This window comes from Vicia villosa, linkage group LG7, assembly GCF_029867415.1.
Source record: "Vicia villosa cultivar HV-30 ecotype Madison, WI linkage group LG7, Vvil1.0, whole genome shotgun sequence".
In the NCBI taxonomy this organism is placed as follows: Eukaryota; Viridiplantae; Streptophyta; class Magnoliopsida; order Fabales; family Fabaceae; genus Vicia; species Vicia villosa.
Genome location: NC_081186.1, coordinates 72,102,930 through 72,175,018, shown reverse-complemented (window position 1 = coordinate 72,175,018; position 72,089 = coordinate 72,102,930). Strand labels below are relative to the sequence as shown.

The following is a 72,089-nucleotide window of genomic DNA, read 5'->3' as shown; positions in this document are numbered from 1 at the left end:
TTTTTTCACATATGTATTACACAAAAATAATAACTCATGTTCTATTTGTATTATTATTTTATACTAAGAGCTCTTTTAAACTAAGTTAAGAAAATTCATTATTATAAATTTTGTTTATCACCCTATCTACAATGTAATGTATCATCACTTGGTACATTATTCATAAGTAATTACTTTTACAATTGTTTTTACCTGATTAATTTAAGAATATATATATATATATATATATATATATATATATATATATATATATATATATATATATATATATATATATATATATATATATATATATATATATATATATATATATATATATATATATATATATATATATATGAATATAAATTTCATTTCTTAATAAAAATTTCATTTTATTTTTTGGCTAAATTACAGTTTTAGTCCACCTGTTTTGGTATTTTCACGATTTTGGTCTCCCTATTTTCTTTTTAAATAGTTTTAGTCCCCCATCACAATTTTGTTCATAAACAATGCATGATCCGTACATGAACAGTACATGAACAGTTGGTTCAAAATTGGGATGGAGGACCAAAACTGTTTAAAGAGAAAATAGGGGGACCAAAATCGTGAAAATACCAAAATAGGGGGACCAAAACTATAATTTAGCCTTATTTTTTTATTAATAAGTATATTAACCAAAATTAATATATTTTTATAATTAATTAAAAAAATATCTAACATTAACTTACTTTCTCTACTAACTTCATTATTATTGACTAACATGTGTCTATTGTTTTAATAAAAAAAAAATAATTAACTTTCATCATATGTTCTCTATATTTTTTTAGGTATTATTTGTTATATATAATAGGTGTGTAAGCAATTATCATCTTTTGATCTTTTGAAGGGTATGTAGAAGTTTACATTCCTCAATTTTACTTTATTTTTTTAAAACTATAAATAGAGTGTGTTAATATAAAATTATATATAAATAAGATGTGTTTAAGTTTTAAAAATAAAATAAATAAATTTAGCAACTAATATTTGACAAGAAAAAGTCATAAAATATTTAAAAAAAAAGCTATAAGAAAGAAGTATTTCATGAAAAGGTAGTAGCAAAAATAAACAAAATTCAGAAGCTTCGGCAGACATGGTAAACTTACTCAGAGAAAGAGAAAAGAGATGCGGCGGACATGGGGAACTTACTTAGAGAAAGAGAGAAGAGATGTAAAATGACAAGTTGAAATAGAATAATAAGTTTAGATTTTTAGTGCCATAAGTCTAATAGGATAATCCATTCAAAATAAAATTCTTTTTAATAAAAACTATATTAAGTTTTGTTAATTTGAATTGACTTTTTTCTTTTTTAATTATAAATGAATAAAAACTAATAGTTTATAGGTTATAAAATAATTAACAACTTAGGTTATATTTTACTATAAATAATAGGAGTATATTTCATGTAACAAAATATTGAAGTATAATACCTGAACGCGCCATTTTTTTTAAAACAATATATTTAGTCTGTTATACTAGAAAACCGAAGGGTAAATTAATTTAGGGTAATCTTAACAATTTCAGTTTATGTTTTTATTTTATTAAAAGTGACACTTTCCTACTTATTTTATTTTTAGTTAAAAAATATGTTATTTTTTAAAGGTTTAAGAAACACAAGAAAGGGTCGTTTGAATTGGGTTTTTAATTCTCAACAAGCATAGACACAATATAAATTTTAGACTTTACACTAAATAAAATATACAATGAAAATCTCTAAGTGTAGTGAGTGTTTAACGGATATTTCTCTCTTCTTTCTCTTTGTTTCTTTTCCTTTCACTCAGATATTTTCTTAACAATTCTTTTCGCACAATTGTACACAATTCATTCGTCGTTCTTCAAATTTTCTTGTCCTCTTTAAATATATGATAAATAGTACTATTGGAGGATGAAATTGAAAGATAATGAATAGTAATGTTGATTAGTGGAAATGAAAACTTCATCAATTTCATAGTTGTAGTAATGGTGCGAGGTTGAGCTACAAAACACGGAGATCCGTTGGTAGTACAGTCCTTTAAAGATTTCTCAGCATATTTGTTCTTTTATGGAATATTTGATTTTTCTACTTAAATGTTCTATCTCCCAGAATATTCTTTCAATCATTGTTCACTCAATCATTGACTGCGTATTTGAAATGATTTGAAATTTGATCACAGTTCAGAGCCTTGTAGATTTAGACTTCAGAGTCTAGTGAAAATGAGGCTTGAGTTTCAAGAAACACAAGAAAAGGGAGTTTGAATTAGAATTCTAATATGACAAATTTTTCGCGCAACAAAAAACAAACCCCACAATGATAAAAACACTCTAGGATGTTTATATTGGTTCATTGTTAACTAAGTTAGTCTAGCCCACTCATCATAGTGAGTCCGCCTTCTCAACAAGAACTTGACTCACTAATCAATACGTTTACAACTCAAACACCAGCTATCAATGACTTCTCGAGGGTACTGACTAAACCTAGTCCCCCAAGGATTACAATCTCAAAAAATAACTATCAATGACTTCTTGAGTAAGGTTTGCAAGCTTCCCCTAAATTTAAGACTTAGAAAAAATCTTGATTAAACAAAAAATTCCATTAAGCAATATAATCTCCTCTTAATCCACATATTTACTTGAATATTTGGGATTTTATCATGGGATAAAAAATGAATCAAAATTATATCTTTTTCTCCCCCTTTGTCATCAATAAAAAAAATTGACAGATAAAATAGAAAATACCAATATTTATTGAAAACGACAAGTAATATTTCATTAATCAATTAAAATTACACAATGAGTACTGAAAAGATAAACATGACATGAGAGAAGATGGTTTAGAGGAGAAATTGGTGAAAACAAGAAAAGATAAGGTGGTGATTGGGATAGGAAAAGGCTAACGAGCTAAAGTTCCAGCTCCAGACTCAATCTTTATGGACTTCTGCCATTGACCTTCAGAGCTACCAGCGACTTCTAACTTCAAGCCCTAAGCAGTCACAAGAGTACTAGTTAAGTCCACTTTCTGAACCTTCTTAACTATCCCTTACTGAGATAAAATTTTGGAAAGAACTCATCCATAAGAAATGAAGAAATATATTTCCTCGCGAGACTTCATGATCTTTGCAACACCCTAAACCCCGAGACTTATTTTAAAATGATTATTCAGCCAATTTAGGATGATACTCGAACAAAACATACACATTTTCTCGTTTAGTTAAATTACTCGTAGCGGAAATCAATTAAACATCATAACTCCAATTATTTCAACAAAAACAAAATCTTTAACGAATTATCACAATCCAAAAAATAACTCAACAACAAAATAAACACTTTGTCCCTGATGTTACAGATCAGGTCATAACAACCAACTAAGTGTGATAAAAATAAAAGTTAATGAAGATGAGCTCCTAGGCCACCTTCTAACTCACAACAGCTATTACTCATGTTCCTTAGTGTCTGTACACATCGCACATCAACACACAGACACAATGATAAAGGGGTGAAAATACGCTCAAAAATGTATAATGGTGTAAAAGAATGAAAGGGTAGCCCTAAGCATAACATCAACTTTATATGTTTCAATTACAGCAATTTAACACATTTTAACTACAATCAACATTACAACTCAACCGCTCAATCAAATTATTAAATTCATAATCATGCTCAACCACAATTCACAATACAAACATATATGCAATGTGACAACACAACGATTTTATATGCATTTGGTAACAACTCAACAATGGTTCTGCATACGAACAGGGTCCCAATATTTGAACCCCGAGCCCCCTCATCTGAGCTTGGGACAAGCTACTAATCCCCTCATCAGAATTTGTGACTTGTCTCTTTCACAACAACAACGACATATGATGCATGTCATACAAGTCAATGCAACAATAATAACAATGTTTAAGGCTCCTCTTCTGACCGTAAATAGCATGCATTAATAACATAATAGTAGACCTCTCATCTGAGTGACTATCCAACAATCACAACAACAACAGTACATGATTAATCACCATATAATTTTGCATATACAACACATAGTAATATTCACAATATATCACCAAAAACATCATCTAACAACATTACATGCATTTACATCATTGATGTGTAGCTCAAAAATAACAACAACAAATGAACAATGATTATAGTTTCATATCTAAATGTAAACAAACATGAACTTAAAATGCACCAACATTTGAACCACACATCTTAATCCTAAACATATCACAATTATATTGTGCATAATATAATTGTCTTTCAATAACGACATCTCATAACAACACAATTATGCATGTAATTCTCATCAATTATTTAAGTCATTACATCACATTCATCCTCTGAAAAAATTACCATTTGATAGTATTTCGTGTTACCTTTCACACACTTCAAATCGTTCCTCAAACAGAGTCATGAATCTCAAGTTATGACAAAATAGTATTTGGATAAAAATATTCAAAGGTGCAATTGATTGAAGGGGGCCATCAACCGATTGTTCTCACTCTAAAATAATTTTTTCACATTTTGGATAACTTCAATCGACTTACAGGGCTTGTCAATCAATTGCTCTTATTTTCGTGTGCCTATTGTTTCTCTCGAGCTAAGAATGAAGAACAAGAGGAATTCGATCAGTGTGGTTGAATCTTGTTCATCAATATTGATTAGGAATTCTCCATAGGTTTGGTGTAATTCTAACATCTGGTATCTAGAGCAATGGTTGAGTGATTCATGGGAAGCGAAACGCGATGGCAATGAATCATCCGAATGGACATTTTTTTCGAGTCTCTCAATTTTGAAGGGTCAAAATTATGAGAATTAGTGCAAGCAGATGAAGGAGGTTTTCTATTATCAAGATCTTTGAGATCTTGTGAAAGAAGGAGTAACACCGTTTGCAGAAAGTGCAACGGATGAAGAAAAGATTGCACACAAAGAATTGAAGAAGAAGAATTATAAAAACACTCTTTATAATTCATCAATGTGTTGATCCAGATAACTATGAGAAGATGAGTAATGTTAAATCAACGAAAGAATCCTAGGAAATTCTGGAAAAATCTTTTGGACGCGCAGAAAAGGTGAAAGATGTGAGGTTACAAACTCACAAAAGAACGTATGAATTGCTTCATATGGAAGAAAGTGAAAGCATAATTGATTTCTTCACTAGAGTTACGAAACTGGTGATTTAATTCTAGGTATGTGGAGAAGCGTTAACATCAAGATCAATTGTTGCAAAGATCTTGAGGTCATTGGCTCCAAAGTTTGACCACATGGTGGTAGCCATAGAAGAGTCGAAAAATTTGTCAATATTGACAAAAGAAGAGCTTCAAGGGACGCTTGAATCTCATGAGAAAAGAATAGTTAGAAGAGTTGCAGGAAAGTTGAAGAGTGATGTGGCTCTGCAGGCTTAGTCAGCAAAGAAAAGAAAGACAAAGGAAGTTAGAATGACAACAAAATTAGAGGAGGCTACAACACTCTTCTTGCTGAAAATAAATTAATAATTATAAATTTATATAATTTCAAAAAAAATTAATTGACACGACTAAGTAAAAAATTTCACTTTTTGTTAAAAAAGATCATGAATTTTATTATATGTTAGATAATCAAAATAAAAGTATGTGTATATAATATGAAAATGAGAAAACTACCTTTGCAAGAAAATATATTTAATTTGATAAAAAATAAAATTAGTATTTATATTTTTAAAGTTTTGATAATTATTTTACTCTTAAATATTTCAATTTATTAGATTTTAATTTTTTATATTGTATAAAGTTACAAAATTACCCTTATGACAATATGATACATACTGTTTTAAAATTATTTATTAATATTTTTTAATTTAATATCAAATAAATTTTTATTTATATTTTATCACTTTTTAAAATATATTTTATAAGGGTAAATTAGTAAATTATTTCTTATACTATCTTGTCGGATTCTAATCCAACTCATATTTAGGATTAAATTTAAACTAGTGAGGCATGATAGGATAAGTTTTAGGATTAACTTATTATATCTTGTTGTGTCATCAAACAAAGGATATGATACAGATATTCTATCATGTCTCTTGTCATGCACACCAAACGGGTTTGTGGTATGATTTCATAACAATAAATCATGATTAAAAAGTGATGTAATATAAATGGATGAAAGTTGACTTTTTGTTGACTTTAGTAAAAGTCGTTTTTTAAAAATATACAATATACAACAATTAAATGAAGAATGCATTACACTAAAATGATATATTCCTAGATGGAATGATGAAATGCACGAATAATGAATGAAATATCCGGGTAATGAATGAAATTCCTAGGATAAAATTAAGGTACGACACCCCTTTTAGTAAGGATAAGGTAGTCGAAGTTAAAAGCAATGATCGCCACTGGGTCCTTTGTCCAAGTCAAAGGAAAGTGAGGGGTGTTTTCCTTCCAAGTTGTGACCATGGAACTCCATCTCATCCCTTAAGTTTCACAAATCTTTCTTTCTAATTTTCATAATAGTTTGAGAGAGGCTTTAATAGGTGGTGTCACAGACAAGGCACACAAATTTACTCAACCTCCTTTTGTACTAATCTTAGTATCGTAAAAAGAAAAGAATATCCTACAATAGGGTTATCATCCAACCATCGACATATAATCTCAAATTCTCTAATAAAGCCTCATTCGTTGGACAAAATCTGGGAAGAAATTATGTTTGTAGCCGCTAGAACCTCCGCTTTGATAAAGGTAAATGGAATAAGAACTCTTAAATCTTGAATAACTGGAAGGTGTGGATAAATATACGGATTGAGGGAGTCAAGTAGGGAGACTATGTTAACCCGCTCCTCCTTAGCACACACTTCCAAAGCAACATCATCCTTATTGTCAAAGTTAGAAAGGCTTATGTGTCGCCGGAAGAAGGCTAGCTTCTCCTCCCTAATGTATAGGTTCCTGAAGTCTTCGATGATATTGTACTTAACATTGTTAGTAGCCATTATTTAATGGAAGTTTCCTGGAAAAAATAGGAAGAAAGAGAGTCACTATTACTCACAAAACTACTAGTGTTCTCATAACTCCCAAATACGCCTATTTCTTGTTAGAACATAGTTTGGTTCTAATCTTATCTTAGTGTTTTGATTATAACAAATTAAATAAATTTTGTTTAAGTAAATATGATACTTTAATTATATATCTCTTATTTCAGAAGAAGTTCTAGACATATGTTGAAGTTCAAGCAAAACTAGCACCATCAGAACTTGGACTACACACAATTACTGAAAAACAGTCACGATGAAGTCTTAAGAAGTTCAAATGAAGAAAAGACTTTAAGCGCCAAACCGCTGAAGTATAATTCTGATAACCGTTATCACCACAAAACCATAAAGAAGTTTTTTCTTGAAGAAATACAAAGAAAAATTTCTTTGACATAAGAAAGGTTTCCATTGGAGACATAGTGATCAGTAACGGCTAAAAGCAAATTCAGTTAAAAGTCTCAAGAAGCGTGGAAAGCAAGTTTATCCAAGATAATACGCAAACATAAGAGACTAAGCTACCCTATTATCCAGCATCGGACGAAATCTTCAAAACATTATAAATAGAAGATCATTTGAAAGAGAAAGAAGATAGATAGAGAATATACAAGAAAGCTCTTACACGAAAAAGAAATACATACAAGATACAAGCATGTTCATTCAAAGAAAATTTCTCATACTTGAACACTTATTCTGAAAGAAAATATTATCTGTTCAAAGTGTAAGTTTCAAAGTTCACTTTCCTTGTACTAAACTGAGTGAAAAATCACAGTTGCGATACTGCTTAGATTAAGAAGCACTCAAAGTCACTGGTTGGAAATTCTGTTTGTAATTGTTTTTTGAGTTAACTAAGTTGTGGTTAGGATTCTCAAGAAGGTAAAAGTTTGTAAGTGTTCCTTGAGTAACCAAGTTGTGGTTAAGATTCTCAAAAAGACGTTGGTTGTTGCCTTCGTGGTTTGTTATAATCAGTTATTGATTAGTGGATTAAGTCCTCGACTGAGAGATGCGAAATCACCTTGGCGGGTGGACTGGAGTAGTTAATTTATAACGAACCAGGATAAAATTACTGTGTCATTTTTATTTTAAAAAAGAAACCACTTATTCAAACCCCCTTTCTAAGTGTTTTCAGACCCTTCAATTGGTATCAGAGCTCTTGGTTCTCGGTGCAAACACTTAACCGTGTCACATAAAGATCCAGAAATAAAACACTGTGGCAAATGAGTTAAACAACAATGGTTATTCAAGACCACCTGTGTTTGACGGGGAAAATTTTGAATACTGGAAAGATAGAATAGAAAGTTTCTTTCTAGGATATGATCCTGACCTATGGGATGTTGTGGTAGATGGCTACGAACATCCTGTAAATGCAGGCTAAAAGATAGACAGGAAGAACATGACAGATCAACAAAAGATAGAATTCAAGAAGCATCACAAAGCTAGAACTATCTTGCTAAGTGCTATCTCACATGCTGAATACGAGAAAATTACAAACAGAGATACGGTTCACGATATGTTTGAGTCACTCAAAATGACCCATGAAGGTAATGCTTAAGTAAAAGAGACAAAAGCTCTGCCCTCATCCAAAAGTATGAAGCCTTCAAAATGGAACATGATGAGTCCATTGAAGCCATGTTCTCAAGATTTCAGACTCTGACTGTTGGCTTGAGAGTTCTAAACAAAGAAAATAATCAGAAGTCTACCAAGAATATGGGGACCAATTGTTAAAGAATTCAAAGTTGCAAAGAATCTTGTTGTTGTATCTCTTGAAGAACTCATCAGTGCATTAAGAAGTCATGAGATCGAACTCGATGGAAATGAGCCTCAAAAGAAAGGTAAGACTATCGCTCTTAAATCTATAAAAAAAATTGAAACTAACGCTTTGCAGGCTGAAGAAGAATGTGTGAGTGAATCCGGATCAGAAGAAGAAGATGAGTTGTCTCTTTTCTCCAGAAGAGTCAATCAACTCTGGAGAAATAAACAAAGAAAGTTCAGAAACTTCAGAAGACCAGAATACAAAGGAGAATCTTCTGGATACAAGAGGACAACTAGAAAGGGCACTGTATGCTATGGATGTAATGAACCAGGACACTTCAAAAATGAATGTTCCGAACTGCAAAGAGAAAGACCAAAGAAAAGGTTTAAAAAGAAGAAAAGTCTGATGGCCACATGGGATGATTCAAAATCTTCTAATGAAGAATACACTCAGGAAATGAACATGCTAATATAGCATTCATGGCTACCACAAAAGATGACTCAAGCTCAGAATCGGAAACCAACGAGGTATTTTCTGAACTTACTAGAGATGAGCTTGAAGAAAGTTTATCAGAACTTCTAGAAAACAATAGTAAACTAAAAAAATACAAGAAACTTAATGACAATATTGTATGTGAAACAAAAAAAACTCAAAGCAGAAAATTATGAACTTGAAGAACATAATCAGAAACTTGTACAAGATTTAAATATTCAAAAGGTCTCTAAGTCAGATATTGCCTCAAGTCCTAAAGATATTTTGAAAGAATATGACTCTAGATTTCAAAAATTTCTTACTAAAAGTATAAACAGAAGCAAAATGGCTTCTATGATTTATGGTGCAAGTATAAACAATAGAACAAGAATTGGTTATTAGACACCTAAAGGAAAGGAACCATATCAACCTCAACCGATTGATGAAATGAGAATCACATAAAAACCCTTGCACACACAATTCAATTTTGGACACACTCATGACATAAAATATACATCATATACCTCTCATGCTAGAACTAAGTTCAAACAGAACTTTAGGAACACTAACATCAAAAGACCTAAAAAGATATGGGTACCTAAAGAGAAAATAATTTATGTTGCAGATGTCCTTAGTAGTGAAGTTAAAACACCAGTCATGGTACCTAGACTCTGGATGCTCGCGTCACATGACGAGAATAAAGTCTATGTTCCAAAGCTTGGAGCTTAAATCTGGTGGAGAGTTGGGGGGAACCAAAAAGGAAAGATTATTGGTTCATGAGTTATTGGTAACGATAACTCTCCCTCTATAACTAATGTTTTACTAGTTGAAGGATTAGCTCATAACTTATTATCTATAAGTCAGTTAAGTGACAACGGCTATGACATAATCTTTAATGAAGAGTCTTGTAAGGTTGTTAGTAAAAAAGATGGATCAATCCTCTTTATTGGTAAAAGGAAGAACAACATTTATAAAATTGACCTTTCTGAACTCAAAACTCAGAAAGTAACTTGTCTCCTGTCTGTTAATGATGAGCAATGGGTTTGGCACAGAAGATTGGAACATGTTAGCTTGAGGAGATTATCTCAACTCAATAGACTCAAATTGGTAAGAGGTCTCCCAAATCTGAAGTTCAACTCAGATGCTCTATGTGAAGCATGTCAGAAGGGAAATTTTCAAAACCCTCTTTTAAATCGAAAAATGTTGTTTCCTCCTATAGACCATTAGAACTTCTGCATATTGATTTATTTGGTCCAGTTAAAACTGCATCAATCAGAGGCAAGAAGTACGGATTGGTTATTGTTGATGACTACAGCAGATGGACTTGGGTAAAATTCTTAAGACACAAGGATGAGTCACATTCTGTGTTCTTTGACTTCTGTAACCAAGTACAAAATGAAAAAGAGTCCAAAATCATATAGTTAGGAGTGATCATGGAGGAGAATTTGAGAACCATCTCTTTGAGAAGTTCTTTAACGTTAATGGAATATCTCATGATTTCTCCTGTCCTAGAACTCCTAAACAGAATGGAGTTGTAGAACGTAAGAATAGAACATTACAAGAAATGGCTAGGACTATGATAAAGGAATCTAATATGGCTAAACATTTCAGGGCAGAAGCAACAAACACATCATGTTATATTCAAAATAGAATTTCCATAAGACCTATTCTTGAAAAGACTCCCTATGAACTGTGGAAGAATAGAAACCTAATATTTCATATTTTCATCCATTTGGATGTACTTGTTTTATTCTTAATACTAAAGAACATCTGAACAAGTTTGATTCTAAAGCACAAAAGTGTTTTCTGTTGGGATACTCTGAACGTTCAAAAGGCTATAGAGTATATAATACACAAACCTTGATTGTTGGAGAATCAATCAATATCAAATTTGATGATAAGTTTGGCCAACAAAAGCCAAAGCAAGTTAAAAGTCTTGCAGGTACGGAAGTACAGGTCACAAATACTGAAGATTCAGAAGCTAAAAATACATCAAAAGTTCCTCAAATCACAGATTTGGAGAACTTGAGAATTTATGAAGAACCCTCTCTCAGAAGATACTTGCGGCTCACTACACATCATCCAGAAGATATCATACTTGGAAATAAAGATGACCCCATCACAACTAGATCATTTCTCATAAATAATGAAAATTCACTATTTGGATTAGTTTCTATGATTGAGCCAACTTCAATTGATGAAGCTCTTCAAGATACAGATTGGATCATTGCTATGCAAGAAGAATTAAATCAATTTACCAGAAATAATGTATGGGATCTAGTTCCAAGGTCTGAAGGATTTAATATCATTGGAACAAAATGGGTGTTCAGAAACAAAATGAATGAGCAAGGAGAAGTCGTCAGAAACAAAGCACGACTGGTTGCACAAGGATATAGTCAACAAGAAGGTATTGACTATAATGAAACTTTTGCCCCAGTCGCCAGGTTAGAATCCATCAAACTATTAATTGCTTATGCTACTCAATATAACATCACTCTATATCAAATGGATGTTAAAAGTGCATTTTTAAATGGTTATATTGAAGAAGAAGTGTATGTGGATCAACCCCCTGGCTTTGAAGATTCAAAATATCCTGAACATGTTTTTAAACTTAAGAAATCTTTATATGGACTAAAACAGGCTCCTCGAGCTTGGTATGATCGTTTAAGTTCTTTTCTTTTAGATAAAGATTTTATCAGAGGGAAGATTGACACAACACTATTTCGTAAAACATTTAAAAATGACATTTTAATCTGTCAAATCTATATGGATGATATTATCTTTGGAACATCTAATATATGTCTTGGAAAAGAATTTGCTGAGTCTATGCAAGCAGAGTTTGAAATGAGCTTAATGGGAGAGCTTAATTTCTTTATGGGAATTCAAATAAATCAAACTTCTAAAGGAACTTGCATACACCAAACAAAGTATGTCAAGGAACTTCTGAAGAAATTCCAGTTATCAGAAAGTAAAGAAGCAAAAACCCCAATGCATCCTACTTGCATCCTAGGCAAAGATGAGGTAAGTAAGAAAATGGACCAGAAGATCTACAGAGGTATGATTGGTTCATACTTTATCAAACTGCATCTAGACCAGATATTTTGTTCAGTTTATGTGCAAAATTCCAATCAGATCCTAGAGAGTCTCACTTGACTGCTGTCAAGCGAATTCTGAGGTATCTGAAGGGTACTACTTATGTTGGACTGTGTTACACAAAATCCAAAGAGTTCAATCTAGTAGGTTACTGTGATGCTGATTTTGCTGGAGACAGAATAGAACGTAAAAGTACATCTGGAAGCTGTCAATTTCTGGGAAATAATCTGATCTCTTGGTATAGCAAAAAGCAAGCCACAATTGCACTATCAACTACGGAAGCAGAGTACGTAGCTACTGCTGGATGTAGCACTCAGATGCTTTGGATGAAAAGTCAGCTAGAACATTATCATATCTATGAGCGTAAGATTCCAATTTTCTATGATAACACTTCTGCTATATGTCTTTCTAAAAACCCTATTCTACATTCCAAAGCAAAACACATTGAAATTAAGCATCACTTCATTAGGGGCTATGTTCAGAAAGGGATGTTAAGCTTAAATTTCATTGATACAGACCATCAGTGGGCAGACATTTTCACAAAACCTCTTTCTGAAGATAGATTTAAATTCATTCTAAAGAACATTACTATGGAATTGTGTCCAGAATGAAGTTATGTTAAATATTTAATGTGATGTTAGAATATTCGGTTGCCTAAATTTGAACTATTTGATTTATAGTTTCTCAGAAGTTAAAACTCAAAATAATCTAGAAGTATCTGACCTACTCGGTTCAAAAGTTTATTTTATAAGATGAATCAGAAGTTCAGTAAATAAAACCGCTAGTCCACATCAACCTAAGAATTTAAACACGTGTTCATTTTCTGAAAGGTCGCGCGCGCAAAACTATTGAGGCGTATGTCTTTGGTAACTGTTTGTATTAATTACTCTACGTTATCCCTAATTTCACTAATCATGACACTACTATTCCTTGGTTACTTAAACACTTTCTCTTCAGTTCCTATTGAATGCGAATCTATGCATTAATTACTTCTAGGTCTACGTTTCACCCCTCTCGCCTCTCACTTATAAAGAGTTCCTTCTGTGTCAAATGTCCTAATCAAATACTAAATACCAATTTATGTCTAAAATTCTCTATCATCCTTTCTCTATGGCTTCCAACCCAACCCTCACTGTGATCAAAGAAAAGTTCCTATGGCTAGCCAAAAGCACTGGCCACTATATCAACTGTTACTATCAACAAGGTTGGAGACCCTACATTGTTATTCTCGATGGTCCTATCTTTATAAATCTGGTAAAGGAATTATGGAAAAATGCTTCTATAAGTGATGACAATCTGAGCATCATTTCCTCCATCCATGGTATTCCATTCACCCTCTCTAAAGCTTCTATTGCTGAAGCAATTGAATGTCCGTCCAAACACAATGCTGCATGTCTAACAACGTTTGATCATGCCAATGCTTTTGTCATTCCAAATGATCTGAATAAACTAGAACGTCATGTGTTCAACAATCCATACCATCTTTCTACAACAAAACAAGTCTGGTTTTGTCTTATTCTCTCGAACCTAATACCTCGAGGAAATTTCCATAAAATCTTACACTTTAGAGATAGGTTCCTGATCAAACGTTTGGAAACCAATCGGCATATAAACCTTTGATCCGCTGTCGCACACGGGTCAAAAACGAGTATTTTGTAAAATGGTAGTTTAGCGGTAACGACAACTCGAGTATCGTTCTCACAAGGATTCTTGTTTTGTTATTAACTAATATAAATAAAAATGGGGGTTTATGGTTTTAGAATCAATTTATAAAACAGAGTAAAATAAGTGATTATCAAAATAAGCTAAACGGCTAATCCTACTGATTCGGGTTCCGACTTATCATTGGTTATAATAACACCAATCCCTAAACGGCTTCGATCCTATTCGATTATGAGATTAATCAGACAAGCGCTTATCAAAATCATACGAGTTATGTTCCTGTTTACCGAATTAAGCAAACGGTTAAGAATATGACGAGTTAACGAATTAAGCAAACGATAACACGCAATTAAATTTAGGAACATGCATACAATCGAATTTAATCAATTATATCCTATGAACAACAATCGAATTAAGCAAACAATTGTAATCAAATTAAGCAAATGATTTCATAGAAAATAATTGAACAGAAATCGAATTTAAATTAGTATTAGAATAACCTCAAAGCAATGGAACCCATAAGCAGCAGGATTTGCCTTCGGGAATTAGTTCTTCATTCTAATCATGAAACCAAAAGTGAAATTTGTGGCAAAAAAGGTCTCACGTATTCTAGCGGCTGCCAACCCTTATAAAACAAAATAAGTTTTTCTTCTCTACTAACTCAAACTGGGTCAAAAACATAACCCAAGCCCATAAATTAATGACCCAAAAACAAATTATTCTAATGACTAAAACTTCAACGAAATTCTGGGAACTATGCATTTCGAATTTGCCTTTGACTCCAACATGAAAGATGTAGCTCTTTCTCTTAGCTTTCCGGCGATTATTAGAACGTGTCGATCCGATTCCCGAAGCTCCAGTTATGATCATTTTAGTGCAGACTGTTAATGCTGAAAATAGAGTGCGAAAATCAATTAAGTGCAAAAATAAACTAATTTATAAAAATACATTAAAATAGAAAAATAACCAAGGTAAAGTAAAGAAATGCCTAAGTAAAAATATAGGAGAATCTGCATAAATATGCACTGATCAACCTTGCTGCCATTATCTTTGGACATTTAAGAGAGTAACTAATTGCTTTCAAACTCGGTCAAAACTACTACATACCTTATGGTAGAATCCTGTCTATTATAATTGAGTCTGCAGGTGTAGTGGATACCCTTCACACTACAGAACTTCCAAACAAAGTTGAAGTACTGTTTGCTGAAACCTGCAAAGCTTTCTCCTTCACTGGTGGATATTATGAGTTTGACTATTAGGAGTTTCTATCTTAGACATTAGTGTTTGTAACTTTCCTATTTAAATTAATGAACATTATCTTTGTGTCTGTCGTTTCTGTTTGGGATAACAATTGAATTTAATACTTATAACAGCTTACTCGGCTAAAACCTCAAACATTTTTACATTATCTGACCATTTGTTTTATGTTTTTTTGATTATGACAAAAAGGGGGAGAAAGTGAAATTTTGATCTAGTTAAAATTATAACAGTTTACTGGGATAAAATCTCAAACATTTCTAACAAAAGTACAAAGTACAAGTTTCTTTCTGAAAGTCTGCAGGTAAAATAAATTCTGAAAAAAAGAACTTCTAAAGAAATACAACGAACATCATATTCTGAAAGAAAATATGATGAATCCTCAAAAGAAGTACAAAAACTCATTCTGCTCAAGAAGCACGCTTTGTAAAGCTATATTAGTGAATCTTGTAACACCCTTCTAAACCCCCGCCGCAATTATAATAATAATCAGAGTAAACAAAAAACAAGGGTGCTACAATTAATAAAATAATTAAAACTCCAAGTCGTTCATCATGCTTTATTAGGAATAATCCACAAAATATCAAAACACATAATCAGCACAGCGGAATCTTATTCAACAGTATCGTAAGACATCACCAAACATAAACCAAACGATACATAATTCAAAACAGCAAAATAGAGTATCATAAGTAACTCTAAGGCTATCGTTCCCAGTATTACAAATCAGAGCATGACTCGACACGAACTACAGACTAGCCTATGATCTATTCTCACCAATTCAAGATGCCGCTACTCCTTAATCTGAAAATATCAACATGTAAGGGTGAGTCTCATTCGAAATTAATAAGTATTATACAGTCATAAGTAATAAAACATCATAGCATTATCATTCACCCAATCATAACATGTACTCAGATTTATAACAATTGATCAAGGCACCAAAATCAAACGCATCACCAATTATAATACACAATCATTTGATCATACTATATTATCATGCACATGAATGAACTGACATTATGCATGTGGTACCATACATGGGCAAAACCCATCCAACTGATCTATTCATCATCAAGATACAGTCCAACCGGCACAAATTCCACACAATGGAAATTATGCCCACCATTTGATTCACAATATCACCGGGATCCATCACCAAAATGCGTATGAATGAATGCACACATATGACATACTAATAACATCACTGATCTGATGCTTCGCATCGTCTCATTAAAACTCACCATTTCATCACCAATAAGCATGCACATGTCTTAGCAATCATTCAATTATATTACACATATTCAGGCCAAACATCATCTAAATCACAACAGAAAAATTAAGATAGTTTCATCACCATAACAACACATTGCTACATTCACACGTATATGTACACAATGCTATGATTCATCATTTAAATTAAATAGAGTTTAAAATAAAAATTGGGCTACTGCCCATTTCACCAATTCACCATATAAAGCTCTAAATCAGCTTCACAACGCCCCAAACGGCACATAAATCGGACGCTCGGATCAAAAGTTACGGATATTTAAAATAAAACATTTTTTTTCAAAAAGCTTCAATGGTAACCGGTCACCTGAAATGATGTAACCGGTTACATCACTGGCAGTAAATTTTATTTTCAATTTCGCCCAGTGGTAACCGGTTACCTGAAATGATGTAACCGGTTACATCATCGTAAAATGCAGTTCTTTGCCTATTCTGAGACCATGTAATCGATTACCTTCCCCATGTAACCGGTTACATTACTGTTATAGCATAAAAATCACTTTTCTGCAGCACCTCATTCATACCAAGTGTGAACTCAATCGTCCCAAAACGCTCATAATCTCATAACATCACCAAATTGCATATTTAGACATACTTCTAACATGTTTTAACATCAATATTCAACAATACACATTCAACATAATCAATCTTCACCAAAACATACCAAATTATGAATATTTTGTCAAAACCTAACAGTTCCCCAAAACCCAACACATTCAATTGAATCAAACAATAATCCTAATCAATTCTACTACCCTTGATCGCATAATACTTACTAACCCGAAGAATCACCCCTTACCTTAGAGTCGAATCTTCGAAGGTCCTCTTCTTCCTCTTCTTTCACATATCTTCTATGTTCTCTCCTTCAGTTTCTCTTTTGCTTCTCACTTCCTTCTTTTCTCAATTTCCCTTATTTTATGAAAACATAAAATAAATTAGTAATGGGCTCACTCGCTTAGCACCCCCACATTACTAACACTACCATTTGGCCCAACGACTAATATTTTATAATTTCCCAATAAAATGCTAACTCCAAATAATTAATTTAAAACTTAATTAAATTAATAAATAAGAATTTACGGGGTGTTACAACTTGATAAGTGCCAAAATGTACTTATTTCGTGTATGTAAATAGTGGGACTTATCGATACTTTTGTTAATACCGTTTGAATAATTCCCCGTTTTGTGTATAAATACGTATACTTTGTGAATAGTTGTATTTTCATATACTTTTATACCATTTGATAGTTTTTCCTGTGTTTTATAGGTAGTTATGCATATTGGAGCCTTGAGGAATAAAGTGTCAAAGGCACGACTTCGATTTCGCAATTTTGGTGCAAGCCCGCTTAGCCACCGTTAAGCGGACTTCCATAGGCTCAAAATAAGGATGATCAAAATCATCATTTTGGTTTCTATTCATTCATTATTGGATAGAGCATTGAATAAGATTTCCAACGCTTCGAACCGGGCGCAATTCGGGGTTACGGTTCTCAACTTATGGCGAAAACAAGATTTCACTTTTGTTGTCAGCCGCTAAGCGGGAGTACGCTCGCTGAGCGACCATGACAGACAACAGCTCGTTAAATAGGGGTAAAAATCACATTTTTAGGTTATGGTTTTGGGGTATTTGTTCCCAACTCCATCAACCTTCATTTTTTGGATAGATTAGCTTAGAAAACAACTTCGGAGGTTGCATTTGGATGATTGGGGGTGGATTGAGCGTCGAACGGAGCTGACAAACCGGGAGATTTTTGGTTCATTTCTCTTCTTCTTTGTGTATTTCTCTTTGGTTGGGTTTTTTATATAATTTTACTTTGAACTCATGTATATTTGTTGATCATGGCGTTATATAAAACTTGCTTTACAAATCTATGTTGATTGTTGTCTTAGATTTTTGCTCTATGCTCGGGATTTGGGTTGCTTTAGAGATAAACTTCTTGAATCCTTATCTAGGATGATTATCTGTTAGTTTCTGAACTCTAGAGATAGATTTAGAGCTAACAATCACCGTGGGTATCCGTTCTTAATGCTTTCGTGTTTGAGCGGTGCGCGAGAGATCGCCGATGCGAGAACACGGATGTTCTCATGACTTCGTGTTAGAGATAACCTTGGTTGTGAGATGATCTCGTTTGTGCTCTAGAGATGGACGCTTATGTGAGAGATACGTGATGACATAGACAAGTATCGTAGGTTGAGTATAATTGGTCGACAAGTTTAAGTTTTTAAGAAGTAGATCATATGCAAAGCTTGATAACTCTTATCTTTCCGAAGAATGAATTCTTTTTTGTTCATATAATTTACTTTTCCGTTCTTATACTTTTGTCATTCAAACCCAAGTTCGAAACCGTAGAAACTATTGAATGGCACTCTCACCATCTCTGTGGACACGATAATTCTCGGATAAATATTTCCAAATATTTTGTTGCTTGCCGCTATGCCTGCATCAACACAACTCTCCCTCACTAAAAGAGTTTTCGTCCTCGAAAACATACCTTAAACGAAGAGTTCGGGATAGGAGTCCTTCATCTGACTCTCTCGCTCCCAAGTAACATTTCCTCCTGTTGCTCCTCTCCAAGCCACTCGGACCAAAGCTATCTCCTTACCACGCAGTTGCTTTAACTTCCGATCCTCAATCCTCATCGGTAAGGTGTCAACTGTCAAGTTATCCTTCACTTGCACATCGTCCACTTGGATTACATGAGACGGATCCGCAATGTATTTCCTCAATTGAGACACGTGGAATACGTCATGTAAGTTCGCAAGTGTCGGTGGTAAAGCAATACGATAGGCCACCTCTCCTACTCTTTCCGTAATCTGAAACAGACCAATAAAACGCGGCGTCAACTTCCTTGACTTCAGCGCTCGACCAACACCCGTCGTAGGAGTCACCCTCAGAAACACATGATCTCCCTCTTGAAATTCAAGTGTCCTCCGCCTCTTATCATGATAGCTTTTCTGACGACTCTGAGAAGCTTTCATCTTTTCCTGAATCATCCTAATCTTTTCTGTCGTCTCTTGAACAATCTCTTATCTTATCACTACACTTTTACCAGATTCATACTAACACAATGGTGTTCTACACCTCCGACCATACAAAGCTTCAAACGGAGCCATTCCAATACTCGAATGAAAACTATTATCGTAGGTAAATTCAATCAACGGCAAATAACTATCCCATGCACCACCTTTTTCCAATACACAGGCACGCAACAGATCTTCCAATGATTGAATTGTCCTCTCAGTTTGACCATCAGTCTGCGGATGATAAGCAGAACTCAACCTCAACTTAGTACCCAAAGCCTTATGCAAACCTTCCCAGAACCGAGATGTAAACCTTGGATCTCTATCTGACACGATACTCTAAGGAATACCATGTAGACTCACTATTTTCTCAATATACAACTGAGCCAAATTCTCCATAGGATAATCCATTCTCATCGGTATGAAGTGAGCAGACTTCATCAATCTGTCCATGATAACCCAAATAGCTTCACAATTCTTAACAGTTCTCGGCAACCCGAAAACAAAATCCATGGATATGTTGTCCCACTTCCATTCTGGAATAAACAAAGGTTGCATAAATCCTTACGGCTTCTGATGTTCAATCTTTGACTTCTGGCAAGTCAATTAAGAGTAAACAAACTTAGTTATTTCCTTTTTCATTCCAGGCCACTAAAACAACTTCTTCAAGTATTGATACATCTTGGTAGCACCATGATGAATAGTCAATCCGCTACGATGTCCTTCTTCCAAAATACTTTTTCTCAGTTCGGCAACATCAGGAACACAAACACGGTCGTCAAATCTCATTATGCCATTCTCGTCAATCCTAAATTCACCTCCTTTTCCTTGGTTAATTAAAGTCAATCTATCAACCAGCTCAACATCAGCCTTCTGTCCTTCTCTAATTTCATCAAGAATCCCACTTGCCAGCTTTAGCATACCCAATTTAATGCTATTAGAAGTACCTTCACATACCAAACTTAAATCTCGAAATTGTTCAATCAAATCCAATTCTCGTACCATCACCATAGACATATGCAAGGACTTCCTACTCAAAACATCATCAACAATGTTTGCCTTACCTGGATGATAATTCAAACCAAAATCATAGTCTTTAAGGAATTCTAGCCACCTTCTCTGCCTCATATCAAGTTCTTTCTGATCAAAGAGGTACTTCAGACTCTTATGATCACTAAACACTTCAAACCTTGAACCATATGAAGGATTGAAAAACACTTAGAAAGGGGGGGATTGAATAAGTGTAACTTCAAAAACTTAGAAGATAAAAACAATGAACACAATCATTTTTATCCTGGTTCGTTGTTAACCAAACTACTCCAGTCCACCCCTGACAAGGTGATTTACCTCAACTGAGGATTTAATCCACTAATCCAACTGATTACAATGGTTATCCACTTAGAAACACTCTAAGTCTTCTAGAGTATCCTGATCATAACTTGATCACTCTAGGAATCCTTTTACAATCAATGTAAAATGAAGTTTACAAGAGTTTGAATTTGCTTCTAATAAAGCTGTAATCACAACTGTGATATTTCTCTTAAGTTCTATTCTTAACGCTCGCTAAATATTACAAAGATTTTGTGAGGTTGAAGATGAAGTTCTTTAGCTTTTGAATTTGACAGCGTTTCTGTATGTTTTGCGCAAGTGTTGTATTCAGCTTCTGGACAGAACTTCTATATATAAGCGCTTGAGAGGAAATGACTGTTGGGATGCATTTAATGCTTTGCGTGAATAGTACAATGCTGTATTTAATGTTTCACACTTTTGTCAACTACCTCGAGCCTTGCTTTTGCTGCTTTTACTGACTTTGCCTTTTGTAGCTTCTAACGTTCCTTTTGTCAGTCAGAGATTTGACGTTACAGCCTTTCATCTTGTACTTTCTTCTGGACTCAGATTTGTAGATAACAACGTTTGAATATCAGAGCCTTCAGCTTTTGGTGCAGAGCATCTTCTGTCTTCTGACTTTGAAGAGCTTTGAGCATGATACCATCAGAACTTCAAAGCTTGTTCTTCTGGCTTCCATTCTTCTGATGCTTTCCAATTCATGTTCTAATTCTGCATGACCATCTTCTAATGTCTTGCCAGAGCATGTTCTGATGAAGCCATCCAGAACTTTCTGAGTCAGTGCTTCTGAACGCTGATTTGTGCATACTCTTTATATATTTCCTGAAATGGAAAATGTAAAGGATTAGAGTACCATATTGTCTTATACAAAATTCATACTTAATGTTATCATCAAAACAAAGAATATTAATCAGAACATTTCTTGTTCTAACAATCTCCCCCTTTTTGATGATGACAAAAACATATATAATTGATATGAATTTGTATCCAGAATATCAGATGAACAAAGACAATTACACAGATATAGCATAAGCATATAATCAGAGTGTGTGAATATGTCTCCCCCTGAGATTAACAATCTCCCCCTGAAATTAATACTTGAAGAATTTATAAATAAAAGACTTCCCTGAGTATTTGTCCATTTTAATTGAGACTTTCACGTAGAACTAGAACTTCGGAATATTCATAGCTTCTCTTCAGAGCTTCCATTGGACAACTTCAGAGCTTTGAATTTCTCTTTGTGATCACTTGTATCAGAGCTCTTATGTCTTCAGTCTTCTATGTATCTGATCCATCAGAACTTGAGACTAGGTGTATTAGAGCTTCTAGGGTTGATCACAGCATTTCTTGCTTCTGAACTTAAAGCTTCAGAGCACTCAGCTTGCTTCAAATCTTTAAGAGCTTTAGAATTGCTTTTCCCCATGTATTTGCTTCTCATATTGAGCTTGTCCAGAATATCACATTCCTGCAAAAACTATCAAAGACAGAAAAACTTGCAAATTGTTAGGAATGTTGAGACTTAAGCCCAGCAACTGATATTATAAATCAATTCAATTATCACATTTCTCCCCCTTTTAGTCATAACATCAAAAAGCATAAAAGATTCAGACGAAAGACACACAGAGTGAAGAAAGAAAAAGATATTTCATTGATTAATCAGAAGATAAGATAATACAGAAGCAGATGCAAGCAAACGGATGCAGAAACAAAGAAAAACTAACTAAAACACACGACATACTACGACTGGCTAAACCTAGAGGCTAAGGCGGCCAGAAGGTTCTTAATCTCAAAAGTGTCTTCAGCTTGCTTCTTGGTAGTTTCTTCTTGGTTCTTCATCCAAGTTCTGATCTCAACATTTGTGTTATCTTACTTGTCCAGACGACTAGCCAAGACCACTTGATTCTGTTGGAGTTCCTTCAAAGTGTTCAGCAGAACAGAAGGACTAGCAGAAGAAGCATCAAAAATGTTATCTAGAACAGGATGATCAGCATCAGCATCAACCATTTGAGCATCTTTATGATTTTCCTCGACAGGAATATCTTCAGCAGGATGTTCTTTAGAAGGTAACCCTTTGAAAACAGGAATTTCAGGTTTTGCAGGGTACTCAACTTCTAGGTAGACCATGTTAGGGGCCTTTTCCATAGGGTCCTCCCTGAACCAGTTGAACAAAGCCTGAAAATCTCCAGTCAGAACTTTGTATGGATGTGTCTTCCACACAACGATTGCAAGAGGATTTTCTTCTTCTAGCTCATCAACAAACGGCTTCTCTTCCAGAGGCTTCCAATTGGTGATGGGATGATAGTATCTTCCATCATCATACTCCAAAAAGAATCCAGAAGGACCAGGAGTAGCAGCCAAACAATCTTTCTGAAGATCCAGAAAGTCAGCCTGGATTTCTTTATCAAAATCTCTCCAGAGCTTCCCAGCAGCTACATGATCCAGCTTGGAGTCTTGAGCAACCTTCAGAACTTCTAAACCTGTCCTGACCTTGTTATTTAAAAACTTAAAACGTGCATCAACAGAAGGTTTAGGAGGTTTTGTTCTGGGAGGTGAGATGGGAGTTTGTGGTTGGAGAGAAAAGATTGGTTTTTTTGGGAGAGAGAAGGCATAAGGTTAAGAGATTCTATCAAGAACAAATAGAGTTTCTGAAGAGGGTGGTTGACAAGAGGATTCAACTTCATTGTCAGAGTCCAAGACTAAGACAACAGGGTCAGAAGAGGGTTTGTTTTTATGGTTATAAGTTTGCATGAGGTTGGTGAATGAATCAGAATGAGAGGATTCTGATGAGGTTAATTGGCAGAACACAGCAATGTCTACATGATCATAGTTGGAATGTGGAGGAGGTTTAGAAGAGGATACAGTGGCGTGAGGAGGAATGATGGTGTTTAGAGGTGTGGCTTCAAAGATAGGTTCAGAAACAGGAGGTTCAATAACAAGAATAGGCGATTTGCCTTTAGACTTGGGTGAGGAAGGAGGGGTAGGAACTTTGGTGGTTGGAGGTGGTTTTGCTGGGGATTTTTCATGTGAAGTTTTTGGTGGAGCTTCTGTTGATACAATATTTGAATTTAAAATAGGAGCGGAACCAGGTTCAGAAATTACAATACTTGTAGGTCTTTTCTTCTTCTGAGGCCTAGCAAGACCTTCTCCAACAGTCTTTCTTTTCTTCTCCTTCTGCTTCCCCGTCTGTTCAACTTTCTTCTTTCCTTTCTCCTCTTCCTTTTCCTTATCTTTCTTTTCTTCCTTCTTCTTTTCTTCTTCTCTTTCTTCCTTCTGTTCCTTCTTCTGTTCTTCCTTCTTTTCTTCTTTCTTCTCTTTACTTTTTTCTTCACTTATTGCTGGAAGATCCAACTTTCTTTTCGTTCTTCTTTCTTTCTCTTGCACTACTTCTGGAACTTGATTAGCAGTAGTGGCAAGTTTTTGCTTGCTTATCCGAATAGGATCATAATCAGAACCTACTTCCTTGTGCATAGCAATGTATTGGACAATAACTTCTAGAAGTTCATTTCTGAAGAACAGCTCAAAGTCAGCCAGAGGAGGACCTCTTCTGGACCTTACTTCAGTGTTTACTTGGGGAGAAGTACCAATAGATTGAATTAAGCCCATCTTCTTCAAAGTACGAGCATTCATGGTGCTTCCAATTATTATATAAGGATCCTTGATAATGCCAGCTTTCTCCAGATCCTCAACAATTTTGGTTTGAACCAGAAGATCTGTGATGACTCTTCCAAAAGGAATAATATTTCTTTTGTACTTAGGGTTCTTCATTCTGGCTTCATCTCTAGACTCCTTCACATGATGCCACATGTGGTTGAAGATGATGAACGGAAGATCCACCTTTTCCTGATTACCAATACAATACAGAATGTATTGTTGGTTCTTACTAACATAGTTTGAAGAAACTGTTGCCTTTCTGTGATAGATGCAACCCAGAAGAATCTTAGCCAAGATTCTGTATGAAGGCTTCATTGTCTTGATTTCTGTAGATTATTTTCCATCCTTGTAGATTTCTTCAAACACAGCCTCCCAATCTGTTCTTCCTGGAACAGCTTCAGAAGCACCTTCAACTGTTTCCAATCCAAACAACTTCCTTAGAAGATTTTCTGTAATAGAGATGTGTTCACCATGAACAATGGAGAGAATGGCCTTTGGCATGACTGTTGCATGAACCCAGAATTCTTTCACCAAATCTGGATAGACTGGTCCACACAAACCATGGAAGAACGCTTGCCATCCTTGAAAAGTCATAGCATCCTTTAGATGAATATCATGTGCTTCCAGGTTATCAAAATCAACCATCATTTCGCAGATAACCTCCAATTCATTCAAGGGAATGGAACAAATCTTCTGGGCAACAAGTTGTTGTTGCTGTTGATCTTGATTATGATGTTGAGAAGACGAACCAACATTTTGCTTTGAAGGAGAAACCATTGAAGTACTACTGAGATTTCTTGGTTTCTTTTTAGGGTTTTTGAATAGAGAGAAGAAGAGGCAGAAATGCATAAACAAGATGATGATGAATGCGTGAATAGAGGGAAAAAGAATATGAGATGTGTTTAAATAGCCACGGATGCGAAACAAAATGCAATCGAATTCTGAGAATGAACAGTTACAGAATGCAGAGAATCAAATTTGCATTTAATGTTGAGTGACGTTAGAAGAGATAACGTGAAATTTGAAAAGATTTGCACAGTTACCTAGGGTGGCGTCTCATCAACTGCACGCATGCTTGTCCCTTCAAAATGAACACGTGTTCATCATCTGGAATAGCTAGTGACAGCTGTTTTGCTTTAACAGAAATTCTGAATCAACTTAGACATATGAAACGTTAGCAATAACAGAATCAGAATATCTAAATGAACAACATATCCAGAATATCTGATAAGAAAATAAATACACATTTCAAATCTAATCCATATATCAGATCTTCTCATCCTTTCATTCTGGGCATAAATCCATATTGATATTCTTCAGAATGAACTTAATCCTATCTTCAGCAAGGGGTTTTGTGAAGATATCAGCCCACTGATGTTCTGTATCCACAAAGTTTAAAGAAAGAACACCCTTCTGAACATAGTCCCTAATGAAGTGATGTTTAATTTCAATATGTTTAGCTTTGGAATGTAAGATAGGATTCTTAGATAAACAAATAGCAAAAGTATTATCACAGAATATAGGAATATTACTCTCATAAATCTGATAATCTTCTAGCTGACTCTTCATCCAGAGCATCTGTGTACTACATCCAGCAGCAGCAACATATTCTACTTCTGTTGTAGAGAGGGCAATTGTGGCTTGTTTCTTGTTGTACCAAGAGATCAGATGACTTCCCAGAAACTGACAGCTTCCAGAAGTACTTATCCTTTCAACTCTATCTCTAGCGTAATCAGCATCAGAATATCCTACTAAGTTGTATTCTTTAGATCTTCTGTAGACTAAACCAACATTAGTAGCACCTTTCAGATACCTCAGAATTCTCTTAACAGCAGTTAAGTGTGATTCTCTAGGATCTGATTGGAATCTAGCACACAGGCATACACTGAATTAAATTCCAGGTCTAGAAGTAGTAAGATATAGAAGAGATCCAATCATACCTCTGTAGAGCTTCTGATCTACCTTCTTACTTACCTGATCCTTACCTAATACACACGTCGGATGCATAGGAGTCTTTGCTTCTTTGCTTTCTGAAAGATTAAACTTCTTCAGAAGTTCTTTCACATATTTGGTTTGATGAACATAAGTTCCTTCAGAAGTTTGATTAATCTGGATTCCAAGGAAATACTTGAGTTCTCCCATCATGCTCATTTCAAACTTTGCCTGCATAGACTTAGCAAACTCCTTTCCAAGTGTAGCATTAGATGTTCCAAATATGATATCATCAACATATATTTAACAAATTTAAATATCCTTTTTAAAGGTTTTACAAAAGAGAGTTGTATTCACTTGTCCTCCAGTGAAACCATTATCCAGAAGGAAAGAACTTAATCTTTCATACCAAGCTCTGGGAGCTTGATTCAGGCCATATAATGATTTCTTTAATTTGAAAACATGTTCTAGAGACTTAGAGTCTTCAAAACCGGAAGGTTGGTGGACATATACTTCCTCATCTATATAACCATTTAAGAAGGCACTCTTAACATCCATCTAATACAGAGTGATATTGTGTTGAGTGGCAAAAGAAATTAATAAACGAATAGATTCTAACCTAGCCACTGGTGCAAAGGTTTTTGTATAGTCAATGCCTTCTTGCTGACTATATCCCTGAGCAACCAGTCTGGCTTTGTTTCTTACAACGTCTCCTTTCTCACTCAGCTTGTTTCTGAAGATCCACTTAGTTCCAATGATGTTAAATCCTTTTGATCTTGGAACCAGATCCCAAACATCATTCCTTGTAAACTGATTTAATTCTTCTTGCATGGCAATTATCCAGTCAGCATCTTCCAGAGCTTGATCAACAGAAGTTGACTCAATCAGAGATACTAGACCAAATTGACATTCTGCATTGTTCTTAATGAATGCTTTTGTTTTGATGGGATCATCTTTCTTTCCAATGATAACATCTTCTGGATGAGCAGAGTTGAGTTTAGAAGATCTTCTGGGTGTTGGCTCTTCAGATATTCTGAGATTCTCTAAAGAAACTGCAACTTGATCTTCTGATACCTCTTTACTCTTGAGTTCTTCATGATCTGAGTTAGAGATTTCTATATCTGCAAAATTCTCAAACTGCTTTGACTTTTCAAGACCAAGCATATCATCAAATCTGATATTGATGGATTCTTCAACTACAAGAGTTTCAGTATTGTATACTCTAAAGCCTTTTGAGCGTTCAGAATATCCAAGTAGAAAACACTTATGAGCTTTAGAATCAAACTTATGCAGATGATCTTTAGTATTCAGAATATAGCATACACATCCAAATGGATGGAAATAATAAATGTTGGGCTTTCTGTTCTTCCACAATTCATAAGGAGCCTTATTTAGAATAGGTCTTATGGAGATTCTATTCTGAATATAACATGCAGTGTTAATTGCTTCTGCCAAAAAATGCTTAGTCATATTGGTTTCATTGGTCATGGTTCTGGCCATTTCTTGTAGAGTCCTATTCTTTCGTTCTACAACTCCATTTTGCTATGGAGTTCTAGGACACGATTTTGCATAATATTTACTACCCTTGATCGCATAATATTTACTAACCCGAAGAATCCCCCCTTACCTTAGAGTCGAATCTTCGAAGGTCCTCTTCTTTCACGTATCTTCTCTGTTCTCTCCTTCAGTTTCTCTTTTGCTTCTCACTTCCTTCTTTTCTCAATTTCCCTTATTTTATGAAAACGTAAAATAAATTAGTAATGGGCTCACTCGCTTAGCACCCCCACATTACTAACACCACCATTTGGCCCAACGACTAATATTTTATAATTTCCCAATAAAATGCTAACTCCAAATAATTAATTTAAAACTTAATTAAATTAATAAATAAGAATTTACGGGGTGTTACAAATCTTCTGAAGAAACATACTAAAGAGAAAAATACTCAGGGAAGTTATCTTTTACATTTTTTTCTCTAAATATTTATTTCAGGGGGAGATTATACATCTCGGGGGGAGATCGTTTCTCTTATATATAAAATTTCTGATCAGAAAGGAAATGTTTTGTCATCATCAAAAAGGGGGAGATTGTTATAACATAGTTTGGTTCTAATCTTATCTTAGTGTTTTGATGATAACAAATTAAATAAATTTTGTATAAGTAAATATGATACTCTAATTATATATATCTTATTTCAGAAGAAGTTCTAGACATATGTTGATGTTCAAGCAAAACTAGCACCATCAGAACTTGGACTACACACAATTACTGAAAAACAGTCACGATGAACCCTTAAGAAGTTCTATTGAAGAAACGACTTTAAGCGCCAAACCGCTGAAGCATAATTCTGATAAGCGTAAACACCACAAAACTAGAAAGAAGTTTTTTCTTGAAGAAATACAAAGAAAATTTTCTCTGACAGAAGAAAGGTTTCCGTTGGAGACACAATGATTAGTAACGGCTAAAAGCAGATTCAGTTACAAGTCTCAAGAAGCGTGGAAAGCAAGTTTATCCAATATAACATGCAAACGTAAGAAGCTAAGCTATCCTATTATCCAGTATCGGACGGAATCTTCAAAACATTATAAATAGAAGATCATTTGAAAGAGAAAGAAGATAGATAGAGAATATACAAGAAAGCTCTTACACGAAAAAGAAATACATACAAGATACAAGCAAGTTCATTCAAAGAAAAATTCTCATACTTGAACACTTATTCTGAAAGAAAATATTATCTGTTCAAAGTATAAGTTTCAAAGTTCACTTTCTTTGTACTAAACTGAGTGAAAAATCACAGTTGTGATACTACTTAGATTAAGAAGCACTCAAAGTCACTTGTTAGAAATTCTATTTGTAATTGTTTCTTGAGTTAACCAAGTTGTAGTTAGGATTCTCAAGAAGGTAAAAGTTTGTAAGTGTTCCTTGAGTAACCAAGTTGTGGTTAAGATTCTCAAGAAGACGTTGGATGTTGCCTTCGTGGTTTGTTGTAATCAGTTATTGATTAGTGGATTAAGTCCTCGACTGAGAGAGGCGAAATCACCTTGGCGGGTGGACTGGAGTAGTTAAGTTATAACGAACCAGGATAAAATTATTGTGTCATTTTTATTTTCAAAAATAAATCACTTATTCAAACCCCCCTTTCTAAGTGTTTTCATACCCTTCATTTCTAAGAGCCTATAATCAAATGAACCATTTTCCTATTCAATTCTTCTCGTGCAACCCAGATATATTTCAGACCATTCTCTAATATTCGAAGGCTCTATCACTTTACTACTCTAATCTAAATCCCTATTAATTTTCATTAAAGGTGAAAAGGAGTAAAGACATATACATGTGGATAAAGGATTGAGAGTTAAACTTGATATAGTTAGGAAGCAAGTTCACTTTGAGCTTGATGAAGGTTTAGATGAAAGATTTGGAGGGGAAAGTATCCAAAATAAAGGGAGCGTGAGAGTTGAACCCCTCTTTATAGGGATTTGAGAGTCAGGTCTTAGGGTAATGAGTGACCTCTCACTAAGTTCATCAACAATTGAAAAATAATTCCCTACATCTTTGACACTACAAGGAACCCGTGTCGAATTGGATTCTTGAAACTAACACATCTTTAGGTGCATTTAAGTTTTGTGCGCATTTATCTACTACGAGGACTCGCCTTAATTGACGTTTGAGGTACTCATCTCAAGTGATACTTGAGGTACTCATGTCAAGTGACACTTAAGGGACTCGTCCCAAACTCTGCTGGAAGGACTCGCCCCAAGTTTTGCTTAAGTGACTCACCCGAAGAACGGGTCTAATTGATCTTTGGGGGTAACCCAAACCTAGAGATTGGAGGCAATCGAATTGAATCACTTCATCCTTTACAATCCCTCGTATTTAAGGGAGTGTGTACCGGTATAATTGTATTGAACTCATTCTGAGATGATTTTATCAAGCCTAAAATAAGAGGGCTTATAGGAAGCAATACAAAGCTCACTAGGGATAGGAAAATACCATAAGTCGCTTGAAGGAATGTTAGGCGAGAACCAATGCAACCCTTGGATCGTATCGTAAGGCGCCTAAACTGGACTTGAGTTATCCGTTGTGATTTTCACATGTCTGATGAACATGGGTAAAGATGTGGTCTTATACACCAACACAGTAGATGAGTCAGTCAAAGAGGAAAATCACGCCCCTCATGATTATAGAAGAAAAATGGTTCTCGCGCATCCCACACTCCATGAGTCTAAGGGATAATAACCATTCTTGAGTCTAAGGATTCAAACCCAAAATGTCTCTATAAATTCATCAACTTCAAGATTGAGATGAGATGAGATGAATATTCACCTAGGAGTTACATATACATAGCTTCTTACCACTTTGCATGAGTTAGCTTTAAACACCTTCAACAATTCTAAACATCACATACAACTTTTCACATTCAGCATACACTTATTATACGTTTTTAACAAATACAAAATGATTGGTGAATTTATTTTAATGTATATATAATTTTAAAAATACTAGTTTTGTAAAGAGGGCGAGATTTTGAAGGATATACAATTCTAAAGTTGACAATATTTTACAAAAATTTGTCATTTATACTATGAAAATTTGCAAAATATTTATTTCGTAATGTTAAAATTAATTTTAATGTTTTTTGTACCAAAAAAGTAATATATTTTGTATTTAATAGAATATAAAAATTAAATATTTTTCTTCTGATTTATTTTCATACTAAATTGTACACTTAGTAAAACATTTATAATACAAAATAAGCTGACTTTAAAAAGTACCCAAAAAAAAAACAAAACAAAGATTATGTATTAAAAAAACTACAACCTAAACTTATTAAACAAAATATGTATCAAAAACATATATATGCTGATCATAGCAATAAAGTGCTAGTTTATAATGATGTAGAAGAAAAACAAACAGAATCTCAAATCACAGTTTAACTAATCAAAAACTTAAGTCACTCATTTCCAAATGAAAATAGAAAGATTTCATAAATGTCGAAGTCTACGAAAGCTTTAAACCCACTGGTTTCCTCAAAGTCAATAGAGTAATAGCTGAAAATTATTTTCTATTCAATATTTAAAGAAAATGAATTATTGATAAAAAAAATTAACACTTTTCATGCCTAACTTTATCCGTAATTTAAGTGGTTAAAGTTTGATGAGTTCACCAATTTACATGCACAAGATAGATTATATCTTATGTCATAATATAGTGTCCTCATTTGATCTTGACCCATAAAAGAAGATACAATATAAATTAAAATATTGTTTGCATTGAAAAGTGATGACCATGACTTGAAAGAAATGCCAAGAGAGTTAGATGAACAAATAAATGTTGTTGGCTTTATCATATCTACTTCACATGTTTCTCATACAAAATTAAGAATATATACACATCATTTTCAGATATCAGCAAAGCTATAAGCAGTTATTGAACCAATAATTTCAGGGGGGAATGTTTTTTATTTGCTACATTGTTAAATTTTTTCCTTTCACTTTCATAAATTAGTATAGCTGAAAACTATTTTGGCCCTTGTGTCTGCTGATATACTAGGGATGATGTAATGTCGCCCCATATGCATATTGTGGATGACCTTCAATCCCAGCATGAATCTGAAAAAGTTTGCATATTTAAATTATTCATCCGCAATAGGTAGCAAGTTTTTCATTACTAGAAATAAGGTAAGTTTTCATTTACTTATTTGTTTGCAGAAGGATTAGTATTGCTTCACTATCTCCTCTATTCGTATTTCAGATGCAAACTTATGTATAATTTAATAACTTAATTCATGAGGTTGTTATATGTATCGCATAAAAAGTAAATAAAATAAGTGAGTAATCTTGCAACATACCTGATGCATGCTATATGTATCAGGAGGGTATGTGATTCCAACAAACCCCATATCAGCATTGTTTGCATGATATACCGGGCCTGTATAGAAACAACTCCACATATTCAGAACATGAACTTCAATCAAAGTTTCAATTTATATTTTGGCTGTATTATTACGTAAGCACTTCAAAATGAATGAACAAGAAAGTCAAATTACTTGGGTTTGCAGCAGCGACAATGGCAGCCCTTGCTCTCTTTTCAGCATTAGCCAGCTCAGCACGTAATTTTTCAACCTCACGGGTCATAATGATCATATTGTTGTCCATTACTCGTTTTTGCTCTAGGTTATTGGCATGTGTCTTCTTCTCAAATTCAATGGCATTCCTACATGCATCAGTAAATCAAAGTTAAAACATGGCCAATGTTTCAGACTGGGACTTTTACCGTAGCATCTGACTAGATGCAGAAAAGATTAGTTTTGTAACAAAAAAAGAAAATAGATATATTTGGGAGTTGGGATCATTAAGGAAGCGCGTTTGTACAACTTCTAGATCTAGATGAAATCAAATATCATTTTGGCTAAAGTTTGATAAGCAACTGAACTGAGTGCAGGATTCAATATTGAAATCAGAACAAACAGGAAAAAAGTAAAATGTAAATCAGACATGCTTATGCACTCATTCCCAATCCTATATCTTATCTCATTGTTCAATCATCAGTTATAACATCTTATCCAAACATTAAGTTTTTTCTAGTAAACTTTTACCACCAAGCATTGAATCGCATATGACATCACAGATCCTACAGTTTTACCTACTGCATACACCAACTTCACGAGGATCTTGGGCCACCCCATTGGCTTTACAAGGAAAATAACCACGAGAAACACCCGAAGTCACCCCACATAGCAAATACTTGAAGAATTACTTGGCCGAAACTACCTACAATTCAATGGACCACTCAGATACAACCATTAGAAAAAAACCCTAGCCTCTAGTACTCCTAATGTGCAGAACACTCAATCCATGCAACTCATATTACTTAACAATATTGAAGATTACAAGATATAGGATTTATGCACCAACTTGATAAAGATAATTTATTTGGGAACATTAGCCGCGAATTTAAAATTACCATCATTAAAAACTATAGCATTCCTCATAAGTCAAAAGGACCTGACCAGACTACTGTGTGCCATTTTGTATGGTGAACCCAAGAATCCGAAAAAATTTCAATTGATTGATAATTATTATAAAAAATTATATAAATGGAATAAGTTATTGTTTCAAAACAAATGGCCCTTTTGAGTTAAGAAATAAACATTAGTAGTAAGTTATCTTGTTATTATCTATGGATAATCTGATAGCAATGCAACAATAAGGAGCGACTGTGCAGGTTTGGTATTATTGATAACAACAGTTGTTGTTTTTGCAGGAACATAGAAACACGCGATCATTTGATGTTTGACTGTCCTCCCCATTAAGAAGATTTAGAGTAAAGTGCTCACTTGGCTTAACATTAAGCATACCCCTAATGCCTGGGCTTCTAAAATCCAACGGAAGATAGCTAATATTAAGGGGAAAGGCTGGAAATCCCAAGTGTTGAAAACTGCTTTCTCTGAAATGGTTTACGAAACTTGGAGAATGATAAATGATGTCTGTTTTCAAAACAGTGGTAACACTGGCAATATAGAAGAAAAGATTATCAATAACATAGCTTATAGGGTGTGGACCAAACAGAAACTTAGAAGTAATCTGCCTGGGCTTATGAGCCTTATGTTGTAGTTGGATATCTCTAGTTTGCCTGGGTTGGTATTTGTCTTTTGCGTTTGGCTGGATCTATTGATCGCCTGGTATGTATTCAACAGTTTTTGGATATTCAATAAGTATATTTTGATTCCAAAATAAAAAATAACAACCAAGCATTATCCAATTAGTTTTATCTAGACCAAGGTTTTGTACTACTAACTATGAACAGTCTAAACACTTTAAATTGAAAGTGTACCCAAGTGTCCGAGACGTGTCAATGTTCAACATCGATACATATACTAACATTCAATAACTTATACTTTGTTATATTGTTATCGAGTCTACATGTGAGTGAGTGTTTATGCCGGTGTTATCAAATAGCGACACCATGGGGGCTATGGCGGAAATACATGGCAGTTTTTGGACTCGCCGAAATGGTAAATATCGGCTGATATTGCGGGATTTTCTGCCACAATCCACTGTAACGGCGCCGCAAAGTGGCCGGTATGGGTTTGCATAAAAGCTATAAGCTATCTTCAAAACCTATTTTGAAGAGCTTATATATATTAGCTAAAAACAATTTAAAAACATGTCATAAGTTGTTTTTATCTATATTATCAATCTCGGATAGCAGCACGGCATGGCCATCCCTAAAAATGGAGCGGAACGGCCGTTATTTTAGTGACCCATATACGAATGCAGCTAATACTAATAAACACATAAATGTTAAAAACTAAACTAAATTAATCAAAATTCATGAAATAGTCGGAAATAAAAGCTATAAGTCTAAAGCAAAACGTATACCATATATCATTGAGGCAGTTCTCTCGGGCCAGCGTCGTTCCACTAAGGATAATAACGGCACGGCCTGACTCGGTTTTCGTGATTGTGCCGTTCCGTCGGGAAATAATAGCCAGAATGGCTGAGCCGAGTATGATAACATAGGTTTTCATAAGTTATCTCAAACAATATGTCATCAGATAAACACATAAACAATATCTCAAACAATTTTCATAAGTCGATCAAGTAGGCCCTCAATCCAAAAACAATCAAAGCCATTAACATAAACGATACTTCAAAAACACAAAGCCACAAAAACAAAAGCGTCACAAGAGTTTAACGCAGCGAAAACTTAATTTTACCTTCCTCGTTGAATCTCATGGCGCAACGCTTCAATATCACCTTTGATAGCCGGCAAGGACTTCGAATCCTCACGAGCCGAATCGAGTTCACTCTGAATAGCCTGCAATTGCGACGCGAGCTCCTTCCTCTCTGCCACAAACTCACGCACATCACTCCTCACCTGATCAAGGTCAGACTTCATGGCAGCGACAGCGCGTACCTCGGCGTCCATTTTCAACGACTTCTCATAGATCCGTCGCACCTCCGCGTCTCGTTCGGCTTTAACATCGGCGGCAGCAACGGATAGCTGACGGAGTTCTAGTTGTGTGGCGGATAGGTCCTGTTTTAGGGCGAGGTGAGTGGCGGCGAGACGCTGGTTTTCGAGGAGGAGGGAGTGGAGTTCCCGGTGGCGGGCGTTGATGCGGTCTTCGAGGGCGGCGACCGGGAGGGAATGAGAGAGGCGAGGCTCGTCGCGGCGAGGGAGAGAAGAGTGGAGATGGTGGTGGTGGTTGCGTCCTGACATTTGCGGTAACTCTCTATCGGCGCCAATTTGATTTCACGCTCGGAGAATAGGAGAAGAGAAGTTACTTGCTTTGAGACTCACTCATCAAGAAATTTTTTTTGCATTTTTTCCAACTTTTCTTTTAAATTTTATGATTAAATATGTTATTGGTCCTTATAAATATAGCGATTTTCACTTTTAGTCTTTATAAAAAAAATTTCAAAGATTGATCTGCTACAAAATTTTTCATCTACATTATTAGCCTTCAAAGTTAAATTCTACTTAGCTATGTTGGTAGAATACAAATGATTCAAAGCACTATCTTTGGGGTGGCTAATTACTGGATGCAATGTATACCAATCCTAAAATATGTTCTCAAAAAACTTGAGGCTATGTGTCGCACATTTTTCTGGACAGGAAAAGAGATGAAATCTGGTAAGTCTCCTGTCGTATGGGAAAGAGTTTGTAATACACAACAGAAAAGTGGTTTAAGCATTGTTAACTTGAGTGCCTGGAACAAAGCTTGTATGGGGAAGCTCCTATGGAACCTATGCAAGAAGGAGGATAGTATGTGGGTGAGGTGGATCCACACGTACTATATTAGAGATGGCAATGTGATGGATGCATAGGTAAAAGAGTCATACTCTTGGATATTCAAGACAATCTTGCAGATTAGAGATTATGTGAGAAATCTGGCTCAATGGGAGAAGATGAAGCAGAGTAACAAATATAGGATGAAGATGCTCTGTTCTGAGTTCCTGGACAGTGTGAATGATGTTGATTGGAAAGGGCTAATCATAGGAAATAATGCACGACCAAGGGCGAAAATTATTCTTTGGCTAGCCTGCCATGGCAGACTAGCAACCAAGGAAGAGAATTGGGGTTTATTAAGGAAGAGAATTGCGAATTTTGCGGCGATAGGGAGACACTGCAGCACCTGTTGTTTGAATGTAGTGGTACAAAAGGAGTTTGGGGGGCTGTTTTGGATTGGCTCCATATTGAAAAAGAGGTTCAGGGCTGGGCCCAAGTGAAAAGTTGGGCCATTAAGATTTGCAAGAGCAAAAGCTGGAGACACCATTTCTTTACAATTGCATTGGCTAAGACAGTGTATGCTGTATGGTGTAGTAGAAATAGCAAAGTATATAGTAAAAGGGATATAGATAGAAACATAGTAGATCAGATTATAGAAAATATAGTGAATAGGGTTTGGGGCATTCCTAAACTAAGAGAGAAACTAGCTTTTCTTTTGATGTAAACTGAGTGGGTCTGGCCTATTATGCTCGACCCTCGGGGTCGCTTGTATTCTTTGTTTTTTTGGTTATATATATAATCCATTATTTCCAAAAAAAAAAAATAATAAATTCTACTAACAAATGATGACGTGGCTGGACAAATGGAATAAAAAATTATTTTTTTATTTAATTGTTAGACACATTAAATCCTCACCGTGTAAAATTTCTTCTTCCCCAACCCTAATTTCTAGTCGTCGTGTAGCCTCTGTCCATTAGAACAATTGCACCTTCCCCAGCAGATTTTGAGGTGTTTATGCATCTTGTACTAAACCAGTTCTCATGAATTAATGTGACCAAATCTGCTATCCAAAATACACAGAAAAAAAATAGTGAACTTATGTAATATCAACTTTGATTTGTTGTTATGAAATGTTATGTTATTTGCCTGTTATGAAATGTTATGTTATTTTGTTGGTTGTTGTTGAAGGGTGAAGAGCGGTGGTTCTGATTTAGACTGGAAGAGCGACTGTTATTTGGCTGTTATAAAAGACGTGTGAAGAGCGGTGGTTCTCTAAAGAGCAGTGGTGGCTCCGATTTAGACTGGATCGATGGAGAAGGAGCAAGGTGGATATATTATTGTTGGTTGTTGTTGAAATCGGTCTTGATTTTATCGATGAGATGGAGAAAGTATGAAGCTTGGTGGATCTGGAATGGAGGTGAGATCGGAAGTTATTTTCACAGTGGTGTTGAGTTTTTGTTCATTAATGATGGAGGAAACCGTGAGTGGGAGGTAAGCTTGTGGTGTATGTGTTGTTGATCGAAACCGGTTTGTGGTGGCTGAGAGTTGTTTCACAGTTATTGTAGTTGTTATGTGGTGATGAGGTCGCGTGGATAAAGAGAGTTTCAGTTGTACTATGGTGTTCGTTGAGAGAGAGGAAGAAGATGGTATTCACCCTTTTTTCAGTAGAGAGAGGAAGAAGATGATAATAATGGCGTGATCCTTTTATCTGTTTTTCTTTTACCCATGCGTTAATTGTTTAGGGTTAGTTTGTTTCAGCTTTAAAAAAATAGATTTTTTTTTTTATTTTTCAAAATAGATTTTCTAAAACCATTTTTTAAAATATTACAAGTTTTTTAATATTCGTTTATTCGAAAATGAAACACTAATTTTGACATTTTATAATATAGACATACATAATTGAAGACCAAAATTTAGTCAAAATCATAATTTTTTCAAAAAATTATATTTCAAAAATGATTTTTATGAAAATCTATTTGAAATAACTTCAAAATTAAGTGATTTTTTGAAATTTTGATATCCAATTTTTTTTTCATAAATAGATGAAATACCTAAAATCACATTTTAAGAATAACTATTCAAATAAAATTTTCATTTGAAGCTTTTATAAAAAGTTTCTTTGTAAAAATTATTTTCACAAAATTTGGTAACACTGTAAAAATCATTTTTAAAATAAAACAAAACAAACGGGCCCATAATTAAAAAAAAATTAAAATTTTATTCCACCTGTGCTGCCACGTCATCATCCGTTAGTGACATTTAACGTTAAGGACCAATTGTGTGGATGGAAAATTTTATAGAGAGCATTCTTTGAAGGAAAATTTTATAGGGACCAAAAGTGAAAATCCTTATATTTATAAGGACCAATAACATATTTAACCCTAAATTTTAATGGGTAAATTTTTAGGTATCTATCAATTTTAGTTAGATAACAATATATTTAAGCAAAAAATATTGCGAATTGGTAAAATTGTCCTCCTGCTTTCGTAGATGCACCTTCGGAAGTATTTTTTTAAGAAAATTTGGTTTTTTCTTACAAAAATTTCAAATTAATTGGAAAATTCTCAAATTAATTAAGTTCGTGAAATGTTTCGTAGTTACATTTATGGAAAGGTTTGAAACTAGAGTGTTATGTTACCTACGAAATATTCTGTTACAATTTGATGTTCTATTTTTATTATAAAAATTGAGTTTTTAAGTGAAATGTAATTGATTTAAAATATCACAGAATATTTCGTAGGTACATCTACGGAATACTCTATTTTCAAACCTTTCCGTAGATGTAACTACGGAAGATTTTATAAACTTGAGATTTTTTTTCAAGTTTCATTATGTTTTAACGCTTCTATAGATGTATTTACGAAAAAATCAATTTTTTTAAAAAAAAAAATACTACATCTATGAAAATAGAGGAAATAAATAAAATTTTGCCATATGATTAAAAGATTGATGGTATATTGAGAAATCCTCGAAATATTTAAAACTTGTGTTTAATAAATTGCAACATTTTATGAATGGGTAATGATAGAGGTAGTTATTCAATTTGTTTAAACTAGTTTATTCTTTTAAGTTATGCTTCAATTGTATTCTTGTGTTTTATTAGCGAAAAACTCAGTGCCTTGTAGGGGTGTGCAAAATATCCGGTTTTTATGTCCAAATCCATAACCAAACCTAAACCACTTTTAAATATCCGGATATAATTGAATGGTTATTAACCGGTTTAGTTATTAATGGTTTGGTTATCCATTAATATAATCCGGATATAATTAAATGGTTATTAACCGGTTAAATTATTTTGGATTCGGTTATAATCCGGTTATTATCCAAATCCAAATATTTTAATTCTCAAAATAAAATATATTTTTTTGAAAAAAAAATAATAATAAATTTTTTTAAAAAAAAATTGGATTTTTTTAAAAAACCGGTTATATAATCATAACCAAATTTATAACCGGTTTTATAACCAGTTTTGATTAAAATGTGGTCATGGTTATAAATCCAAACCATTTAAATGGTTTTAAAATGGTTATGGTTTGGTTTTTGAAAATAACCAACCATGCACACCCCTAGTGCCTTGATGGCAAACTTTTGCGCTGATGTCTTAAGCTAAATATAAAGCTACGAGTATAGAGTCAATGGTTTTTAGTGATTATTTTCTTGAGTTTACCAGACAGTTTGTGAATTCGGATATTTGAGGAAACTCTCTCTCTCTAGAAGTGTTATTGTGTAGTTCTTTACTTTTGGTTTAGGCCCTCCATTTCAAATCTATTTCAAATAGAGAATTTCTCCATTGACCTCCTCTCTTTTTGGCCATCCTCACTGAAATTCCGTAGCTGCTCCTATACTTCGGAAATGGATTTTTGAAGTCAAAAAAAGACTGATTTCGGAGATGCATTTCCGAAATCATCTTTTTTACGTAAAAAAAAATCAGAAATACATTTTCGAAATCAACATTTCGAAAATGCATTTTCGAAAAAATGTGTGTTTTTGCTGTTTAAACAAAACAGCCTCCCCCCCAAAATCATTTACCCTAAAACTAAAAAATTAACAAAAATCTTCCCATTTAAGGTTCCTATTACACGAAGTTGCTCTACAAAGTTGCTATACATCCTTCAAAGAGGACTCAAAAGCTACATTCAAAGCTTAAAAATTATAAGTTCTCACAAACTTAAATTGTAGCATTGAAATTCATATTAGGGTTGTTAAAAATTAGGATGATGATATAGGGTTAAGTTACTATTAGTCACTTAGGTTGTTTAGATAGGAAAAACCTGATTTTGAAGCATTTAGGAGAAGAAATGGGTTTTCTGCAAAAATGGAGTCGCAGGTGTTTTTGGAAGTGCATTTCCGAAAACACCTCCCTGACCAGTTTCGGAAATGCACTTCCGAAGTTGACCAAGAAGTTTTTTTTTCTTGATTGTTTCGCCTTCTAACCTATTCGCTTATGGATTTCAATTGTTTCAGAAAAATGGCAGGCAACCCAACTAGAATCAGACAGGGGAGGGAGACACAGACATCGTCAGCTAGACGCGAACGGGCGGCGCAACTGGCGTCGACGTGGGGACGGGGTAGAGTGCGAGCATCCCTGCAGACAGATGAGCATGGTTCCTTGTCTGGATTGAGAAGTCGGCTGGCTCGGGTATCTTCTTCCCGTCAGAGGAGGTACGAGAGGAGGAGGAGGTGAGATACCAAGAGGCAGAGGAGGAGATACCTGATGTTGATCCTCCACACAGGGAGGAGGAGGAGGGCTATCCGGGAGGGCCTAAGGACACGTCTGCACTGATTTCCTACCACGAGCACGTCGCTCGACGTGTCTGGGAGGGAGAGGTATTTTTTATAATTTATCCTTTATTATTTAACCGTTTTTTATTTAGCTTTTTACTCCACATTTGATTAACGGTCTAATTAACAATGTTTTTTGTTTTTGTTGTAACAGGAAAGGTCGACTTTAAAAATGGTAAACCACGCACAGAAGATTTTTGGTCTCTTTAAACCAGAGGCGCAGTGGTTTAATGATGCGGTGACTGCTTCCGGGCTAGGTGGATTGTGCATGACCGGGTATACCATCATCAGCCACGACATGCAGGGGGCTTTTGTGGAGCGGTGGCATAGGGAGACGTCTTCTTTCCACTTATCGGTTGGGGAGATGACGATCACCTTGCACGATGTGCATTGTCTTCTCCACTTGCCGATTAGGGGGATGTTGCTGAATCATTCCCGGATCCAGAGGTCGATGCGATCGAGTGGATGGGGATCTATCTGGGTATGGACCCTTATATGGCTGATTATGAGTGTTGGACGACAAATGGGCCTCATATCCGGTTCTTCACCTTGAGCGATCTGTATGAGCATCACTTGGTGGCGGCGGCCGATTCCGAGGAGGCGGGTAACGACCTATTTATAGAGTATCACCGTGTCTGCACTCTCCGGTGTTGGTTCATGTTTTTGGTAGGCACTGCACTCTTTGTGGACAAGAGTGCAAGATATGTCGATGTGACCTACCTCTGCTACTTCATGGACGTGACTACCATTCACCAGTGGAACTGGGGGTCAGCTATTCTGGTATACCTATACCAGAAGCTGAATGAACCCTCCAACTGGAGGACCAGGCAGATGACCGGATCCACCACATTCCTGACGGTACATTTCATTTTAATTGTTTCACATTTAATTATGGTTCATATTTAGTTTTAATACATTATTGTGTTTGTGTTTCAGGGATGGATCATCTTCTACTTCCCCCCGCATCCACGGCTTCGCCATTGATCATGCGTACGATGACGCCATGCCCAGGGCCGCCCGATACGTTTTCCAAAGGGGGTACAATGCAGTGGGACCATATCGCGGGTACCTCGACCGCTCAGCTCACGATGACATTCGTTGGAGGTCATTCAGTGACTACACTGTTGTTGTCCCCTTTGACCGCATCGCGTTATACTCTGGTTGGTTGGTATGTGGGGCCAACACCATGGTGAGGTATCTCCCTGAGCGGTGCATGTGGCAGGTTGGACATGTGCAGATGATACTAAGGTCACTGTTTGAGCCTGCTCCCGACACAGTTACCCGAGTGGAGCTCACTGCCATATTTGAGGATTGGGAGCATCATTTGGTCCCGGAGGAGTATCGTCGCATGCAGGCCACTCAGGAGTGGCATTGTGTAGAGGGTTACGTAACATGGTTCTATCGGGTGTCACATCCTCTGATGACACCTGACGCTCCCGGTGCTTCAAGGCTAGCATACGAGGAGATCCTGGAGAACCAGCAGGTCGAGGATGACCATGCCATTGATCTCTTGCCGATATATCAGCGGATAGATATGCTTGGCCGGGACGCATTGGAGCGAGGTATCATTGATCAGGGCGGTCTAGAGGCAGTCGTCGTGGTGGAGAGGATGGTCGGTGATGCGGCCGGTGCGGCGGAGGTCCCAGGGAGTTAGGGTTAGGCACACATAGTAGGTGTTCCGGTTTATTTTTCTTGGATTTTATTGTATTCGGGTTGTATTTCTTGACATTCACGTACATTTTCGCACACTATTACTATTTTATTCGGCTTGTATATATTATTCAGCTTGTATTTATTATATTAGTATTTTATGTTTATATGTCGTTTATTTTATTCGGAATTTTCGTTTAATTAAAAATACGGGACTAAACGTTGTTAAGAAAAACATAAAAAAAACACATTTTCTGCATAATTCGGAAGTGCACTTCCGAAAACCCCCTAAAATATGAAAACAGGTGTTTTCGGAAGTGCATCTCCGAAAACAACCCCCCATTTAGTGTTTTCAAAAGTGCACTTCCGAAGTCTGGGAAAATTTTAAAAAAAAAATACTTCGGAGATACATCTCCAAAACAGGGGCAACTTGGGAAATTCGTTGGGGTCAATAAAGAAGTCTAAATTTGAGCAACTCAACTACAATTATATGTGTGACCAATATGTCATTATATACTTTTATAACTAAATAAAAAAAATTGAGGCTTTTTTTAAGTCTAAACTTTTGAGGCTTAAAACCCTAGTTTTAGTGGTATATATATATATATATATATATATATATATATATATATATATATATATATATATATATATATATATATATATATATATATATATATATATATATATAGAGAGAGAGAGAGAGAGGAGGAATATATTTACTAAGTTATTATAACTTACTCCATATCTTGACCATTTATTATTTTCAATCTAATGGTTAAAAATAATAAGTAATTAAATGTGGAGAGAGAAAACTATTCTTTATTATTTTTAACCATTAGATTGAAAATATTAAATGGTCAAGATGTGGAGTAAGTTATAATAACTTACTCTTGGAGTAAATATAACCCTCCTTATATATATATATATATATATATATATATATATATATATATATATATATATATATATATGACGTATCAAATGAGAACTTTGTCTATAATAAAAACTGGGAACTTTTAATAATAATCATTAGATTTGAATTAATGGCTCAGATTTACCTTATATTTTTAAATATTAAATTAATGGTTAAGTGAGTAAGATATTTATGAAATATGTATTTAAAATATGAGATAAATCTAAGCCATTAATTCAAATCTAATGGTTATTATTAAAAGTTCTCAGTTCTCATTATAGCCAAAATTCTCATTTGATATGTCCCCATGTGTGTGTGTGTATATATATATATATATATATATATATATATATATATATATATATATATATATATATATATATATATATATATATATATATATATATATATATATATATATATATATATATATATATATATATATATATATATATATATACACACATGGGGATGTATCAAATGAGAACTTTGGTTATTATGAGAACTGTGAACGATTTAAAATCAATGCTTCAGATTTCACTTAAACTTTAAGAGACGATAATTAATAGTTAGATTCTGATTTAAATACATATCACATAAATACATATCGGAGCATTGATTTTAAATCGTATGGTTATTATTAAAAGTTATCAGTTCTCATAATAACTAAAGTTCTCATTTGATACGTCACACACACACACACACACAGATATATATATATATATATATATATATATATATATATATATATATATATATATATATCATCTTTTCCTTTGTTTTTCATCTCAACATGTAGTTTAGGTTGTGTTTTTTCGTCATGGAAATTGAGATCATGGTTGGGAAATGTTTATGTAAAGAACGTCTACTTCGTCGGTGTGAGACCGGTTAAGGCTCATTTTAAACTCCATTGCACATAGCCAATGAGTGATAAATATGTAATTCTTTGTGTTAAGCTTGATCATAATTTCGACAGAGTTGAATTGGTGTGTATTCGATAAAGTTAAATATAGTCTATATTAGTGGTATCAGTTGAATTCGATAGAAAGTTGAATACAAGTGGTCGAAACATCTGTGTTAGTTAGATATTTTAAGTTTTTCTTGTTGTGCAAGTAAACTCATTATAAATAGAGATATATCCTATTATTGTAAAGTGTTGAATAAAGACATTTACAATTACAAGTTGAAACCAAGGAGGAACTCTGTAGATTCTAAAAAATCATCTTATTCTTTTTCTCTCAAACCCTAATTTATCTTTTCTTCTGTTGCTCACTTTTAAGATTTCTTTTCTTTTCAAATAATTGTGAAAGGCAATCATCTTGAAACCAAGGCAATCAATCTTTTTCTATCAAGAGTGATTTCTAAAATTTGGTATCTAGAGCACTGTCAGGAATTCTTGGGAAGCATAAAAAAATGAATTCCCATAAAAACATGCAGTTTCCAGCAAATCTTCCAATCTTGAATGGTAAGAATTATGATAATTGGTGTAAGCAAATAAAGGTTTTCTTCTGCGATCAAGACGTGTGGGATCTTATGAAGAATGGAGAAACACCAATTAATGAAAATACAACGGATGAACAAAAGGCTACACATAAAGATTTGAAGAAAAAAGATTATAAAGCACTCTTTATAATTCATCAATATGTTGATCTAGACAACTTTGAGAAAGTTGGTGATGTAGACTCATTAAAGGAAGAATGAGAAATCCTGAAGAAATATTTTGGAGGTATTGAGAAGGTGAAATAGGTGAGGTTACAAACTCATAAAAGAATGTACGAGTTGTCTCAGATGAAAGAAACTGAAAGTGTGGCAAATTTCTTCATTAAGGTTACAAAACTAGTGAATCAAATCAAGATGAATCGAGAAGTGTTGACATCAAGATCAATTGTTGCAAAGATCATAAGGTCATAGGCTCCAAAATTTGATAATGTGGTAGTATCCATAGAAGATCTGAAGGACTTGTCAAGCATGAAAAAAGGAGCTTCAAGGGACGCTTGAATCTCATCAACAAAGAATGGCTAAACGTTATGCAAGAAAAGCAAAAGGTGATGTTGCTCTACAAGCACAATCAACAAAAGAAAAGAAAGGCAAAGGAGGTTGGAATGGAAATAGAGGTAGACATGGTTACTATAACTCAAGTGACAGAAATCCCCAGCAAAAAGTAAATTCGTCGAACCAAAGATAATCCATAAACCAAAGCAATCATTGAGGTGGAGATGCAGGAAAAGGAAGAGGGGGCGGTAAGAAAATTGATAAGAGGCACATTCAGTATTTCAACTATCAAAAGTATGGTCATTATGCCAGTGACTGTACAGAAAACAAAAGGAACAATCGAGAAAACGATACAAGACTTGCAAAATAGGAAGAAGAGAAGTGTTGTTGATGGCCATAAGAAAATAAGAAAAAAGATTCAAAGATCAATGGTACTTAGATTCAGGTTGATCATCACACATGGCTAGAGTGAAATATTGGTTCGTCAACATGAGTCTCTCTATGAAGATCAAGGAAAAATTTACAAATGACAATACACTAGTTGCATAAGGTATTGAGATGTTCTGGTCATGAGGAAAGATAACAAAAGGTCAGTGATTTCAAATATGTTATACATATCAGGTATGAAAAGAAACTTGCTCAATATAGGGCAACTGATCGAGAAGATTTATGGAGTATTGATCGAAGATAAGATGATGAGAGTTTTTGACTCAGGAGGCAAGTTAATCTTGTATGCACTCATGTCTCAGAACAAAACCTTTAATATTGAACTTGATGTGATGGAGCATAAGTGCCTAGCAACTACAACTAGTAGGGATAAATGGTTGTGGCACTACAAGCTTGGTCGTCTTAATTTCAGGATATTAGCAACCTGAAGAGGAAGAACATGGTCTCAAGATTTCCAGAAATTCACATTCCATATGAAATATGTGAGGAATGTGTGCAAGAAAATCTAAATAAGAAGAGTTTCATCAAGGATGCGGGAAGAAGCTCTTGTGTTGTTCTTGAAGATCAGCAAGGATTTAGGAATGTGTGCAGGAATTCTTGGAAAATGCATATGCTGGGGCTGATAAAACAAAGGTGGTGAGGTTATAAACTCACAAATGTCAGTTTGAATTGATTCATATGGACGAAAAAGAGACAATAAATGATTACATAACAGAAATTACGCGATTGGTGAACCAAATAAAGTCTTGTGGAGAAAATTTTCTGAGCAGAATGTTGTGTCAAAGATCTTGCACTATTTGACAGTAAGATTTGGCAATATTGTGGTGGTGATAGAGGAATCGAAGGATCTTGAAACATTGAGAAAAAAGGACATTCAAATTTTTCTTGAGGCTCATGAGCAAAGGATGGAGGAGAAAAATAACGACAAGGCAAAGACGAAGATCATTTTGCAAGCTCGGTTCATTGAGAAGAACAAAAAGTTGAAAGGAAAATGGCCCATGAAGAGTAAAGAGAATTTTTATGGAAAACAGTCTCAAAATTTAAAGAATTCCACTTGTCAAAAGGCCGAGAGAAACTGCAACAAAAATGGTGGTGAAGGCAACTTTAGAGGCAAAAAAGGAAAGTTTGACATAAGCAAGACACAATGCTTTAGTTGTCCAAAGTTCGGTCATTTCGCAAGAGAATGCAACTTGAAACAGAGGGAATCTCTAGGAGATGAATCCAAGGTTACTAGACAAGATGCGGATGGTGATAATACACTATTGGTCATGATCACAGAAGGTGAATGCAGCAGCAGTAGGCTGCATGGCAGTAGCAACAGTTCCAGGAACGCTACATAAATGTTTTTGGAAGAAAATGTTATGGTGACTTTGAGAGAAAGAGTTCATTCCAGCGAAGAATGGTACTTGGATTCTAGTTGTTCTACGCATATGATGGGGGATCAAGGATTGGTTTGTCAAAATCAATCAAGTCACGAAGAATAAAGTGAAATTCAAAGATAAAACCACTTTAGCGATCAATGGGATCGATTATGTTTTGATCATGGAGAGGGATGATGGACATTTTTTTTATCAAAGTTGTATTTTACATTCCTGGAATCAGATGTAATCTTCTAAGTATTGGCCAATTGATTTAGAAGGGTTACAAGATTCACATGGAGACAAGACCTGCGCGTTATGGATGCAAATGAAGTTTTATTCCTTATCATACATGAATACATATATCTCATGTCATAATTTCATCAATAAGATTGAATAATAAATTATATTTTTTAGTAATTTGTTAAGGATTTAATTTTATTGCAAATTTTATTAGAGTGTATTTATTCGAGTGCAAGTAATGTCTCAAAATGATATTTTTTTGATTGAGATGTCTTTTTTTCTAAAGCTTTTTTTACAGTCATTCTTCCCCTAATTGGCCATTTTTATAACTAATAAAATCAAAGGAGAAGAGTATTATATGAATTAACTTGACATTTATGATTATTTCAAAACCAACCTATGTAAGATATGAACTCTACCCTTAAAGATTATATGTTTTAAACCCCTTGAGCTAACACAATATACATATATATTTAACTTGGTGTTATGTTCAATTGAATTATGTAGTAAATTGTTTTAGTATTACCAACATTAAATATACTTAAATTTAATTTGTGTAAGATTTCAAATAATTTGGAAATAAAAAGGAATAATGTACTTAGGTAGAGTTTACAAATAGAAACGTACTTAAAAAAAAAACTATACAAAAAACCATAATGGTTAGGCTGAAATCATCAAAAAAGATATGGACAGGGGGCTGGATAATTATACACTAAATAAAGAGGCATGGGTCTGACTCAGGTGCTTTAATACCTATTCTACCCTGTATGCGCACAATGTATTGTTACTCGTTTTAATTTGTACAATTATATAAATTCACATGTATTTTATTTTTAAAAAAAATACATAACTACTTAACTTATAATAAATTTAATAAAATATCGTTTTATGAAAATTCTCCAGCAATAAAATTAAAATCTTTTTTAAAGTTATTAAAATTTTAAAAAGATAAGAAATTTTAAAATTGACACATTTATTTTTGCAAAATATGTGTCTGGATAAGGTTACATAAATATCCTTACATATTTATGCATGTATAAACATTGATGCTCGCGTGGATAAGGATTCAGGCATAGAGATATTTTCAAATGGACTCTGATAAAGAGACTTTTTTCGAATCGTGGCTATGGGGTTTGTCAAACATTAACCACTGTCGTCCCTCATATAGATGATTATTAGATAAACATATTGAGAATTTATATCTATATTTGAAAATGAAATTCAAGAAAATATATAATATTTTTGATAAATAAAAATTGTCTTTTAAACAAAACTTGATAATCGAAGTAACTCAAAATAGGTTTGCTAGTTAGGCTATATGGGTGCGAGTTGTTGGTCCGCGAGAGTACAATCCTTTGTAACTCCACTAATTTTCAATTTCTCTAAAAGTACTAATGCAAACAAGTCAAAAAACAATATATTTTTTTATAAATAAAATGTATTTTAAAATTAAATAAATAAAAAATAACATTTATAAGGCCTTTTACCTGACCTGTAGTAGAAAAAAATTTTAAAAAATTAATTTTTTTCCTAAAACTCTAAATAAATTAAAATATAAACTTAGGCGTAAAATAGGTAATCAATGAAATGAATAAAAAGGATAAAACTAACAAATATATAATCAACAATGTAATGTTAACCATACTTTCAAACAGGTGTTAAAAGATTCCCAATGACAATTATAAAATTGTAAGAGTTTTGATTTTATATATGACGGGAATTATAAAAATAAAAAGTTGACTAAGAAAAAAGTCCTTTACTATAACTCTAAATAATAATATTTTCCTATTCTTGAATATTTTATGAAAATTAATTAAATATTCTTTTTTATTCTTTATGAATAAAATAGTTAATACTTTTTAGAAATATCATAGTCTAATAAGAAAGGTACTAAAAAAATGTGAGAATATTTAATTTTGAAAAAATTATATTGAACAAATGTTGAAAATTTATTTTGTCTATGTGTTTAATATTCTTAAAGAAATGATATTTCATTTGTTTATGATTTATTTATGTTTAATTTTATCCTTTACATATAAAATTAAAATTAATGGAAGTGTGCCGATCTTTTTTCTAAGTTTTAAATCTTCTTAAAAGACACAAGATATTTAATTTTAGAAATAGGAGTTTAATATTTACTATATAAATATTCTTAGTCATAGAAAAATATTTTCTAGAAAAAAATTGAAACACTTTTTTTATTAAAAATATTTAGAATATTTGATAAATATAAATAAAATATTTAGAATATTTGATAAAAATAAATAAAATATTAGGAATCAGTCATTACCGCAGTCAAAATCAAATGCATTTAAAAAATTTGGATACGCATTATTATGTTAGCGTATTACCATATATGGTAGTATGACGTATTCTCCGTATGCCTATAAGTAAGTGCAAGATTTTAAAAATATAAATCACGATTATATATCCAAGTTGTTTTTCTCTGCAAACCTACCTAACTCTAATGGATATCTTGTTGAAGATGTTCTTGAAGTTTGTGATTTTAATTGTTGCTATTGCAAGTCTACAAGTTGGAAATGTACAAGCCATACCCCGTTGTTGTCATGATCCTGGGAATCTTTGTCTACCACTTGTCTGTTCAAAGCCTCCGTGTTGTCATTCCTCCAAATTTAATAATATGAACTCATAAATTTTTTTATCTCTTCTATAATTTTCAACCAATCATTCATCATACAAAAATAAATATATCTCATGTCATAATTTCATCAATAAGATTGGATAATAAATTATATATTATAGTAATTTGTTAAGGATTTAATTTATTGGAAATTTTATTATAGTGTATATATTCGAGTGCAAGTAATGTCTCAAAACGATATTTTTCGACTGAGATGTCTTTTATTCTAAAGCTATTTCTATAGTCATTCTTCCCTTGATTGGCCAATTTTATAACTAATAAAATCAAAGGAGAAAAATATTATATGAATTAACTTGACATTAATGATTATTTCAAAACCAACCTATGTAAGATATGAACTCTACCCTTAAATATAATAATTTTATTACCAATATTAAATATACTTAAATTTAATTTGTGTAAGATTTCAAATATATTTGAAATAAAGAGGAATAATATATTTAGGTAGAGTTTACAAATAGAAACGTACCTACAAAAAATTATAAAAAAAACCATAATGGTTAGGCTAAAATCATTAAAAAAAGGATATGGACAAGGGGCTGGATAATTATACACTAAAGTAAAGAGGCATGGGTCTGACTCAGGTGTTTTAGTACCTACTCTACCCCTGCATGTGTGCAATGTATTGTTACTCGTGTTAATTTGTACAATTATATAAATTTACATGTATTTTATTAAAAAAATATACATAACTACTTAACTAATAATAAATTTAATAAAAATATTATTTTATGAAATTTCTCGTGTAAATAAAATTAAAATCTTTTTTAAAGTTATTAAAATCTTAAAAAGTTAAGAAATTTTAAAATTGACATATTTATTTTTGCAAAATATGTGTCTGGATAAGGTTACTTAAATATCCTTACATATTTATGCATGTATAAATATTGATGCTCACGTGGATAAGGATTCAGGCATAGAGATATTTTCAAATGGACTCTGATAAAGAGACTTTTTTCGAATCGTGGCTATGGGGTTTGTCAAACATTAACCACTGTCGTCCCTCATATAGATGATTATTAGATAAACATATTGAGAATTTATATCTATATTTGAAAATGAAATTCAAGAAAATATATAATATTTTTGATAAATAAAAATTGTCTTTTAAACAAAACTTGATAATCGAAGTAACTCAAAATAGGTTTGCTAGTTAGGCTATATGGGTGCGAGTTGTTGGTCCGCGAGAGTACAATCCTTTGTAACTCCACTAATTTTCAATTTCTCTAAAAGTACTAATGCAAACAAGTCAAAAAACAATATATTTTTTTATAAATAAAATGTATTTTAAAATTAAATAAATAAAAAATAACATTTATAAGGCCTTTTACCTGACCTGTAGTAGAAAAATATTTTAAAAAATTAATTTTTTTCCTAAAACTCTAAATAAATTAAAATATAAACTTAGGCGTAAAATAGGTAATCAATGAAATGAATAAAAAGGATAAAACTAACAAATATATACTCAACAATGTTATGTTAACCATACTTTCAAACAGGTGTTAAAAGATTCCCAATGACAATTATAAAATTGTAAGAGTTTTGATTTTATATATGACGGGAATTATAAAAATAAAAAGTTGACTAAGAAAAAAGTCCTTTACTATAACTCTAAATAATAATATTTTCCTATTCTTGAATATTTTATGAAAATTAATTAAATATTCTTTTTTATTCTTTATGATTAAAATAGTTAATACTTTTTAGAAATATCATAGTCTAACTCTAAGAAAGGTACTAAAAAAATGTGAGAATATTTAATTTTGAAAAAATTATATTGAACAAATGTTGAAAATTTATTTTGTCTATGTGTTTAATATTCTTAAAGAAATGATATTTCATTTGTTTATGATTTATTTATGTTTAATTTTATCCTTTACATATAAAATTAAAATTAATGGAAGTGTGCCGATCTTTTTTCTAAGTTTTAAATCTTCTTAAAAGACACAAGATATTTAATTTTAGAAATAGGAGTTTAATATTCACTATATAAATATTCTTAGTCATAGAAAAATATTTTCTAGAAAAAAAATTGAAACACTTTTTTTATTAAAAATATTTAGAATATTTGATAAATATAAATAAAATATTTAGAATATTTGATAAAAATAAATAAAATATTAGGAATCAGTCATTACCGCAGTCAAAATCAAATGCATTTAAAAAATTTGGATACGCATTATTATGTTAGCGTATTACCATATATGGTAGTATGACGTATTCTCCGTATGCCTATAAGTAAGTGCAAGATTTTAAAAATATAAATCACGATTATATATCCAAGTTGTTTTTCTCTGCAAACCTACCTAACTCTAATGGATATCTTGTTGAAGATGTTCTTGAAGTTTGTGATTTTAATTGTTGCTATTGCAAGTCTACAAGTTGGAAATGTACAAGCCATACCCTGTTGTTGTCATGATCCTGGGAATCTTTGTCTACCACTTGTCTGTGCAAAGCCTCCGTGTTGTCATTCCTCCAAATTTAATAATATGAACTCATAAATTTTTTTATCTCTTCTATAATTTTCAACCAATCATTCATCATACAAAAATAAATATATCTCATGTCATAATTTCATCAATAAGATTGGATAATAAATTATATATTATAGTAATTTGTTAAGGATTTAATTTATTGGAAATTTTATTATAGTGTATATATTCGAGTGCAAGTAATGTCTCAAAACGATATTTTTCGACTGAGATGTCTTTTATTCTTAAGCTATTTTTATAGTCATTCTTCCCTTGATTGACCAATTTTATAACTAATAAAATCAAAGGAGAAAAATATTATATGAATTAACTTGACATTAATGATTATTTCAAAACCAACCTATGTAAGATATGAACTCTACCCTTAAATATAATAATTTTATTACCAATATTAAATATACTTAAATTTAATTTGTGTAAGATTTCAAATATATTTGAAATAAAGAGGAATAATATATTTAGGTAGAGTTTACAAATAGAAACGTACCTACAAAAAATTATAAAAAAAACCATAATGGTTAGGCTAAAATCATTAAAAAAAGGATATGGACAAGGGGCTGGATAATTATACACTAAAGTAAAGAGGCATGGGTCTGACTCAGGTGTTTTAGTACCTACTCTACCCCTGCATGCGTGCAATGTATTGTTACTCGTGTTAATTTGTACAATTATATAAATTTACATGTATTTTATTTAAAAAATATACATAACTACTTAATTAATAATAAATTTAATAAAAATATTATTTTATGAAATTTCTCCAGTAAATAAAATTAAAATCTTTTTTAAAGTTATTAAAATCTTAAAAAATTAAGAAATTTTAAAATTGACACATTTATTTTTGCAAGATATATGTGTCTGGATAAGGTTACTTAAATATCCTTACATACTTATGCATGTATAAATATTGATGCTCACGTGGATAAAGATTCAGGCATAGTGATATTTTAAAATTATACCTCGTACTCCTACTATTATCCCTCTACCCCTACATTTATTAAAATATTCCAATTTTATCCTTTAAATTTATAGAATAATTTTATTATATATTTAATATTTATCATTTCACACCCCTACCAAAGTGCATCGGATAAGTTGCAATCAAGTTTTTCGGTTTATAATTTTTCTTCACTGGATAACTTGCAGTCAAGTTATTCGGTTTGTAATTTTTCTTCACCGGATAACTTGTAGTCAAGTTATCCGGTTTGTAATATTGTAGATAACGATTGTATTTACTTTTGACCACGGTTTTTCCTTGTTGCCTAAACTTTTTTATTTTTTATTTTATTTACTTTTGGCCACGGTTGTTCCTTGTTGCCTAAACTTTTTTTAAAAAATTTTCGGATTAGTTAAAAACTATGCACCATCATCATTTTTAAATGGTTTTAGATTTCTTCCTAACAACCCTTTCATGTTTCCATCATATTTTGACTTCATCAAGATTAAATGTAATGTCTGTAACACCTCAAACTACTTTTAAGATTATTGACTGACCCCACAACGTGTAAGTGGGGAAAACGTATGATGAAAAGACTTGTGTTGGTTTGTCGGGTTAGTCGGTAATCCTGAAAGTAGTTTGGGGCGTTGCAGACAATACATTTGATCTTGATGAAGTCAAAATATGATGGAAACATGAAAGGGTTGTTAGGAAAAAAAATCTAAAACCATTTAAAAATGATGATGGTGCATAGTTTTTAATTAACCCGAAAATAAAAAAAATAAAAAAAAGTTTAGGCAACAAGGAACAACCGTGGCCAAAAGTAAATAAAATAAAAAATAAAAAATTTTAGGCAACAAGGAAAAACCGTGGCCAAAAGTAAATGAAATCGTTATCTATAATATTACAAACCAGATAACTTGACTACAGGTTATCCGGTGAAGAAAAATTACAAACCGGATAACTTGACTGCAAGTTATCCGGTGAAGAAAATTTACAAACCGGATAACTTGACTGCAAGTTATCCGATGAAGAAAAATTATAAACCGGATAACTTCACATGCAAGTTATCCGGTGAAAAAAATTACAAACCGGAAAACTTGATAGCAAGTTATCCGATGCACTTTGTTAGGGGTGTGAAATGATAAATATTAAATAATAAAATTATTTTATAAATTAAAAGGATAGAATTGGAATATTTTAAAAAATGTAGGGGTAGAGAGATAATAGTAGGGGTATGAGGTATAATTTTCGAAATATTTTTTACTTATTAGTATGGACTCTGATCAGGCCCGACCATGTGTCGGTGCAAGCAGCTCCTCAGCATAGGGCCTCGTACAATGGAGGGCCCAAATAAGTACATGTTAATTAATATATATTACTAGCTTTTAAAACTTGAGACAATAACAAGAAAGTAGTATACTAGCGTTGATTGGCATTCTGCATATTAGTTTAAGATATAAAAAAATTGTGAATAACACATATTTAAACTTAAAATTTTAAGGGTTAATACCTATTTTCCCCCTGCCATATAGGCGACATTTGAAAAACCCCCTGCAAAAAAAAAAGTTGCAAGAATTCCCCTATCCCCCTGCCATATAGGCGACATTTGAAAAATCCCCTGCAAAAAAAAAAAAAGTTGCAAGAATTCCCCTAACATTTGAAGATTCTCTCATTTTTTACCTTCATCCCTCCAGTCAGCTAAAAAGCTGACGTGGCTTGTATTTTTTTTATTTTCTTATTTTTTTCGTTGACTGGATAGTTTAGATTAGAAAGCATCCAAAAATTTCTCTTGGTTTGTCTTGGGTGGGAGTTGAACCCACAACATTAGTTTCCAAACACAATGGCTGAAACCACTAGGCCACATAATACCATTTGTATCATTCGTGCTTGGAATAAGTTTTATAATATGTGATACCATTTGATTACTTGTATTAAATTTTATTACTTGATTTCAATTATCTTTTTACTATTACTTTATTTTTTAATTATTTATATTTTATTTAATTTACAACGCATGTTTTTATTTAATATTTAAATATATTTTATTTAATTTAATACGTTTTAATCATTTATATACATATTTAAACGAATACAATTTAAAACTATAATTAAAAAAAAATATTGTTGTAAATATTAAAATCAAATAATAAATATTAAAAAAAAACATTTTTGTAAACTAAATCATTATAAACTAAAAGTATTTTTATTTGGTTCAGTTAGTATAATAACGTTAACTATTAACTAATAATTATTAATTTAAATATTAACTATTAACTAATATATTACTTTATAAGTACATAATTTTTAAATAGTAATTTAAATATTAGTATTTAAAAATATAAACGATATTTAATATAATTATTTAGTTTATACTAACTGAACAAAATAAAAATATTTTTATGTTTTATATAATAATTAATAATTTAACATCAATATACTGTAAAAATTCAATGTTAAGAATATTAAAATTATTTTAGAATTAAATAAATTATTTATATAGATACTATTTATATAAAATAATGTAATTTAAAAAATATTGTAGCTATTTAAATAAATTAAAAATAAACTAAATAAATTATATTAATATATATTAATTAATTTAAAACTATTTTAATTAATGTAGTTAAATTAAAACTAGTAAAACCTATTTAAATTAAAACAAGTTAATTAAGTTTATAATGATTTAGTGATAATTAATATAATTAATGATTTAGTTTATAAATTAATTAATATAATTAAATATAATTATTTTAGTTTATACTAACTGAACTAAGGCCCTGTTTGTTTCAGCTTTAAAAAAATGAATTTTTTCTTTGTATTTTTGAAAATAGATTTTCTAAAACCGTTTTTTAAAATATTACAAGTTTTTTTATATTCGTTTTTTCTAAAATGAAACACTTAATTTAACATCCTATAACATAAACATACATAATTGAAGACCAAAACTTAGTCAAAATCATAATTTTTTCAAAAATTTGTATTTCAAAAATGATTTTTATGAAAATCTATTTGAAATAGCTTCAAAATTAAGTGATTTTTTGAAATTTTGATATCCAAATTTTTTCCTCATAAATAGATGAAATACTTAAAATCACGTTTTAAGAATAACTATTCAAACAAATTTTTCATTTGAAGCTTTTATAAAAAGTTTCTTTGTAAAAATTTTTTTCACAAAATTTGGTAACACTATAAAAATCATTTTTAAAAAAAGCCAGAACAAATGGGCCCTAAATAAAAATATTTTTAGTTTATAATGACTAATTGGTTCAGTATCTAATAAGTATTACAAAAGGCACCAATAAATCAACTAAAAACGTGCAGCCTAGTGGTTATACTGATTTTGTGTAAGCAATGGGTCTTGGGTTCAAGTCCCATTGAGACCATCTTTTTAAGCTTTTATATCATGTGTCATTAAAATAAATAAATAAAATAAAAAGCCACCTGGGCATCCACGTCATTAGAAACAATTAAAAAAATAAAAAAATACATGCCACGTAAGCATTTTGGATTATTGGATCTGACGAAGGTTTAAAATGAGAGAATCTTCAAATGTTAGGGGAATTATTGCAACTTTTTTTTTTGCAGGGGGTTTTTCAAATGTCGCCTATATGGCAGGGGGGAAAATAGGTATTAACCCAAATTTTAAATACAGTTAATTCACACTATAGCTATTAAATTTTATAAATATTTTATTTTGAAGTATTATATATATTATTATTTGTCAATTTTTTCCTTTTTTTGATAGAAATAGCTTATATATTTTTGGGTTAAATATGTTTTTAATCCCTATAAAATTACTCAAAATGGCTTTTAGTCGCTATAAAAAAAATTCACTTTTAGTCCCTATAAAATTACTTTTGCACTCAGGGTGCAAAAGTAATTTTATAGGGATTAAAAGTCAATATATTTTTTATAGGGACTAAAAGCCAAAATTGAGATATTTATAGAGATCAAAAACATATTTAACCCTATATTTTTAATGATATATTTTGTTTCATTTTAATTTATAATAATTTATTTAAAAGTTAATAATTTCACCATTATTTTAAATTAAATTCTTACGATTAAATAAATAATAAATTATTAAAATAAAAATGTTTTTACTTATAAGATTTATAAATTTTGTATTAGTTTAATATGTTATTGGTTTAATATTTTGTTGGTCTTGTATGTTGGCGCAATGATTCATTTTATTCTTTAACTTAGAAAATATTTATATTGGTCCTTTAAATATTTAAAATGTATCATGTTAGTCATTTTCGTCTAATTAGCAATAAATTCAGTGATTGATTTTTGATTTCTTTTTCCGTCATTAATTAGACGAAAAAAACTTCAATGATATGTTTTGAAGATTTAAGGGATTATAAGTCTTTTTTAAGTTAAGAGATCAATATGAACTTTGCAGTAACACACTAGCCCAAAAAAGATATTAAGACAAAAATATTTTAACTTTTGTTCTAAAAAAAAATAGTATTGTCATGTATATTGTCTTCCCATGGTTGTATGAGTTAGCAACACTTTTAAAAAAAATAGAGAAATTTTATCGACTGAAAAGATACAAAAATTATAGTTGTATTTGTGGAAATATTTTTAAACAATTTTTTTAATTTTCATAGTTTTTATGCTGTTTATAATATAAATAATTTTTTAAAAATTATTTCAAAATTATTTTATTATAGACATTATTGTTAAAATAGAACAGGGCCTCTAATTAGTTTGGGTCGGCCCTGACTCTGATAAAGAGACTTTTTTCGAATCGTGGCTATGGAGTGTCAAACATTAACCGCAATCGTCCCTCATATAGGATGATTATTAGATAAACATATTGATAATTTATATTTATATTTGAAAATGAAATTCAGGAAAAATATATTCTATTTTTGATGAATAAATTTTTTTTTTTAAACAAAATTCGATAATTGAGGTAACTCAAAATAGGTTTGCTAGTTGGGCTATATGGGTGCGAGTTATTGGTCTGTAAGAGTTCAATCCTTTGTAACTGCATTATTTTTCAATTTCTCTAAAAGTACTAATGCAAACAAGTCAAAAAAATAATATTCTTTTTGATAAATAAAATATATTTTAAAATTAAATAAATAAATAATATTTATAAGGCCTTGTACCTGACCTATAGTAAAAAAAATATTTGAAAAAGTTAAATTTTTCCCAAAACTATAAATAAGTTAAAATATAAACTTGGGCGTACAATAGGTAATTAATGAAATAAATAAAAAAGATAAAACTAACAAAGATATAATCAACATGTTATGTGAACCATCCTTCCAAACAGATGTTAAATGGACCGCAATGACCATTGTAAAATTTTAAGAGTTTGGATTTTATATTTGACGGGAACTATAAAAATAAAAATTTGATTAAGAAAAAAAGTCCTTTACTACCACTCTAAATAATAATATTTTTCTATTCTTGGATATTTTATAAAAATTAATTAAATATGCTTTTTTTCTTTATAAATAAATTAGTGAGTACTTTTTAGAAATGTCATAGTCTAACTTTAAGAAAGGTACTAAAAAATGTGAGAATATTTAATTTTGAAAGAATTATATTGAACAAATGTTGAAAATTTATTTTGTTTATGTGTTTAATAGTCTTTTAGAAGTGCTATTTCATTTGTTTTGATTTATTTATTTTTAATTTTACCCTTTAAATATAAAAATTAAAATTATAAAGGAAGTGTGTCGATTTTTTCTAGATTTTAAATCTTCTAAAAAGACGCATGATATTTAATTTTAGAAAAAAGAGTCAATATTCACAATCATATATAAATATTCTTAGTCATACAAAAGTATTTTCTAGAAAAAAAATGAATCACTTTTTATTTAAGATATTTAAAACTTTTGGAAAAAATAAATAAAATATTAGTAATCGGTCATTACCTCGCTGTCATAATCAAATGTATTTAAAATTTTTGGATACACATTATTATGTTAGCATATTACCATATATGATAGTATGGCGTATTCTCCATATGCCTATAAGTAAGTGCAAGATTTTGAAAATATAAATCACTATTATATATCCAAGTTGTTTTTATCTACAAACCTACCTAGGTCTGATGGAAATCTTATTGAAGATGTTTTTGAAGTTTGTGGTTTTATTTGTGAATGAGTGAAAAACACTTAGAAAGGGGGGGATTGAATAAGGGTTGTTTCTAAAAATGATAGATAAAATATAATCACACAGTTATTTTTATCGTGGTTCATTATTAATCAAACTACTCCAGTCCACCCCTGACAGGGTGATTTACCTCAACTTAGGATTTAATCCACTAATCAATCTTGATTACAATGGTTTTCCACTTAGACAACTTCTAAGTCTTCTAGAGTATACATATCACAACTTGATCACTCTAGGTATTCCTTTTACAAAGATGTAAATAATATTACAAGAGTTTAATGTGCTTCTTAATAAGCTATAATCACCAAGTGATTTTCTCTCAAAATTAAGTTCTAACACTCACTAAGATATTACAATATTTGTGAGGTTGAAGATGAAAATCTTTGCTGTTTGTGTGATAACGTTTGAGAATCAATTTGGCAACGTAAGGTTTCTTTAGCGTATGTTCTATTGTTCTTCAGCATCCAGAGCTTCACTTATATAGGCAATGAGAAAAGTGACCGTTGAGGAGCATTTAATGCTTTACGTGAATATTACACTGCTGCATTTAATGTTTCACTCTTTTGTCAACTACCTCGAGCCTTGTTTCAACTGCTCTTACTGACTTTGCCTTTTGTAGCTTCTAACGTTCCTTTTGTCAGTTAGATTTGACATTGTAGCTTTTTCATATTGTACTTGCTTCTGGACTCAGACTATTAGAATGGCGTTTGAATATCAGAGTCTTCAGCGCTGGTGCAGATTGTAACTTCAGTCATTAGACTTTGGAAGTTCTTTGCAGCTTGATACCATCGGATCTTCAGAGCCTTGCTTCTGATTGCCATCTTCTAATGCCTTCCAGATCATGTTTTGATTTTCTCAAGACCATCTTCTGATGTCTTCCAGACCATGTTCTGATGAAGTCATCCAGATCTTCTGGGTCAAAGCTTCTGAATGTTGATTTTGTGTATACTCTTTTAGACTTTTCCTGAAATGGAAAACGTGAATAATTAGAGTACCACATTGTCTTATACAAAATTCATATATAATGTTATCATCAAAACTAGAAATATTGATCAGAACATTTCATGTTCTAACAATTTGTTGCTATTGCAAGTCTACAAGTTGGAAATGTACAAGCCATACCCCGTTGTTGTCATGATCCTGGGAATCTTTGTCTACCACTTGTCTGTTCAAAGCCTCCGTGTTGCCATTCCTCCAAATTTAATAATATGAACTCGTAAAAAATTGTATCTCTTCTATAATTTTCAACCAATCATTCATCATACAAAAATAAATATATCTCATGTCATAATTTCATCAATAAGATTGGATAATAAATTATATATTATAGTAATTTGTTAAGGATTTAATTTATTGGAAATTTTATTATAGTGTATATATTCGAGTGCAAGTAATGTCTCAAAACGATATTTTTCGACTGAGATGTCTTTTATTCTAAAGCTATTTTTATAGTCATTCTTCCCTCGATTGGCCATTTTTATAACTAATAAAATCAAAGGAGAAAAATCTTATATGAACCAACTTGACATTAATGATTATTTCAAAACCAGCCTATGTAAGATATGAACTCTACCCTTAAAGATTATAATTTTAACCCCTATATTGAGCTAACACAATAAACATATATATATTTAACTTGGTGTTATGTTCAATTGAATTATGTAGAAAATTGTTTTAGTATTACCCACATTCAATATACTTAAATTTAATTTGTGTAAGATTTCAAATATTTTTGAAATAAAAAAGAATAATGTACTTAGGTAGAGTTTACAAATAGAAACGTACCTAAAAAAAACTATACAAAAAATTATTACCTATTCTACCCTGTATGCGCACAATGTATTGTTACTCGTTTTAATTTCTACAATTATATAAATTCATATGTATTTTATTTTAAAAAAATACATAACTAATAAACTAATAATAATTTTAATAAAAATATTTTTTTATAAAATTTCTCCACCAAATAATAATAAAAACATTTTTAAAGTTATTAAAATCTTAAAAACATAAGAAATTTTAAAATTAACACCTTTATCTTTGCAAGATATATGTGTCTGGATAAGGTTATTAAATATCCTTACATACTTATGCATATATAAACATTCATGCTCATGTGGATAAGGATTCAGGCATAGAGATATTTTCAAATTATTAGTTTGGACTCTAATAAAGAGACTTTTTCAAATTGTGGGTATGGAGTTTGTCAAACAAAACCAATGATGATGGTGATTTAGGCTTGTCAATAAGACTTTCAAGTTTGAGTTAAAGGTTATGGATCATAGGTGTCTTGTAACACCCTGGATTTCCGCTTACCCCGCAGGGCTTCCGGCCTACCAAGCATGTCACCAGCTTAATCAATAATCCCCCCTAGGTCCGCTTATCGGCTGCCCAGGAAATATTGTTTTTGCCTCCCGCAGGAATCGAACCACGTACCTAGGGGTTAAGTACGTATTCATAGCAATTCCTGCTACCAATTGACCATATGGTCAAGTGGTAGCAGGAATTGCTATGAATACGTACTTAACCCCTAGGTACGTGGTTCGATTCCTGCGGGAGGCAAAAACAATATTTCCTGGGCAGCCGATAAGCGGACCTAGGGGGGATTATTGATTAAGCTGGTGACATGCTTGGTAGGCCGGAAGCCCTGCGGGGTAAGCGGAAATCCAGGGTGTTACATTATGGTCAAGTGGTAGCAGGAATTGCTATGAATATGTACTTAACCCCTAGGTACATGGTTCGATTCCCGCGGGAGGCAAAAACTATATTTCCTGGGCAGCCGATAAGCGGACCTAGGGGGGATTATTGATTAAGCTGGTGACATGCTTGGTAGGCCGGAAGCCCCGCGGGGTAAGCGGAAATCCAGGGTGTTACATTGGTCAATTGGTAGCAGGAATTGCTATGAATACGTACTTAACCCCTAGGTACGTGGTTCGATTCCTGCGGGAGGCAAAAACAATATTTCCTGGGCAGCCGATAAGCGGACCTAGGGGGGATTATTGATTAAGCTGGTGACATGCTTGGTAGGCCGGAAGCCCTGCGGGGTAAGCGGAAATCCAGGGTGTTACATGTCTTGCTATTGCGGCAAGTCGAGAAGTGTGGTTGTGGCACTATCATCTCAGGCATTTCAATTTTTGAGATCTTAATGCATTGCAATGAACAGAATGGTAACCGAGTTGCCATTCATCAATATACCAGCTGAAATTTATGAAGACTGTATGCAAGCGAAGTAACACAAGGGTAAATTCAGCAAGGATGCAGGTTGTAGAACTAAGCATCGCCTTGAGGTGGTGTATTACAATGTGTGTGGGTCGATGCAAGTTAATTCGTTTGGTGGCAATAGGTATTTTTCACTTTTATCGACTATTATACTAGAAAGCTATGGAAATACCTAATCAAGAGAAAGGATGAGATATTAAAAGTGTTTAAGAAGTTCAAGTCCATGGTTGAGCGGCAAAGCGGTCGACAGCTCAAAGTTCTCAAAATGGATAATGGAGGCGAGTATGTCTCAAATAACTTTGGGAAGTTTTGTGATGAAGAGGAGATAGTGCATGAGGTAGTACTTCCTTATACATCGAACCAAAATGGTGTTTTTGAGAGAAATAATTGATCGATTATGAACATGGTGAGAAACATGTTAAAGGGAAAGAACTTGCCAAAAGAGTTGTGGGGAGAAGTGTTATTCACAACTGCCTATTTGTTGAATAAGTGTTCTTCAAAGAAGCTTGAGAATATAACATCAGAAGCGGCATGGTCTGGATTTAAAGTGAATCTGAACTATTTGAGAGTTTTTTGGTTTCGTGGCGTATCGACATTTTTGGGTCAACTTAGAAAGAAGTTGGATGACAAAGAGGAGATGGTGATACTTGTATGGTGTCACCCTACTGGGGGTTACAAGTTGTTTGATACTAAAAACAAGAGGATTGTCATCAGCTGGGACGTCGTATTCGATGAATTGAAGGAAGTAGAGCAAGTGTTAATCGGTTACAGCCAGACGTTAACCGGTTACATGTAGGCGTTAGCCGGTTACCGGAAATTGTTAATAGGTTAAAGCTTTGAATTTCTAGATTTTAAAGAAACAGAAAGTGCATAACGCGATGTGTCAAAGCCAGAACTAATGAAAATGTGAGACAAACCACAAGGCAAAGATATTTTCCTCAAAGACTCCGAGATTGTGAGATATTTCACGACAACAAAACCAATGATGATGGTGATTAGGCCATTTTGCACTTATGGCCGAATCTGAACCCATTAAGACGGAAGAAGGCTTTGAGTGGTTCCAAGTGGATTTGTGCTATAAAGGAGAAGCTGGAATCAATTGAGAAAACTAGTACTTGGGAGTTTGTTAATCTACTGGAAGGAAATAAGTTGATTGGTGTAAGATGGATTTATAAGGTGAAGATAAATCTCATAGATGAAATAATCAAGCATGAGGCTCAATTAGTTGCAAAGATATTTTTGCAAAATAAAAGGTATAGAGTTTGAAGAGGTATTTGCAACGGTTGCTAGGATTGAAATTGTACATATTTGGAGCATTTAGGCTGATCAGGCAAGCCAGAACAAAAGTAGAAGGACATGATCAGTCATGATCTACATCCCAGAATGAATTCTCGACCCGGTTTGGGATCCTCAGTCGGCCAAGGCAGTTGTCACGGACCAGAGGATGCAATCATAAACGAGTGCAGAGATGTCCAGCCCGGGACCCCGTAATCGTCGTCTACGCATCAATAGTCTTCACCGTTATGGAAGTTACAACTCTTTAAGAGACAGACGGCAGAAGTTATGACAGTTCACTCATTTATGGAGGGAATCCAAGGTTCCTCCATTTATGAGGGTGATTAAGGCTCCAGCAGCTATAAATAGGGTTCACAACCGAGGGATAAGCAAGCCACATATTTTCTTGAGCTCGCATCAGCTGTGCTGCTCAAATCCCCACAGCTAACACCACAAACTCCTGTGCGACCTCGCCGAAATCTTCCTCCGGAAGGTAATCAAAAGTGTTCTACAAGAACATTTGGCGCCCACTATGGGGGCCTAGGTAAAACTTTCCCAAGCCACATACCATTTGACATACCTTCAACACCGAAAAATCCAGACACCACCATGGATGAAACTGCCTTATCTAGCATCGCTCACTTGCTAAATATGGCAGAGGCGTTAAAACAGCAAAATGAGTCACTACAAGGCTTTGTGCAATTCCTGCAGTCACAAATGCCCAAGGAGAGTGGGTTCACGCACGAATCACCTTATTTCTAATCTCTGTCGAACGCCGTGTGGGCTGAGGGGATCCCGAAAGATTTTAAACTCCTAGCTCTGCCCGTCTTCGACGACACAACAGATCTTGGGCTACACATCCGAGTCATGTACGATCAAGCCTCATCACTCAGGGCTACTAATACTCTCAAATATGTCCTGATGCTGGGAACGTTCAAAGGGTAAGCACTGGATTGGTACATGGGACTCCCGAAAGCTTCCGTCTCAGGATATTCCAACCTAGTTTGGAAGATGAGTCAATCTTTTCCAATACACAAACAGTGGGAAGCACCCGCCAACACCCCATTCAATAATAGCTTGGGGCTTACAGGGCATGCTCGAGAATATCGTGCCTCTTTCAACGAAAGGGCCGTTCACAGCGCCGGGGCTCCCTAGGATAGGACTCAGGTCGGCGGCTCGAAAGGGCCATCAACTAAAATACCAAATGATTTCGCGAAGGAGCCAATAGACCTTTTCTGTTATAGCGTTTTAGAGGAGGAAAACAGCAAAGAAAGGTATCACCCCAACATCCCAAGGAGTCCCCCCAAGCCATACAGAAATGCACCTCGGAGGGAAAAGCAACCTTTCACACAACGACAAGATACGCGGGAAAGAAGCCTGGCACATCGAGGAAGAAGAGAACGACCTTTCACCATTCTCAATTCAAAAAGGTCAGACATACTGTGAGAGGTTGATCGCTTGGGTCTTGTAATCAGACCACCCCGGGCTCGCAAGGCGACGACGACCAGTGGGAAAGAACCATGGTGCTCTTTTCACCATGTAGGAGGTTACCATATTGAGGACTGTATACAACTCAAGAACGAGATAGAAACCCTAATTCAGCGTGGTAAGTTGTCAACTTATGTAAGCGACGCCTTCTCGTCATCTGCAGGTAAGAAGAGTCTGGCGCGGTTGAGAGCAACGAAGAGGAGGTTGTACGCTGAAGAAATCAAGAAACCCCGAGAAGGATATTCAAAGGAATCACTCTCCGGCACGCCTTAAGGGGAGCCGGGAAACCATGGGGGATGAAAGATATTTTGAAATCGAAGACTTAAAAATTAATTTTTAAAATAGAGCATCAAAACTTCATTTAAAAAAAATAGATGACCAAATATATATTTAAACCTTACTAAAAAACGGATAAAGATCACATCCAAAAACTTGCACGAGATTAATAGGGTTGTTAATGAACTGAACCGAACTGAACTATAGTAAAAATTTACTCGAAGTGAATTGAACCGTATAAAGATCACATCCTAAAACCTGCACGGGATTAATAGGACTATTAGTGAACTAAACCAAACTATAGTAAAAGTTTACTCAAACTGACTGAACCATTTTAATTTACTCATAACCGAACCAAACTAAAATTGTTGATTTAGTATACCGTTTCAAAATTCTAAATGGTACCGAGCCGTTAGAACACAATTTTTCCTGTACCAAATCATTTATTGAAAAACCAAACAGTTAAACCATTTTTCAAAAATCTATAAAAATAAAAAATTAATAGTTTTTATTCAATTCGATTTCAGTTTGATTTTAGAACTGCTTATGCAATATAGTTTGGTTCACTAGTCAAACATAACGGTTTGATTATTTTAACCTCAGTTGAATTCGGTTCAGCGATTCAATTTATGGTTTTTTTTAAAAGCCCTAGTGATTAATGAGAAACTAAGGTAGGTTTTGGTCTTGCTCATATTCCTATATATAATATGGTTATTTTTTAATCATTTAAATCCTACCATGCTTAATTTAATGCAAGAAGAAATATTCAGAAAAATGATAAAATTGCACATGATGATAACTGAAAGTCTTATTTCTCTCTATTTACCTCATTATTTAAAACCAGAATGACAATGATAAATATTCAAAGTTAAGCGACACTTTGCATACAAACATTGAAAACATATTATACAAACTCAACTGATAGCATAACCACTCATAAAGTAACATCATTCAAGAAATGGATCCTTTGTTCTTCAAACTCTCTACAGCATCCTTGATAATTTGCTCCATTGGAATGAATTCTAAACCCAAATCCATGAGCTTCTTTGATCCATCCTTTGCTCTCAACAATCCGGGTTGCGTATCTTGTTTTATCCTATTAATACAAACGAAGTGACACAATATGAGCAAAAATTGAGTTACATCAACCTTAAATGTGGGAGGCATTGCGAATATAGCCTCTAATTATATTAAAATTACGAAAACATTTCGAAGTGTATCTTTTGTTAGTGACTTTATGAACCAAATTAACGAATGGAAGATATAATTGATGATCAAACTAACCTAGGCACATTGTATTCTGGATAAAGTTCAGCAACTTTTGCCGCAAAGTCACCGTAGTGAGAAATAGCTTCAACACACAAATGTCTGCCAGTAGCTTCCTTGTTTTCGTATACCAAAATATGTGCCAATGCTACATCTTTGAAGTGGACCAATCCCATAAAATAATCTTCATATGTTTCAGTGCAACCTTTAGCAAAACAAAGAGAAATCACGGTTCAAAAGAAGTCGAACAAGTACCTTCAAGAAGTTTATCAAACTAGACTATGTTACCTTCAAGAAGTCGAACAAGCATGAGCATGCTTGCATTAATCCTTGGTGGAATAACAGGGCCCATCACAGTACCGGGATTCACCACAACAACATCCAAACCATTTTCTTTGGAAAAATCCCAAGCGGCTTTCTCTGCCAGTGTCTTGGACAATGGATACCACAACTGTTTCACAACATTCCAAAATAGACATAGACAATGTCACACACAGACAGTTAGTATTCGGGAAAAATCCACACCTACCTAAGATCTTAGAAAGAACAAACAGGCCACAAATGAACCAATACACACAGGAACTAATGTAATTCGTCCCTATCTCAAAGAAGTGATCTCATATACTCTTCTCTTGATTTTGGATTGAGATGCTTCAACATTGCATAAAACCCGTATTCATAGAAGGGGAGAGTAGCTTTATTCATGAATGATATAGTAGGTTTATCACATATTTTCAAAAAGCTTCACCTAATGAGAGTTTTCAAGATTTTAGATATAGCTTTCCAACTCTTCAAATATATCTCATGAATTTTCACCATTTACATTAATACTATTTTTGGAATTCTAATTGATTCCCCCGCAATTAGATCTCTATTTTTCAAAAGAAATAAAATACTACATTACTAAAGGATCAAGATTCTCTTCTCTCTGGATATCTTGATTCCTGAAATCAAGCAATTAGCATATCAATGACTGTTGAATCAATACTGGACTGTCCGAATGTCTAGCCCGGTATTTTATAAAAGAAAAACATAATCAAAATATCATATTAGCAAACTGTCGAACAGTAATCCAATAGTCACCAATGTGCCAACTGCGTGAATGCAGACATATCTCAACGGTAGCGAATCCATTTTCATTACATTTTCGGGCTGGCCAAAAAAGTCTCACATTGCTGCTTGAGAATCGAGGCTAAGGCTGATTTATATACATCTCTCACACACCTCAACCCAACAAGATGCATTTTCTAAAAGACAGTCAAGACAGATCTCACACCCAAAGCGAACAATAACTCGTAGCCAAAGTAGCGCAGACTTGAAGACTTGAAGTTGACTGAAACATTCGTGCACGCCCCTTAGCCTCGACTGGCCTCATGAGGGATCTCACACCCAAAACAGACAATATCTTGTGGCCGCAGTGGCGTGGACTTGAGGTTGCCCGAAACATTAACGCGTGCCCCTAAGCCTTGACTGGGGCCTTTTCTAAAGATCAAAACTGTAAGGATACCCTCAAAAACACAAACAAGAAAACAGTGAACAAACCTCTTTATTCTTGCAGTATTCAGTATCAGTCCAACAATCCTCTCTCTTGACAACATCAGAAGGCCAATCAGGACTAGGAGTAATCGCCGAGATAGACGACGTGATAACCACGCGCTTCACCCCTGATTCCTTAGCCGCAGTAAGAACATTCACAGTCCCTTTAACTGCAGGATCCAGAAGCTCCTTCTACAAAAACAAACCCAACAACTTCAAAACCAAAACTGAAACACTCTAAATTCTTAAAGAGATAATAATACCTGAGGATCATGAACTTTATCAACAATGCACGGCGAAGCGAGGTGAAAAACACCATCGCAACCGTGTACAGCAGCGAGGACTGTGTCGTAGTTGAGAAGATCGATCTGGAAGAGACGGAGGTTGGTTTGGGCTCCTTCGAGAGCTTCTAGATGCTTCGTCTCGTTCTCATCGTCTGTTATTTTGGGAAGAAAGGGGAAATGAGTTAGAACTTTGAGGAAGAGAGTGTAATCGAAGGAGAAAGAGTGTGTGAAGGTAACTGAGATTTTGGACGGTGGCGTGAACGGTGTAGCCGCGGTGGAGAAGGAGATGGACGAGCCAGGAACCGATGCATCCGCTGCCGCCGGTGACGCAAACTAGCTTCGACATGTTGATCTAGAGAATAGAGAAGTGGAGTTGGAACTTGAAATGGAACTGTTGAGTTTGCTAATGCCAAATCCAGCAGCACGTGTTAAAAAAAAAAACATCTATCTAATAGTAACACAAACGATGACATGTAACCATTGTTTTTTGTTTTGCCATGTTACACAATTTTTAACACAGTATACTCATGTGTCTCTCCATATTGCATTTGTCACTGAGCTTTTACAATTAAAGAACTCAGTTTATTTGAGAATATATTACCTCATCTACGCGTTTTCTTATGCATCATACGAAATTTACTGTTTAGGGTTTAGGGTTTTTTTGTTTAAATTTTATTTTGTTCCGTAAATATAGTTTACAAAAGCATTTTATGTTATATTCACGTCAGATTTTTCTGGTCCCCCATTCTTCACATTTCTCATTTCAAAACTCTCAAACTCTCTCAATCTCAAAAAATAAACTTTCATCGAAGTTGTTTTTTTTTTCTCTCGAGTTCGGCCGTTAACGTCAACATCAACGATCAACCCATTCCAAAAATTTCAAAACTCAATTTAATCGGTAAATTTTTGAGTTTCCGAGTTATTTTAGAGTATTTTCCGTAATATATTTTGAATAGATTTTTAAGGTGTAGAAATCATTAGTTACTTTTTAAACATAGTTTAGAGACAATGTAGGTATTGTTTGATGTGTAAAACGGACGATCAAGTCATCAAAATGGGGTTTTTAACCCTCTGCAATAGTGACCGGACGTTATTTTTGCGTTTTAGAGGTTTCAGAACGTTCTTTAGATGCATTTACGGAACAAATGAAACGTTAGGTCGTTATGTAGATGCACCTACGGAAGAAATCTAATTTTTTGAAAGGTAAGGTTCTTCCGTAGATACATCTACGGAAGAGTTCCGCAGGTGCACATATGAAAGTAAATTTGTTTTTTTTCCCTTTTGTTGTTATAGCTAAATTGTATCTAACTCGGTTTTATTTGTAATACAATGCAGACATTATGGCCGACCATCGAGAAAGAATTATACGTGGGAGGGTTGCACATGTAACACCCTTCTAAACCCCCGCGGTAATTAATAATTAAATCAGAGTAACATGCAAACAAGGGCGTCACAATTAAAATAAATAATTATCATCCGTCGTTGTCATGCATTCACTAAGGAACATTTCATCATAACTCATAATTCATAATATATCATGTTGACACAGCGGAATAAATCATCAAAAATTAACATCACATCATCGATGCCACAATCCTCAAAATCAATTAAAACAGAATAGAGTTATTCAATTAAACTCGAAACATTTCGTCCCCCAGTGTTACAATATCAGAGCATGACATCTGACGCTAACTAAACGAAAACTCGTGAGCTAATCCTCACCAAGTCGAAGCCGTTATCCTCAATCTGAAAAATATAGTGTAAGGGTGAGTCTCATTCGCAATTAACAAATATTATTGCATTATAAATAACAACACATCAATAGTTATATTATTCACCCAATCCATCTATATTCAGATAATCCATCATCACACAAAACACACAATACCAATCATAACAATGAAGTACATTAAGTCATGTTATCAAATTCATGCATATGAATGCAACTGACTCTATGCATGTGGTACCAAACATCATCAATGGGAATAACCCACCGACCGATCCAACATCGTCAAGATACGGCCCTGCCAGCACAAATTCCACACAATGGGAATTATGTCATTCACTAAATCCCCTCATCATTAGGATTCAGCCCTCAACAAATGACTGTGAATGAATGCAACATACACAACATACTTATATCATCATCATCATCATTAAGTATGTTCATATGTACGTTAGCATCATTCAATAATAAGAATATACATGTATTCACATCATTCAACACATATCATATTGTCACATCTCCTCATATATGTCAATAATATATCATCCATCGAACAAAAAAAGTATTCACATCATACTCATATCATCACATGAAATATCTCATAAGCTCCATCACACAATCAAACAAATCATCATACGAATCATGTTTAAAACATAGCATGTATTGTTACATCTCATCACATATATGTACAATACATCATTCATCAAGCAATAAAATCATGATTCAAAATTAATTGAAGATTACACCTCATTTCATCATTTAAACACATAGGTTATCTCATAAGGTTCATCATACTCGAAACGGCACAAAAAACGGACATACAGTTTGAAAGTTACGCATCATTGAACTTTTCAGAAAAATCACAAAAACAGGAAATTTAACACACAGCAGCCATACGCGTATGACACCTCCCATACGCGTATCACCAATTCTCATACGCGTATCAGCCACCCCATACGCATATCAACAGAACTGATTTCCCACTAAGATTTCCCATAAGCGTATCAACACACTCATACGCGTATGGCCTCATCTCATACGCGTATGACTCCATTCCATACGCAAAACACCAGTATTTCTCCAAAAATCTACAATTCTCATCAGTCCGTTTCTCACTCGTTTTCACTCATAACAGGCTGCGATTTGGGTCCCAACACAACACTTAAACATGTTTTAACTCATAGGATTCA

General features: G+C 33.3%; 2 protein-coding genes across 2 annotated transcripts; both read right to left on the bottom strand.

Annotated features, from left to right (window-relative positions):
- Positions 1-31,789: 31,789 nt before the first annotated feature.
- On the bottom strand, positions 31,790-35,814 carry LOC131620776 (protein FLX-like 1). Its single transcript, XM_058891935.1, has 4 exons — positions 35,197-35,814; positions 32,524-32,690; positions 32,326-32,405; positions 31,790-32,086 (listed from the first exon to the last, which is right to left on the bottom strand). The coding sequence occupies exons 1-4, from the start codon at positions 35,697-35,699 to the stop codon at positions 32,024-32,026; spliced, it is 813 nt and encodes a 270-aa protein (XP_058747918.1). The 5' UTR covers positions 35,700-35,814; the 3' UTR covers positions 31,790-32,023.
- Positions 35,815-66,883: 31,069 nt separating this feature from the next.
- Positions 66,884-69,614, bottom strand: LOC131617421 (cinnamoyl-CoA reductase 2-like). The gene is made up of 6 exons (XM_058888709.1): positions 69,411-69,614; positions 69,153-69,325; positions 68,896-69,081; positions 67,642-67,804; positions 67,372-67,558; positions 66,884-67,183 (listed from the first exon to the last, which is right to left on the bottom strand). Exons 1-6 carry the CDS (start codon positions 69,517-69,519, stop codon positions 67,039-67,041), a joined length of 963 nt encoding a protein of 320 aa, XP_058744692.1. The 5' UTR covers positions 69,520-69,614; the 3' UTR covers positions 66,884-67,038.
- Positions 69,615-72,089: the final 2,475 nt, after the last annotated feature.

Bases quoted from the DNA above. Each gene is read 5' to 3' on its own strand.
- LOC131620776 (XM_058891935.1), bottom strand. From the start codon at position 35,699: ATGTCAGGACGCAACCACCACCACCATCTCCACTCTTCTCTCCCTCGC. The intron at 32,691-35,196 runs GTAAAATTAAGT...TGATGCATGTAG, and splicing joins CATGAGATTCAACGAGGAAG to GAATGCCATTGAATTTGAGA. The intron at 32,406-32,523 runs GTAATTTGACTT...GTTTCTATACAG, and splicing joins TGTCGCTGCTGCAAACCCAA to GCCCGGTATATCATGCAAAC.
- LOC131617421 (XM_058888709.1), bottom strand. From the start codon at position 69,519: ATGTCGAAGCTAGTTTGCGTCACCGGCGGCAGCGGATGCATCGGTTCC. The intron at 69,326-69,410 runs GTTACCTTCACA...CCAAAATAACAG, and splicing joins CGCCACCGTCCAAAATCTCA to ACGATGAGAACGAGACGAAG. The intron at 67,184-67,371 runs GTTAGTTTGATC...TTGTATTAATAG, and splicing joins CCAGAATACAATGTGCCTAG to GATAAAACAAGATACGCAAC.